A 72,089-nucleotide genomic window follows, 5' to 3' on the forward strand; every position below is an offset into this window, starting at 1 on the left:
TAGCTATAAAGGTTTTTTTATAGGTTTATCTGTTTATTATTCTGTGTTATGAAATAGTTTGTGCGGGTCAATATTTAATAAGTAAAAGGTATATCTATATATTTTTGTGTTATAAAGGTTACAGACCTAATGCTATATGTTTGAACCTGATACAAAATTAATGTTTTTTTTTCCGTTCTGGGTAATATAATAGGTTTAATACATCTTTTTCAAAAGGTTTTAATTGATTTACATGGTTTTGTAATCATTCTCAAACATCATGCTATAAATAGGGTGGCCAGATATTCAAATGTCAAAACCGGGACACATTAAAAATATTTAAAAAACAAATTAAATCAAACTTTTTTTCTCCCCTTATCCTTTCCTCCCTCTTCCCCCCCATTCCACCTCCACTCCCCCCTTTCGTCCCCATCCCATCCCCCCTTCCCCCCATAGATACATACAAACCAAACATGCAAGATAAGTTTAACGAGCAGGCGTGCTCTGCAGCGCCACCTGCTGCTTAGAATCTGCTGTGGTTAAGCAGCCAGACATCCCTGCTCTCCTCCCTAACCCCCCCATCGTCTCCTCCCTCCCCCCATCTCCTCCCTCCACCTCCATCTCCTCCCTCCCCCCCATCTCCTCCCTCCCCCCCATCTCCTCCCTCCCCCCCATCTCTTCCCTCCCCCATCTCCTTCCTCCCTCCCCCATCTCCTCCCTCCCCCATCTCCTCCCTCCCCCATCTCCTCCCTCCCTCCCCCATCTCCTCCCTCCCCCCCATCTCCTCCTCCCTCTCCCCCCCCCATCCTCTCCTCCATCTCCCCTAGGGTGACCAGATTTTGAAAATGAAAAACCGGGACACAAAAAAAATTATTATTACAACAAATAACATTACTAAAAAAATAATATTATAATGATATTTATCTAATAGTGTCACCATTGATGCTGTATTATTAATTCTACCTCTTCCCATTCTCTCTCTACCTTGTCCCCCATCAGGGCCACCAACAGAAATCATGGCCCCCCCCCCAAAAAAAAAAAATCTACTCGCCCAACCAAAAAATCTACTTGCTACCTAGCACCACCCCTTAAAAAAAATGGAATAAATTCCTAGTAAGAACTAATAAGAAGATTCGTTTTTTAATAACAGTTTATTGTATTACACTTATACTGTACTACAATTAGTCCTTGTTACATAGTTACGTGTGTGTGTGTGTGTGTGTGTGTGTGTGTGTGTGTGTGTGTGTGTGTGTGTCGGATGACCTCACCAATCGGGAAAAAAAAGCCAGATGTGAATGATTCTGAACACATTAACCAGTGTCAGGATGCACCCTCTTCACAATTTCTAAAGCAGCAATCCCGCCTGGGATCTTACCTGATCCGCAGTCCCTCAATGTACTATACTGGAGGGGAGGTGTTCCCTACCTGTCTTCCAATTTCTCCCGTGTGAAACTTGAGAGTCAGATCTGGAAGAAAGCAGTATAAGGTTATTTCGGTGTAGGTATACGGCAGTTAAGATAAGACTGAGAGAGAGTGGGTGACAGAGAGAGAGACACAGAGTGAGAGAGAGACACAGAGTGTGAGAGAGAGAGACACAGTGAGAGTGACAGAGAGGGTGACAGAGAGAGAGAGAGAGAGAGAGAGAGAGAGAGAGTGGGTGACAGAGAGAGAGAGAGTGGGTGACAGACAGAAAGAGAGTGTGGGTGACAGAGCGAGAGAGAGTGGGTGACAGAGAGAGAGAGTGGGTGTGGGGTGGTTGACTGACTGACACTTGGGTGGGTGGGTGACTGGGTTGGTGTCTGTAGTCTCACACACACACACATAGACACACACACACACACACACACACACACACACACACACACACACACACACACACACACACACTGGGAGGGGGCAGTCACACACACAGACACACACAGGCAGGGGGGCAGTCTCACACACAGACACACCCACCCACAGAGACACCCACATCCACAGAGAGACACACACACCCACAAACACAGAGACACACACACAAACACAGAGACAGAAACAAAGACACACACATCCACAGAGACACACACACCCACAAACACAGGGACACACACACAAACACAGAGACACACACAAAGACACACACACAGAGACACAGAGAGAGAGAGAGAGAGAGAGAGAGAGAGAGAGAGAGAGAGAGAGAGAGACACACAGAGACACACACACCCACATCCACAGAAACACACACACACATACACACCCACAAACACAGACACACACAAACATACACACATACACAGAAACACACACACAGAGACACACACACAGAGAGACACACACACAGACACAGACACAGAGAGAGAGACACACACACACAAACAGAGACACACAGACACACAGACACAGACACAGACACAGACACACACACACACACACACACACACACACACACACACACACACACACACACACACACACACAGAGACACACATGCACACAGAGACACGCACACAGAGACACACACACACACACACACACACACACAGACAATTATATAAATAATTTATTGACATTAATTAAAATTCAATAAAAAATGAAAGTATTAATTGGACATTCCTCATTGTCATTCCTGACCTGACCTTGGGGCTTGTTTATATAATATAAACATTTGCAAAATAAATAGCAGGGGAAATCAGAAATAGGGTTGTGTATTATTATAAATATATATGTTGCTACTTATACTTACACTCTTACAGTACTTATTGTACAGACTGTGTCATGTGTGCAGCAGCTCTGCCTCTGAGCAGCTCCAGACAGTGTGACACATTATTATTATATTATTCTCCTGCGCTCCTCGTGGCAGTCACTGTCACAGGTCAGTGACATCACTGCCATCCCATGGATAACTGCGCCCCCCGCCCCACCCCACCCGGCATCCGTCCAATCCCCTGCGGGCCTGCGGAGCTGCTCCCATCCTCCTCATCAAATGGCCACCAATCTCCTTCACCGTTATTCCCTGGTGGTGTGGTGTGCTCTGTTCATACTCCGCCCCCCGGTATCCTCACCCAATCCCATGCGGCCCAGCATTCTACTATGGAGTATGCCAGGGGCGGGGCTTTGGTAGAATGCTGGCCGGGGCGCAGGGGATTGGTTGAAGGATGTCAGTGGCGGGACTTTTGACAAAGTCCCACCTCCGGCAACCTTCAACCAATCCCCTGCGGCCCGGCCTGCATTCTACCAAAGCCCCGCCCACGGCATACTCCTTCAACCAATCCTATGCGGCCCAGCAACAGACATAGCATTTCTATGGTTGCTATGGCAACACGCGTGTGACATCACGCCGCATGACCCTGCGTCATTTGATGCCGCGTTGCCATGGAGATGCTTCCAGGTGCCAGCCAATTGAGGTTGCAGTGGCCTCACAGGATCCCCCGGCATTTAATTTTAATGCCTTGGGGATGAGCTCGGGGCCTCTGCAGCTGCCCGTGCCCCCCCAGAAAAATCTCGCACCCCCCAGTTTCGCACCCCTGCTATAAGGTTTAACTAGTAATAACTAAAAAGGACTTACATACATTTTGGTATGGTAAAGGTCATATAGAAAGTCATATTAAAAAGATTTCAATGGTTTTATTAATTATTTATTTTATTACAATATTTATAAAAAATTATTTTATTATGCAATAACATTTGTGACAATGGTCTATACTGTATTTATTGCTGGTCACTGCATATTATAAGAGTTACAATGAAAAGGTAACCTCTGTAGTATACCGGACGCACGCATCCAGCGGGGAAGAGAACGCTTCCAGATTGAAGCCAACACCTTACCTGCGATCTGCGACCTACACATCGGCTGGCTGTAGAGACGATATCCTGTGAGAGAGAGGAATCTACTCCATCGATCGATCTGATTGTCGTGTGCTGTTGCGGTAGCAGAGTGGTAACATGTCCACAACATGCCATGCTTTCTAATATCTAAATTGATGTACGTGAGATACTCACCTGCTGTCACACAATATATATATATATTTTTAATACTACACTATGAGGTTTTGCGCTGTTTTTTCTTTTGTTTTTAACCTCTGTCTCTGTCTACCGATCGTTCATTCCGCGATTTAACAACACGTAATGTGTGATACACGGTTTGCATTTATCAATCTGTCTTTTCTGTTTTATTTCAGCTCTGTTAGTGTACTAGAGAATACCCGACAGTTTTTACTGAGAGTGTTTATTGTAATTGTCTGTCTATTTCTGTGATGTGTTTCATTGCAGGTCCCTCCATGCTATATTGTGAGATGACATGCTAGTTTATTTTAAACATTTTTACTGTATTATCAATTTCTGTGCTGCTTCTATTATTGCAGGACCCACCATGCTATCATGAATAAAAAAGGTAAATAAAACGTTTGTACATTAACCTCTCATTCCATTGCAGCCCTCTCTCCATGCTTTAGAGATAATGAATATATAATACCAGCTCCCATGCACGCGGCCCTCAGCTCAGGCTGCCCCCTCCCTCTCCCGGCCGTCCGTTCCGCCGCTCCCGTGCACGCGGCCCTCAGCTCGCGCTTCCTCAGGCTGGCCCCTCCCCCCTCCCGGACGTCCGTTCCGCCGCTTGGTCCGGCCCGTTTGAGGCGGGAGGTGCCGGGGTGTGACGTGAGCTGGGAGGCAAGGCGGGAACACAGGCTGGAGGCGCAGGGGTTTGAGGCCCCGGCGGCAGGGGTGTGAGCTGGGAGGGGAGGCGCAGGGGTTTGAGGCGGCGGGCCGCCGGCAGGGGTGTGAGCTGGGAGGGGAGGCGCAGGGGTTTGAGGCCCCGGCGGCAGGGGTGTGAGCTGGGAGGGGAGGCGCAGGGGTTTGAGGAGGCGGGCCGCCGGCAGGGGTGTGAGCTGGGAGGGGAGGCGCAGGGGTTTGAGGCGGCGGGCCGCCGGCAGGGGTGTGAGCTGGGAGGGGAGGCGCAGGGGTTTGAGGCGGCGGGCCGCCGGCAGGGGTGTGAGCTGGGAGGGGAGGCTGGAGTCGCAGGGCGGTTTACTTACTTACCTGGTGGTGTGTGTGTGGTGGTGTTACTTACCTGGTGGTGTGTGTGTGTGGTGGTGTGTGTGTGTGTGTGTGTGTGCTGGGTGAGGCGGCAGTTGGGTGACGTCATAGAGCCACCAATCTGATTGGCCAGAGGCTGAGGACCAATCAGCTTCACCGCATCTAGCACCAACCATACAAATTTCAAATTTATATATTAAGATACTTACTGAAAAAGTGATATTATTCTCTTTGTTCATATAATGTCTGTCAGGCTATAATAGTAGTTAATATGAACAAGAAATGTTTTTGTATTATACATTTTTCTTATGTTCTCTTGCAGGTCACAACTGTGTTACCATGATTTGAAATGTGTGGTGTTAACATGAAGTGCAATACTTTAGTGCAGCAGTGTGCAAACTGGGGGGGGGGGGGGCGGGAGATTTTTCTGGGGGGGCGCGGTGGTGGCAGAGGCCCCGCGCTCTTCCCCACAGCATTAAAATTAAATTCTGGCCTCGGCAACCAATTTCTTACCAAGATTCAGACGGCTGCTGACGCTTCGCCATGGCAACGTGACATCAAATGATGCTGCAGAGTCATGTGACGTGATGTCACATGACCCTGCGGTGTCATTTGACGCAGGGAACTGAGGTAAGGGATGTAAGCACCGGGGGCAGCAGGTAGCATGGGCGCAGCTGCAAAAGTTTGTGCACCCCTGCTTTAGTGTACCTCTTGGTATCTTTCTTTTTCATGCTTTAAATCGCAGGTAACAGATGTAATAGTAGAAAGTAATTTGACATTTCTGAAGTTTAATGTATTTTTTTAATATGTTTCTATGTTATGTAATGCATTGCATTTATCTTTATGCTATAATCAGTCATTAAGGTATTACATGGTGTATTAATTTGCTTGTGTTTCAATGTGGCCCTGTACAATAAGGGTCAATATCTGAGAAGTATACTGAAAGTATCTTATTAATGTATGTGTTCATACTTTCTGTGTTATTGCAGGATTTAGTGTCTGTTTCTCTCTCGTGTCTCATAGAGGTCACAGATGTGAAGATAAAACAAGGGTCAACAGGGACTGAAAATGCTTGTCTTTGTATCTGGTACTTTCTTATGTCTCATTTCAGGTGTTAGATCTGAATTTATAGTAAGTGTTAACACACAGTGCTATGTTTATCTGTCCCTCTTATGTATCTTTGCAGGTCACATGTATAAGGATATATAAGGTAATGTGACATTATGCTCAGTTTATTATGTTTTGCTCTGTGCTTCTGCACAATACAAGTCACTGTGACATGAGCTGTTCATAAGTGCGTCTTCTATAATGCAGGGCAGGTCTCTCCGTAGTAAAGGTCTGGCAAGTTTACTGAAAATGTGTTATTAATTTATCTGCCTATACTATATTGTCTGATTTCAGGTCACCGACATGAATTTATAATATTAATATTTTTAAAAAATGACAATTTATTATTCCAGCAAAAATACAGCATACTCCCAGAGGCTTTAGGTTTAAAGCAGCATATCCCCTCTTGAAGTCTAAAATGAGTTGAACTCATATAATGTTAGTATCTTGCTCCCTGAGCATGTACTGCTCTTAAACCATCTCCCCCCCAAACCCCAACATGTTTTATTTAATATATTTTTCTTTAGTTGTAGGCCACACATATGAAGATATTGAATGTGTTAACATGGTCTGAAAATGATTTTGTTTCTATCCCACAGATGAGAGGATGTAACTGGCATACTGTATAATATAACATGTTTAATTATATGATCACTTAAAAAGTGTCTCCCTGCAGAACACATTAGATAACAGATAAGACATTAAACTTTATTTTATTTGGTCACCTGCATGCACTTATGGGGGTTATGTATCAAAGTATCTCCCAGCTGCAAAGTCAGGGCAAAATGGAGTGAACAATTGCACCGTATTTATAGAAATCCATTGAAATCTTAAATAATAAATGTGGTGTAAGTCTCATTGCACCTCAGAGGTCTATTTAGTAGTCTCCCGGCTACAAAACTAGGGCAAGGGAACGGCACCAGGCTCATTAAAGGAAAAAAGAAATCCATATTGTGCAATGTTTCCCTTTGGTACCCTAGGGGCAGTGTTTTCGCTGCAGATCTTCCCAAATTTTTGCAGCCAGGAGACTGATAAATGATTCATACTGTCTCCTGATTGTAAAACTGGAGCAAACAAACAGCACCTGATATATGAAATGACTCAGTTTTGCAGCTGGTTGATATTTTATTTTTACATGCCACCCTGAATTCTATGGTAATAGTGAATATTTCTATAGTATAGATCAATACAGGATTACTTTAATAGGATTTACTCCTCAAAGTCTATCCAGCTGTTTTCAACTGGATTTATTCCTATGATGCATAAAATGCTGCTTTATTGCACTAGTATTGCACCTTAGACACATTTTTTTAAATGTTAAATACATTCAAACATTTCTTTAAGGGGGCTACATAGGTCTCCAGGCTGCAAACCTAGAGCAAAAGACAGTGTTGTACCGATATGAGTTTTAAAACATCAACTGCTATGATATACTGTGACAGTCATGCAGGGAATATATGATAGAAAAGGCTTAAGTACCTGGATAAAGTCTACAACAGATGATTGTTACATAGGTGTCTTTAATTAGGCAGCACCTTAAACTAGTATGAGGGTTGTAAACACCTGCTAAGTGCAGAACAGCTGAAGGGCTGTGTAGAGCAGTGTTGTAAAAAGGGATGTGTATTAAAATACTCTAAAAAAAAGTTTGTGGACTGGACATGTATGTATGAATATCTTTATTTATATAGCGCCAAAAGTGTACTCGGCCCTTCACAAAATACAGTACAGGGAATTATAATAATACAGTAAGCGCAGCAAAATCAGACAATAGGAAAGGAAATCCCTGCCCCGATGAGCTTACAATCTAAGTGGTATGATGGGAGACTTACAGAGACAGCAGGTGAGGGAATAAGTGCTGAAGATGGCAGTGCTTGGCCCCAATGGGTGGTAGGAGTGACTGTGGGTGAGGGACAATAGCCATGGGTGCAAGCTATTGGGATGCTTGATTTGTGAGGCGAGTTTTAAGGTTAGTCAGTATTAAATCGGAAAGTTAACACCATTTGTAGGGGCAGAGATGGCAGGGAGGCGTGGGTGAGAGCAGGTGTATTTATGTCTGGGTTCAGGATTAGGAGAGATCCCCAGCAGCAGGAAGGAGTAGATAGAGGGGTGTGAATAGAGGGTTTGTGTGGGTGCTTTTTATTGAGGAGTAAAGAAGTTGTTGGGAGAGAGGTGTATAAATAATGATGCAATGTATGGGCACATGCAAAGGTGGAAGAGAGATTAAGAAATATGGATAGGAGGGGAGTGGGGAAGTTGGAGAGAACAGAAACGTTCACAAAGGAGTGAGGAAACAGTAAAAAGAAAAAGCAATAAGGAGGGCATAGTGAAATGCAGGAGAAACGTCTCAGTTATTGGAGGATAGAAAGAGTACAAATAATCACAGCATTTGGAAAGTCAAGTTCTCACAGTTGCAAAATTGTTGTTGTGATGCAGAGTCCAGATCTTTCTGTAATCTTTACCTCCAATTTCAACTCCAAAATTAACTCCACAGACACTTTATATGTGACACTTTGATGTTACATACAGCCATATGGCATGGCCAAGTTAGACTGACTTAAGTACTCTAAACACATTCACTTGACTAATAATTAAGGGAAGGGTTTGCCTAATCAACTCACAGAAACATACCAAATAGTTGTTAATTAGATTTAAGTTCTGTTGCAATACATGGGTAGCTGGTTGTTAGGCACCGATGACAGTCAATCCGATGGCTGGAGCAGGCGGTACGACTGAGCCCAGAGCATGGCTGTAAAGACAGCCTAAGCGGCAGAATCGCCAAACACGGTACAATGGACAAGGTTGTTGAGATCATGGTAGGCGGCACGCAGGAAACTAGTCAGGCAGACACAGTTCACGAGCATAGTTCGGCAGGAAGCAGGTCAGACGAATAAGGTATATTCAGACGCCAAGCTGGATACGTCAGAAGCACATTGATCTAGCAACCAGGAAGTGGTCAGTTTATATAGGAAGCCAGGGGCTATGTCCATGAGGCTGATCCGCAAGAGGTGCATGGAGCAGTTGGTAGCAGTGCTCAAAGCTACACTGAGGCAGTGGAGCTATCCAGCAGCTGATCCAGCTCATTGTCAGAGCTGCTGCTTTGAATGCAGAGGTTCTAAATTCTGATTAGGCCTGACACTGGTCAACCTCCTAGAACAGGTTTTGTTTATGTTTAGCTTAGCAATGTATGGTCAGTCCAGGTTTGTTGGGTTTGGTCAGTATTCCCATCTGGATAAAAAAAACTGACATTGGCCACAGCTCCAATCACAGACCCTCCAACATTGGCACATAACAATATGTGAACAGAAGTGAAGAGGTTAAAGCACACATTTCACTGGTAAAGTAAGGTACTGTTCAACCAACCCTGTGATGTGAAAAATGAATGTAATAAGAATAATATACGTCCCCATACAAAACCATAGGGGGGGTAGTGCAACTCCAATGAAGAAATACTTTTTCCAATCGTATTTAGAATTGTTTGGTACAGGATATGGAGCGCAAATACTCCCATGTATATGCAAGAATAAAAAAAGGGGGGAAAACAGTGCAACACAGCAAACCGCAAAATATAGAAGTAGAAAAAGCCAAGATCATCAAACATGCTATGCATTAGAATAAGGCGGTGAAGAGGTTAAACCTCTTAAGGTGGTGACTGGAACCTCAGTATTGCAGGTATGGGATGGGGGTCAGAGATCCAGTGTAATATCAGACCTGAGATCCTACGCTAAATAGAAATAAGAGAAAAACAGACCATAGAACAGATATGCAATTTACTGAAACAAACAAAAAAGAAAAAGACAATGCACTCACAAAAGGCGCTCTGTCTTAAGCATTAACACCACCCAGGGTCCAGGAACCAACACAGACGGCGCACACCAGCCTCTCTCCGATCCATGGGAATGATGTCACTTCCGGAAGCGTCCCTGTCACCGGCAAACAGAGGAATCCGGTGGGGATCCTGCAGGTCGTTGTTGTCCTGCGCCTGCTCCACTGACCAACATTTGCACCCCGTAACCTGTAACAAACATAACAATATCAATATGTACACTTAATATGCTACAGCAGGGGTGTGCAATCTTTCCCCGCTGCGCCCCCTGCCTGCCCTTGTCTCCGGCGTCAAATGACGCGGCGGGGGTCACGCGATGTTACGTTACCATGGCAACACGGGGTCATTTGACACCGCATTGCAGAACGCAAGTATAGTTGCAGAGGCCCCACACGATCCGCCAGAATTTCATTTAAATGCCTTGGTGAAGCGTGCGGGGCCTCTGCAACTGCTGCACCCCCCCATGAAAAATCTTGCGTCCCCCCAGTTTGTGCACCCCTGTGCTACAATACGTCAATGTGAGATAAAGGGGCTTCCAGGCAAGTGAAGGAGGCATATACAATTGACTATATGCAAGGATCATATTACTAATCGAATGTGTTGATGGATTTATTAGTATATACACACACATAGAACTTGTAATAAATCCCCACTAACCAGCTGATTATTAGCAGATACGTAATCAATCTCCCAGCTGGTAGAAATGGATGCAATATGTACAGGATATATAAAATAATAGGTACAGTTGGAGGGCATGCATTCGGTAATCCTAGCAACCAGTAAAGAGGTGCTAGTAATCCCCTAGTAGGAAGATCCCAAAATGTAATGAAAATATACATTCAATTTTAGATGACAAATTTGCATGGCCATATTTACGAAGAAGAAGTACTCTATAGGACACCTTGCAGGCTGTTTTATACTAAACTCCATGATATTTTCGGCCTGGATGACGCCTTGCAGCAGATTCATTAGTGAGATATTTAGTAACCAGTGCAAGTAGGTGTCCCTTTTATGGAGTAGCCCTGATGTCACTATCTGTGGGGGTTGGACATGTACTGCCCGAGCTTGCACAGTCCTGCAAATGGCTTTTATTTCGCGCTACACAGGCCCAGTCCTTTACAACCGTTGCCATGGCAACAAACAGCGACACTCCCCGCAGACACAACCTGACCAGCCTAGACGGGTCGGGGCTAGTCCATCTACTTCTCCTCTCTCATTGGCTAACGCACCTATCAATCACCGCTACAGACTACACTTGTCCGCAACAGTCAGGGACTGTGCTGTGATTGGCTGTTTGAAGCCGCAGCTAAGCTGCACAGTAATTCCAGTCATTGGTCTTGTCCGCTGTCACTCACGGTATCTCTATCAGTGATCAGTTCTGCACATGCGCAGTTGTGTTGGAGTCGGTGGACCATTTCACCGGCGGCTCCGTGCGGTGTTTCCGCCCCCGGCGCTACCGGCAGCCTCAGGGTACACGGGGTATCACCGGGATCGATCCTAATAAAGCTGTGAAGATGCCGGTAAGGAGGGTCCCGTGTGCTGGGGATGGGGAGCTTCGCCTTGCCTTGTTGCTAGGGGCGGGGATGGGGGAGTCTGTGTGGTTTATACAGTGACAGCCCATCCATTTATCCGAGCGGCCTCCATCCTCAGAGCCTGACAAGAGCTTGTTTCTCAGGCTGGGTTTTCATTCATATGTCCTTCTGCAGAGATGTCTGATTTAATTTCCCAGGGTTGGGGATGTGCAACAATATCACCCAGCATGTCGGATAAGCGGATACAGGCAGCTTACAGTGGAAGGTGACATGACATGCTCATGGTTCAGGGTATACATTAACAGGGAAAATAGTGTATGTAACATGTTTGAGTGTGTATATGTATGTGTATGTATGTGTAACAGTGTGTCTATCATCGCAGATAGGGGCCATTACAGGGTGCATACATGTTGGTAACAAGAGGACTGAGTCGTCTGGATGACTTTGGGACACAGGAACAGGCTTCTGGGGTCCATACCCCACATAATACTTAGCATTGCAGCGCCTCCATCTGCCGTAGACTCCAGGGATATGGAGATGATCTCCCACAGTAGAATGGTACCTCTCCCCCAAGTTAGATCACACACCAGGCAGGAGGTATATTGCAAACAGGAACGGTTTATTACTACACACTTTGCAATAACACAACAGCTACTCTGCAGTCTTCTGCCGGATACAGTCTCTTTAGATCAGCTCTCACTGGAGATGATCCCTGGACCGACATTACAGGCCATGGGCACCCGCAGCCATCCGAGCTCTTCCCCACCTCCCTAGCAGAGGCATAGGTATAGGTTCACCCTCCTCCACAGGGAATAGCACATGGGTAGGCCCCAATCTCATGCTCCCAGACGTGTGACCTGCCATCCTCAGCTGGAAGAAACAACCTCCAAATTTAGGGCGGTTCTGCCCTTAAGTACAGCCAGGATGCGGGCACACTGTTGTCCCAGCTACAACAGGATGTACCACTCCCTGCTGTCAATCAAGTGCAGTACCAAAGGTGAAGGGGAAAACCCCATACCAACTACTGGCAACCTGATAGTATTAAGGTTTACTGCCAGCCCATTGCGCAGAATAGTAGCTAGGGGGTACCCCGCTACGTACGTGCGTGCGTACTTACTTAAGTTAGGGTGGGTAAAAAAAGTGACAAAAACCCTCCACAGCAGAGCATATAGCAAATGGAAATATTACTGTATGCTCATTTGCATGTCTTAGACAGGTCTGCAACCCCGCCTTTCACCATTATCACCCAGCACACAGCACTTCCACTGCAGCAAGGGATTCTGGGAAATGACATGCAAATAAGCACACTGCCACTTTTTGCTTCAAAACAATTTTTAACATGGTTCCCTATAGGCTTAAGCTTGCTGCATGGTCGCAGCTTTGAGCACAGCCAGGGTTAAGATGCATAGCCATCAAACCCACCCACAGACAGTCGTTTCAACCTTAATGGGTCTCATCACTGTGGAGTTGGTTATACTGGCTATGCAAAAATGAAGCAATGAGGATGGGTTTTACCATACTTAGTTAAGTTATGGTGGGTAAGAACAGTGACAAAAACCATCTATCTTAACCCTGGCTGTGCTCAAAGCTGTGACCATGCAGCAAGCTTAATAAGCCTATAGGGAACCATGTTAATGGTTTTGATGCAAAAGGTGGCAGTGTGTACTCATTGGCATGTCATTTCCCAGAATCCCTTGCTGCAGTGGAAGCACTGTATGCTTGGTGATAATGGCGCAAGTCAGGATTGCAGACCTGTCTAAGGCTACGCTTATAGTGACGGTTATATCAGGCTGCGGTCGCTGGAAAAATCAAATTGAGATGACTTCCAGCGATTGCGACTAAGCCGTCGCATCGCGCTTACTATAAGTGCACCCAACGGCGGCAATGCATTTGTTTTGACACGGCGTCGCTGTCGCCGGCACTATAAGTGCAGCCTAAGACATGTGAATGCGCTCACAAGTGATCCTTTTAGTGTGTGTGTGTGTTTGCTGGGAATGTGTGTGTTAATACAGGTTTTTATTTAAACTCTTTACAGCATTGTGGCTCTATTGGCCACTGAAGCAATGCTTACCCTGGCAGCGATATTATGACCCCCTGTGTAAAATATTTAAAAAGGAAAATAAATAAAAATTTCAATACAAATAATCACTGCAGAATTCTTCTTTAAGAAACAAGATTCATGTTGTGGACATTTGTTGCTGAATGTGTTTACCCTGTTACTGCTAACTTATTCTGTTTGAATCCTTCATAGATGCAGTATAAATTTACATTGGATAATTTGGTGTATGTTCATCATAGCTATAATAGGTGACTCAGCCATTGGAGGCTTGTATTTGTAATAAGTGACCAAGTGTAGTTTGTGCTTATGGTAGATTAAATGACATCTTTATTATTGGGAATTAACATCCTCAGAAAATGTACATGCAGCAATATAGCTCAATACAAAGTTTGTTTCTAATCTCAAGCTACTTTTCATCAGAAAACAGCCCCCCCCCCCAAAAAAAAATAATAGTACAATATAATGCAGGGGGGCGCAAGATTATTTTAGGGGGTGCGGACTTCACGTATCTTTCCTCGGCGGCGCCGTGCCAACGCGGCGTGACCCCGTGCGTCATTTGACGCTGGATATTGGGTAAAGGGGAGGTGGGGGCGCGAGCATACAGTAGGTGCTGGCAGGCAGGGGAGTTGCAGCACAGAAAGTTTGCGCGCCCCTGGTATAATGTATTCATGCAAAACAGATCTTGTCCTTTTCTGTTCATACGGAATACCCATCAATAGCCTTTTTTTATATACAATAAGAAGCATGTTGGTTGCTATTCTATCGGCCAGACCTTTAAAGAGCTAGGGGGCCTATGCAGAGAGCAGCGAATTAAAAAATTGGAGAGTTTCAGAAAAAGTAGCTTTAATGGAGAGTTTTATTCTCCATATGCAGAAATGGGCGAAATCCGCTATTTTTAGCATTACTGCATGTGGAGAATTGTAAAGGAGGAGATTCGCGCAGCTGAAAGGGAGAGAAAAAAAAATCGCGCATTTTTTTTTTCTCCCTATAGCCGGCTTCTTGCCAACTTTAGTTGGCGGAGAAAATTGACGAAAATCGCGCCAAAAACAGCCGCTAGATGGCGAGCGCGCCTTTCTGAATTTGGATATTTTTCAGACTGGCGAGATGTAGTTTCTCACCAGCCGCGCGGCGAGATTTTTAAAACGAAAAAAAAAATGGCGCGTTTTCCGTTACTCGCCATTTTCGGCATTTTTCTGCGCGACTTTCGCCAAAAAATGGCGAGTTTTGAAATAGCGCTGCTCTCTGCATAGGCCCCTAGAAGTGTAATTCACTTGATAAAACAATGTACTGTAGCTTGTTTCATGTTTGAGAGTATTTGTAATGAACTGATTCTTGGAACTAGTCTATATACGTGCTTCTGTCGCTATCTCTTGCAAAAATAATGATAGAATAGGGTGTCAGTAAGAATATTGTTTTTATATAGCACCACACTGTACACATGGAGTGTACAGAATGCTGTAGGTACATTTTTCTGACTAGTAGAACCTAGAATCTAATATTTGGTACCTGATGCACAGGGAGATATAAAGGGATTCGCCCAAGCTGAAAAGAACCTGATACTTGTTCTTCGGACCGAGTTAACATCTTCAACGATAATGATGTTACCAATGCTTAATTATATTGTAGCAATGTTTTTTATTTATTTTATAATAAGCATGAATTGGGTTCCACAGATCAACAAAGGTGAAAAGCCGGAGTCGTGTGATAATGTGAAGGTCGTGGTGCGATGTCGTCCTTTGAACGAGCGGGAGAAAGCCATGAACAGCAAGATGGCAGTAAATGTGGATGAAATGAGAGGAACAATTGCTGTTCATAAAGTAGATTCTATGAATGAGCCTGCTAAGACTTTCACATTTGACACCGTTTTTGGACAAGATAGTAAACAGCTGGATGTTTACAACTTAACAGCCAGACCCATCATAGATTCTGTGCTAGAAGGCTACAATGGTATGTACCTTTTATGTTCTAACACAAATAATGTAAAGCGTTATAAGAAGAGAGCATGTGTACAAGGAAACAATTGCAATTTTGATGAATAATTGGTTAGCAAAAATATTTATTAGGCATTTATAGACCATACTTTGAATGATTTAAGATGCCTTAGTTTTATTGCAAATAGCCATTGCATATTTAATAGATTTTAAAAAGGAGATACAAATGAATAAAATACCATTTGAGCTCACCACACTTGTGTAGTAGTGGATTCATTAAAATTAGAGATTGAAGCTTCAGTCACAATGTTTAGCTTGTTAGGGCATGAACTGTTTTGTGTTGCTGCACTGCTGCTTCCAGTATCAGTGTGTTAACAGCATGAGAGATCAAAAGCGATCCACCGCTTACAAAACATGTTGGCATTTTCTATCGTAGTTTCAATTAGGGGAAATAGAAAGTTAGTATAGGGCAATATCAAAATGGTGTATGTAATGGCAGATTGTACAAAGGCAAACTGGGACAGGTAAGTTTAACGAGATCTACAAAATTAGTTGAAAATCATTATAAATTATGAAAGTCGGGTATTGATTGGATCATTGGATCTGCTTTTGTACTCTAACCATACCTACATACATTTCATGTTCGTCCCATGGCAGCGGTCACCAATGGGTTAAGTCCCACCCTCTAGCTGAGATAAGACAGAACAAACGACCTGTAGGAGATCGTATAATTAGCCACACCTCTCCTTTCCAGGCAGTGTTATTTTTTTGTTTTTTTTCTTCTGTCCTACTAGCTGAGCTAGAGTTTGTTTATTTATTTTTCCTACAAACTTTGGGGCTGACCTGACTGCCTTTTTCAGTCCTTACCACAGGAGTTCTCAGTCTCTCTCCCGCTGAGGACCTGATACTCTAACACCTGCGGGTTCTTGCCTGACGGGGGAAGCATGGAACAGGCTATGCTGGAAAGGCCGCACAGTCAGCAGCGAGCGCAGCAGAGGAAAATGCTGCCACATAGGGAACACGACATGACCGGAGAATTGATGCGCAGCTTGCCACCTGCACAGGCAGCATTTGCCTAAGCTTCTGAAACGCGTGCTTGGAGGCCCCAGTCACAGTCAGTCGTGACGTTGCGCAACTACTGGACCAAACCAGGAAGTGCAAGAGGCAGGCAGCACAGAGCGTTTAGTGCTGCCCTGAACTGAACACGTTGCAGGAAAACTCACAGGAGAAACTGAAGCTTGAATTAATCTCCAACTGGATTTTAATGCTATAATAGACTCTGTCTCTAGGATTACTATTCCAAGGGGGTTAAGTAGTCAACATTTTTCCATTTTTGTTTTCTGTACAAAAGAGAGACCAGTACACATGAATCTTGTATTCAGTACCCCAGACATCCAATCAGAGGAAGCGGTTGTTAGACCGGTTAAACCCACAGTTAGGGGAAAAATGGGTAAAAAGACTAAATACTGAGCTGCATGCAACAAGCTAGCGCTGGGAGGCAAGAAGCTCTGCGAGGGCTGCCTTAAAGTAGCAGCCAGGGAATCTGCAGAACCCATGGAGAATGTACTTACATGGATGAATATAGAGACAAAAAAAGAGTGCAGTTCACACCTCTTAGTATAGTAAATTTTGCTTTTACTTGGCACAAAGAATAAAATTGCACTTACAAACGTCCGTGCATACCAGGCAGACACAGTGCAGCTGGTGGGATCTTTGTAGCATTGGTACTGCATGCAGGGATCCTCCGTCACTCTCCTAAGCTCGTCCGCCAGTATGGACTCTCTGGAGACACTTCTCTGGTGCTTCCGCACCTCGTGTGCACACATAGTGCGTCCGCGTCATAGCATCCTGATGTCACAGCGACCTAATCGTCCTTTGTGAGTGATGGAGCAGGGGGGATGGTCTCAGCTCCACAGGCTATCCTTACTCATGCACACCGTCCCAGCTCTGTTCCCACAGCCTGCTAAACAACCAGCCATGGTTCATCTCTATTATTCATAACTTGGCTGTGCTAGATTTATTTATTGGCTTACAGAGTACTGAATGCTAAATGCATTTGATCCTCATGAATATCCAGGAAAACTTGGATCTACATGAAATCTTTTTTGCAAATGTTTTTATTTATATGTTTATGGTGTATGCCTTCCTGATTTAAGTAATGATATCTTCAAAATGAAAATAATAAAACAATTGGGAGGTGACATAAAATATATTTCCTTGCCGCAAGAAATGAAGCAATCCCAAGATTTAAGAATAAGAACTGAATATGCAGAGCTGTAGAAGACAATACGTAAATGAATAACTGAAGATGTAAGGAAATTGAACTGGGACATGGTGAAGACTTTTGAGATTAAAATCTTGAAGACAAAGCAGTGATTTATGGTTGGAAAGAAGCAAATTATTGCACTCAAACAAGACTATCGATTAACAATAAAAGGCTGTGTACTTATAAAGAGAGTTGAGTACTCCTACATGAAATTTGTATCTGAACACAGATAAAACAGCATTATCCAGCAGAGGACAAGCGAGAAGAAACCACCAATGATGTACCATGTGTCCTTCCAGAAGAAGAGAGAAAAGCCATAAAATCCATGAAGAATGGGAAGGCTCCCAGGGAAAATGGAATTACAACTGAAAGCTTGAAAGAAGCTGGGGAAGAAATAGAAAAACAGATCCTTACAAAACTCTTTTTATATGCTGTTTGAACGGGGAAATTCCGGAGTAATGCCATAGTGATTCTTGTCCAAAAGAAGGGAGACGAGGAAGACCTCAAGAACTACACACCAAGCAGTCTACTTCCCATTACTTGCAAGATTTTTACAAAAATACTCCCTAATCGACTACAACCTGCAGCGGATTTTAAAATCCACCACTCCTAAGCACTTAGCTGTGGCGACTGCCTTCTTGCTGCCACCCTCTTTCTCCTTCTGAACCGCCGTCACCAACATTATGTCGCATGGCATCGCGTTGCCATAGTGACGCAACAACATTTGACGCTGCGCCATCTCGTTGCCATGGCAATGAGATGCCGTGTTAACGTTTGTGGCGTCATTTGATGCTGCGGTTCAGAAGGAGGAGGGCGGCAGCTGTGGCACCCACCTCCTTGCTAAGTGCCTTTCCATCTGGCCCTATAGGCCCGAGAGTGCGGCAAACGTCTATGGGGGTGGACATTTTTGACACCTCAAAATGTTGCTGTCCTAGGCCCGGGCCTAATTGGAAATCCGCCACTGAGTATAACAGACGTTGGACTACACCCAGCCTAGAGAACAAGCTGGATTTCACAGTGGATCCAATGCAGTGGACCACATCCAATTTGTACAAGAAATTATTTCCCAACGTAATGAATACAATCTACCACTCATCTTTAGTGTTTGTATATTACGAAAAAGCATTTGGATCTGTTTACACCTCGGCGGTCATAGATGCATTAAGAAGACAATGTTGCAGAAGCGTACATGGATATTATAAAGAACATTTACGGGAATGCCACTGCAACCATTAGATTACATGAAAATACAAGCAAGATCAGGATCAGCCAGGGAGCCAGGCAGGGATACACTATTTTCACTGCAATACTGGAGTTGTTTAAGTTTGGGAAGAAAACTGAATCAAATTCAAAGGTGAATATCACATTTCAGAACTCGCCAAAGCAAGTAATAATGTCGCCTCCATATGAATCTCAGCAAGACCAAAGTAATTGAAAGAACTTGCCCTGCCAATTGGAAAAAGGGCTAGAGGCCTTGTGACTGGATACACACACAGCACCACACTGCTGACTTCCCGGGAAGCTTTGGAACCACGCCCTGGCACTGCTAGCGTTAAAACGTACAGGCCCGGGAAACGAAAGAAATGAAACGGCACGCACGCAATGTTTCAAATCCTTTGTCTCAGTTTATTTAGTATAAGGCATATATATACATACAAAGAAAACATTGGTTAGAGGCGTAACTTGGGTTAGAGGCGTGATTTAGGGCCAAGACAAGTTAGTGGGGTGATCTTTGGGGCGTAAATCTCCCAGTTCCTACGTTATATACAACCTTGGTTTCCATGGCAGCTATGTGGGGGGATTCTGCCTCCCAAAGTATTAGTCTCATACTACTGATTAAAACAGTAAAAAGCTGACCACAGAAGAAAATGTATCAGCAAAAAGCTCTCACATGAGAAAATATATTTCAGCAAAAAGCTGACTACATGATTTTAGCTAGCCAGTGCAGACAAAATGGATGGTTTAACACAAATGCAGCTTCTGGCCTTTTCTACTGTCACTAACAGGGATGTTCAACAAATGTGTAAAGTCTGCAAAGATTCAAATAAATGCAAAGTCAAATAGAAGTCAAAGATTGTCTACCTTGGCCGGCAAATGGCAATGGATGGTAACCTTTTTAAATGAAATCAATAGGAGAATGAAGATGGGATGGAGCACATTTGGAAGAAACAAGATCATATTTCAAGGAAACCTTCCACTGTGCCTCAAGAAGAAACTTTTTGACCAGTATATTCTGCCGGTGCTCATGTATGAATGTAAAACTTGAATCCTAAGTGCAAGGATAATTCTGAGGCTTCAGATAACGCAAAGAAGTATGGATATGTATCCTGGTTGTTACCCAAAAAGACAGGAAAAAGAATGAATGGGTTGGAAACAAACAAGTGTGTGACATCACGCGGGTGAAGAAATATAAAATGGCAGTGGGCTGGACGTAACGCAAGAAGAATTGACTATCGTTGGACAAAACTTGTACTCCACTGGATTCTAAACGCTTAAAAGACCAAGGCGACGACCAAAAGTAAGATGGGAGGATATAATCAGAAAATTTGTTGGAGCAATATGGAGAAGAGGCTTGCCACAGCCGTACCTGGATATCAATATCTATATAATACTATTACATCTATCAAACAAGTGGTTCCAAGTGTGCAGTCTCTTCAAATGGCATCTTTTTAGATGCTCAAAAGTGTCAGCAAATACCCACTTGCAGCTTTAATCTTGAATGGGTACTCCGTTCGTTAGCAATGAAATCCAGCTTGAACGGTAAAAAAAGGGAAGAACAGAGACGAAGCACACTTGGGGTAAGATATATATATATATATATATATATATATATATATATATATATATATATATATATATATATATATATATGTTAACTCAGTATTATGGTTGGCCCATCCTTTAGCTTCTTTGCATACCCAGTTAATCAACCCCACACTGATGAGACCCATTAAGGTCGAAACAGCTGTCTGTGGGTGGTTTTCTGGGTATGCACCTTAACCCTGGCTGTGCTCAAAGCTGTGACCATGCAGCAAGCTTAAGCCTATAGGGAACCATGTTAAAAATGGTTTTCGAAGGAAAAAGTGGCACTGTGTGCTCATTTGTATGTCATTTCCCAGAATCCCTTGCTGCAGTGGAAGTCCTGTGTGCTGGGTGATAATGGGGAAAGGCGGGGTTGCAGACCTGCCTAAGACATGCAGATGAGCATACAGTTGTATTTACATTTATTTATATATATATATATATATATATATATATATATATATATATATATATATATATATACAAATGTAAATACAACTGTATGCTCATCTGCATGTCTTAGGCAGGTCTGCAACCCCGCCTTTCCCCATTATCACCCAGCACACAGCACTTCCACTGCAGCAAGGGATTCTGGGAAATGACATGCAAATGAGCACACAGTGCCACTTTTTGCTTCAAAAACCATTTTTAACATGGTTCCTTATATATATATATATTCAAATATCAAAAGTAGCTTCCGAAACGTTCAATTCATAAAATGGTGGTCCATGGAGTACGAGTCCTGTGGTCCGTTGATGGAAGGCAGCAGAGACCGCGTGCACCAGGTCCTCAGACCAATGATCGAGACCCAGAACTTCCAGGAGCGTCTAAGCGCAACAACGTGGTGACAAGCACTGACAGAACCTCTGTGTTTCACATGTAAACGTGCTTAATCAGGGTCTTACGTCACTATGGTAGTCGCTCCCTTATATACCCATACTGGGTCGTTAACTAATTGGACCAAGATGAACTATGGTCTACAATACATATTCGTATATACAATCCAATAATAGATTTAAAGGGGTTAAAATCACATATTTTGATTACCATTAATTCCCAATATGAATTTAAAAATAAAAATGGAAACATAAATAGCGATGTATAGCTATCCTAATTTAATTTAACTGCTGAAAAATTAAGGGAATAGTTATTATCCTCTCGAAATGAGGATTAAAATAAATGTATACATTTTATGTAAATACAAGCATGCAATGATCAAAAATTATTGAATGCTCTTAAATCGTCAAGTACTATTTACTGTATATGATTAAGTGTACATATATGAAAAAAAAGCTGTGTGTGTGCTGTGCACGCGCATAGTAAGTGAAACTTCTTTGACTTTTGTCACAGAAATTGTATTTGTGTTGGTGATGTTTTAATTAAAAATCAAAATACAATTTCATTGACAAAACGCAAATAAATTTGACTTATAATGCGCGTGCTCGGCACACATCCCCTGTATTAGCTATTTGCACTAAGTGTGAATTCCTTGTGTGTATGTGTGTCAGCCAGTGTGTGTATGTGTATCAGTCAGTGTGTGTATGTGTATCAGTCAGTGTGTGTGTGTGTATGTATGTATGTATGTATGTATGTATGTATGTCAGTCAGTCAGTCAGTCAGTGTGTGTATGTATGTCAGTGTGTGTGTGTGGGGGGGGGGTGGGGGTGTGTGTCTGGGGGGTGTGGTGTGTGTGGGAGGGGGGTGGTGTGTGTGTGGGGGTGGTGGTGTGTGTGTGTGGGTGGTGGTGTGTGTGTGTGTGTGGGGGGGGGTGGTGTGTGTGTGTGGGGAGGGGGGTGGTGTGTGTGTGTGTGTGGGGGTGGGGGTGGGTGGTGTGTGTGTGGGGGGGGGGGTGGTGTGTGTGTGTGGGGGGGTGGTGTGTGTGGGTGGGGTGTGGGGGGGAGGGGGGTGCTAGTGGGGGGGGTGGTGTGTGTGTGTGTGGGGGGGGGGGTGGTGTGTGTGTGGGGGGGGTGGTGTGTGTGTGGGGGGGGGGGTGGTGTGTGTGGGGGGGGGGGGTGGTGTGTGTGGGGGGGGTGGTGTGTGTGTGGGGTGGTGTGTGTGGGGGGGGTGTGTATGTGGTGGGGGGTGTGTGTGTGGGGGGCGGGTGGTGTGTGTGTGTGTGTGTGTGTGTGTGTGTGTGTGTGTGGGGGTGGTGTGTGTGTGGGGGTGGTGTGGGGGGTGTGTGTGTGGTGTGTGTGTGTGTGTGTGTGTGGTGGTGTGTGTGTGGGGGGTCTGGGGTCAGTCAGTGTGTGTGTGGTGGTGTGTGTGTGTGGGGGGGTCTGGGGTCAGTCAGTGTGTGTGGGGGTCTGGGGTGGGGTCAGTCAGTGTGTGGGGGTCTGGGGTGGTGTCAGTCAGTCAGTGTGTGTGGGGGTCTGGGGGGGGTCAGTCAGTGTGTCTGGGGGGGGTCAGTCAGTGTGTGTGGAGGTCTGGGGGGGTCAGTCAGTGTGTGTGGGGGTCTGGGGGGGGTCCGTCAGTGTGTGTGGGGGTCTGGGAGGGGTCAGTCAGTGTCTGCGGGGGTCAGTCAGTGTGTGTGTGGGGGTCTGTGGGGGTCAGTCAGTGTGTGTGGGGGTCTGGGGGGGTCAGTCAGTGTGTGTGGGGGTCTGGGGGGTTCAGTCAGTGTGTGTGGGGGTCTGGGGGGGTCAGTCAGTGTGTGTGGGGGTCTGGGGGGTCAGTCAGTGTGTGTGGGGGTCTGGGGGGTTCAGTCAGTGTGTGTGGGGGTCTGGGGGGGTCAGTCAGTGTGTGTGGGGGTCTGGGCGGGTCAGTCAGTGTGTGTGTGGGGGCCTGGGGGGGTCAGTCAGTGTGTGTGGGCGTCTGGGCGGGTCAGTCAGTGTGTGTCGGGGTCTGGGCGGGTCAGTCAGTGTGTGTCGGGGTCTGGGGGGTTCAGTCAGTGTGTGTGGGGGTCTGGGGGGGGTCAGTCAGTGTGTGTGGGTGTCTGGGGGGGTCAGTCAGTGTGTGTGGGTGTCTGGGGGGTCAGTCAGTGTGTGGGGGAGTCCGGGGGGGGTCAGTCAGTGTGTGGGGTGGTCCGGGGGGGGGTCAGTCAGTGTGTGGGGTGGTCCGGGGGGGGGTCAGTCAGTGTGTGGGGTGGTCCGGGGGGGGTCAGTCAGTGTGTGGGGTGGTCCGGGGGGGGTCAGTCAGTGTGTGGGGGGGGCCCGGGGGGGGTCAGTCAGTGTGTGGGGGGGCGCGGGGGCGGGGTCAGTCAGTGTGTGGGGGGGGTCAGTCAGTGTGTGGGGGTCTGGGGTGGGGTCAGTCAGTGTGTGTGGGGGTCTAGGGGGGGGTCAGTCAGTGTGTGGGGGTCTGGGGGGGGTCAGTCAGTGTGTGGGGGGGCCCGGGGGGGGGTCAGTCAGTGTGTGGGGGGGGTCAGTCAGTGTGTGTGGGGGTCTGGGGTGGGGTCAGTCAGTGTGTGGGGGTCTGGGGTGGGGTCAGTCAGTGTGTGTGGGGGTCTAGGGGGGGGTCAGTCAGTGTGTGGGGGTCTGGGGGGGGTCAGTCAGTGTGTGTGTGGGGGTCTGGGGGGTGGTCAGTCAGTGTGTGTGGGGGTCTGGGGGGGGGGGTCAGTCAGTGTGTGTGGAGGTATGGGGGGGTCAGTCAGTGTGTGTGGGGGTCTGGGGGTTCCGTCAGTGTGTGTGGGGGTCTGGGAGGGGTCAGTCAGTGTTTGGGGGGGTCAGTCAGTGTGTGTGTGGGGGTCTGGGGGGGTCAGTCAGTGTGTGTGGGGGTCTGGGGGGGTCAGTCAGTGTGTGTGGGGGTCTGGGGGGGTCAGTCAGTGTGTGTGGGGGTCTGGGGGGGTCAGTCAGTGTGTGTGGGGGTCTGAGGGGGTCAGTCAGTGTGTGTGGGGGTCTGGGGGGGTCAGTCAGTGTGTGTGGAGGTCTGGGTGGGTCAGTCAGTGTGTGTGGGGGTCTGGGGGGTTCAGTCAGTGTGTGTGGGGGTCTGGGGGGGTCAGTCAGTGTGTGTGGGGGTCTGGGCGGGTCAGTCAGTGTGTGTGTGGGGGTCTGGGGGGGTCAGTCAGTGTGTGTGGGGGTCTGGGGGGGTCAGTCAGTGTGTGTGGGGGTCTGGGAGGTTCAGTCAGTGTGTGGGGGTCTGGGCGGGTCAGTCAGTGTGTGTGGGGGTCTGGGGGGGTCAGTCAGTGTGTGTGGGGTTCTGGGGGGTTCAGTCAGTGTGTGTGTGGGGGTCTGGGGGGGTCAGTCAGTGTGTGTGGGTGTCTGGGGGGGTCAGTCAGTGTGTGTGGGTGTCTGGGGGGGTCAGTCAGTGTGTGTGGGTGTCTGGGGGGGTCAGTCAGTGTGTGTGGGTGTCTGGGGTGGTCAGTCAGTGTGTGGGGGAGTCCGGGGGGGTCAGTCAGTGTGTGGGGTGGTCCGGGGGGGGGTCAGTCAGTGTGTGGGGGGGTCCGGGGGGGGGGGGTCAGTCAGTGTGTGGGGGGGTCCGTCAGTGTGTGGGGGGTCCGCGCGGGTTGCGCCCGGGTTTGCACCGTGTGCCACCGCTTCCTGGGGGGCCCGCAAACGCCCGCGTCACTGGAGGGCTGAATGGCTCCGCTGCCAGCCGCTTCTGCGCATGTGTGGCGTCCTTCAGCGGAGCCATCACCGCCATCATGCGCGGCATGGCAGCGGTCGTGGAAGTTAGGCGGGCCGTTAGGAGCGGCGGCGGCGGCTATCGCCGCTGCATATGTCAGCAGCCGGGGGTGTGGGGGGTGTGGGGGGGGGGGGGTTTGGGGTGCTGTGACGGCAATTAGGAGCGGCGCCGCTGCCAGCCACTTCTGCGCATGTGGCGTCCTTCAGCGGCGCCATCACAACTGCGCGGCATGGCAGCGGTCGTGGAAGTTAGGCGGGCCGTTAGGAGCCGCATATGTCAGCAGCCAGGGTGTGGCTATGAAGTGCAAAGCCCTCACAATTCTGGACCCCCAAGAAATGCTCCAGGAAATGAGTCTGGTTTGTCCTTCACTACAAAATTCTTCTTGATATTTGTTTATATTTCTCAAATGTTCAAATATTCTTATCTTCAAGCTTCTAATAGTTTTCCCCACACATTTGCAATCCACAATCACATTGCAATAACTATAAAACAAACTTTGTGTTGCAATTCATAAAATAATCTATATCAAATTTCTTCCCAGTTACTGTCGAATGGAATTTATTAGAGGGTCTCGTAGACATACATCCCGAACAATTAAATCAGCTGTTTGGCCTAGAAGACTGAACGTAGAAGCACCCCATATTAGATACACAGGGTGATAGATGATATATATGAGTAACAAAATGAAAATGAAAAATTCCCTTGATAGAGAAAAAATACATTTACAATAAAGGGTTATACACCATTTGGAGGTGTGGTTGTATACACTTCTGATACGGCGCATTTAGGTGCTCATATATAACTAACAGACGAATGTGGGAGCAATTTCATAGTTCTGCAAGTATTACATTATAAAGTGCTCCTTACAGCGTCACAATAAGTGTTATGTAAACATTTTTTTAGAAATAGTTTGCTTTCCTGTGTGTTTCGCCATTTATTTTGAAATGTATTGCACATATGCAAGAATGTTTTAGAAATAAAAGTAGGAGTGACACACATTCAAAGTCAAGTGTACAGTACAGCAAGTACAATTAGTGAGTCGATAATTTGTGTAAAGGAACATGAACCCATGCATGCATAGTAAAACAGAAGCACATAGGACAAAGAGCACCATAAAAATAAGAGAACAGTCCTTGGCGCACTACCAGATCAATGAACCTGGATAAAGAGTCCAAAACCTCTGAATAACGTCCGTATGTCACACTGATGTTAATCTTGGACTCTCTTGGAAGTGAATCAGTATCTGAAAACAAATGAGACAGGAAAAACCATTGCGCAGTATCCCTGGTTTTGGAGATCACACAAAAATAGAAGCTAACTACTTACATAAAAGCAGAAAGCATAGACCTTGAAAGGTATCTTTGTCTTGTGCTTCAGTGTATGGGACTGGACAGCAGTGGGTCTCTGTTTCCTCTGCACTCCTGTCTTCTTTTATGCTTTCTGCTTTTATGTAAGTAGTTAGCTTCTATTTTTGTGTGATCTCCAAAACCACGGATACTGCGCAATAGTTTTTCCTGTCTTATTTGTTTTCAGATACTGATTCACTTCCAAGAGAGTCCAAGATTAACATCAGTGTGTCATACGGACGTTATTCAGAGGTTTTGGACTCTTTATCCAGGTTCATTGATCTGGTAGTGCGCCAAGGACTGTTCTCTAATTTTTCATTATTCCCCATTAGCCCATATGGATAGGCTTGTTGTTTGTCCTTAGGCAGCCACCCCCTTGCTTCATTCACATGTTTTTTGGGGGTTCAATATTGTTTATTTTGTTTATTGCACTATAGTGGTTATTAATCCTTTGTATCATTGCACTATTTAGTTCAATCACCGTTTTGTAAATAGGTTGAGCGCTTAGTATATGTGTTAGTTTAATTTTCAAACCAGAGACAGAACATGAAACACAGACAGAGCTCAGTGCACATCCAGTGAAACTTATACACGGTAAAGTGCCTAAATATATATGTATAGATATCTATTAAATAATGGTCTGCCGTGTAGTGGCTCAGGGGCTTACAACACTTTGGCCAAAATGTTAAACTAAAAGACCATTTTATTTAATAGATATCTATATATACATATATATTTAGGCACTGTACCGTGTATAAGTTTCACTGGATATGCACTGTCTGTGTTCCATGTTCTGCCTCTGGTTTTAAATATATATTGCCATGCTCTGCAGCACTTCTCTGTGACACTTATATGCTTATATATATGTTGTGGTTATTTTGGGGGTTCAATATGAGCTTGTAGGTGTCCTGTATGTTTTAGTTTAATTTTCATCATTATCTATCACCATAAAAATAATGCCACAGTTAAATAAGAAATATCAATGGAGATGAAAAACTTTCACTCAGAGTGTGTAAAAGATGCTTATCTGGAGGTATCATCCTGGTGTGGACGGGCTCTGTAGTCTCAGATGTTTGCCTGACCTCTTTTGCCGCTGATAGTCCAGCCTGCGTGTATCCCAGAGGATTATTTCTGATGATCGGCAGATCCAGCAGCATCCCTCTGTGATGTGCTGGGGGTCCCTCACACTCTGGTGCTGGTGTCCCACCGCGTGTATCATTTTTACAAGGTAGGTTCCAACTAGAACCTGAAAAGATCCTATATCTAGCACTTGCTGTGGAAAGGAATAGATGGACTCGTAGTCTGTGAGATTCCAAATGTCTAGATATAGGATCTTGTTTAAAATGCCAAGTTAAAACATCAAAATAAATCAATTATGTACAACAATGTGTAATGGTTCAAATGTATTAATCACAACACACATCAAATATCCCCGTAACCCTGCACTATAAATCTAAAAATGTTCTTACATAGAGTGTAGGAAAAGTGTACTAGAAATGTAATATAAAGGAATACAGGTGGTCCTCGGTATCCGACGACCCGCTTTCTGTCGAATGCCTTAGCCGATGCCACGTAATGCAGACCACTGGACGCATTTTCTGATGTCGGACCCGCTTATCCGACGGTCACTGCTGCTGACTCACACAGACCCGCAATCCAACGGTCGGTTATCTGGGGGCATTTTGCGGGACACATTACGTCGGAGAAGCGAGGACTGGCTGTACATGTAAATGATTGATTTATTTTAGAGGCATTGCATGTTGGTTTAAATAATGCAATTTGAGTGGTCAATTATCACATGTAGTGAAATATGGTTGGCTCCTGGTGACTGGATAGTGCCCCAGAACAGTCTAGTGCTTATCACCAATTGATATAAAACCTAGTGAATACTAGGTATTGATATGCATGTAACACAGCACACAATTCTAAATGGACATGCTTGATGGAAAAAGAACATTGTCCTGAACATATAAATATGTGTGTAAATGAATATATATATATATATATATATATATATATCTAATCTCTGTAGTGTCTGCAGAAGAGTGGGGGGGGGGGGGGGAATAGCAGCCCCTATAGAGAAAATGATCTAGTATATACTGTGTATGAGAAGTGTAGAAAAAGATCTCCTAGGTTATGTGACTACCTCAGTACTAGAATATATAGCCCGTGTGTGTGGCGAAAAAGAACAGAGCATAGACACCCTAATCACTGTGTATCCTACAAATGCTGCCACATCAGTCTCCAGGTTAAGTCCTAGTGGTGCTAGAGTGGGTAGGGAGTTGATCCAGAAGGTCCCACGGCGGCACAATTTATTGAGTCGGTCTCTGCCTCTTGCATTCAGATTTACTGACTGCTTCTAGTCCCTTGATCGAAAGGCCATCAGTTTTACATTCATGCAAATCCAAAAAGTGTTTTGAAACCCTCTGTGTCTCTAAACCCTTTTCTAGATTTCATCTGTGTTCAAGGAAGCAAGTATTTAGTGGTCTTTTGGTTCTCCCCACATATTGCTGTCTACACGGACATTCTAGTACATAAACAATGTGTGTGCTGTTACAGTTAATAAATTATTTTATCGTGTTTTACCTGTAACACATGACAGTGCACTGTGTCAGAATGTAAACAGGTGATGCATTTGAAATCGCCTTGGGGTTATTTCGTGAGCGAGTTTATCGGAATGTTATCGCTTTCTGATCTTTTTAAGACAGTGGGTGTTTAAAATGTTCTTTCAATTTCGCTTCGTTCTAAGAAATTATCCTTGGATGGTTGGGTAAAGCTTTCTGTAAAATAACAACATTTAAAAAAAAGACTCCAATGTTTATTTAAATTGTTTCTAATGTGCTCGCTCCCTTATTGAACTGAGTGATAACAGAGGCTTCAAAGATATCTGATTCTGGTCTCTTCGATTTTTGAGGGTCAAGATATTCTCCCTATTTAGACCCAGTTTCTGTTATTAGCAGCTCATTGTAATTTTTATCCTGAAACCTGGCCTTCATCTCTTCTGCCTGTTTAACAAAGTCTGTCTCACTTGTACAATTTGCTCTTAATCTCTGAAATTGGCCAAATGGTATATTGTCTATCTATTTCTCATAGTGGCTACTCTTTGCATCAATGGATAAACCAACTCCCTTCCCATTTAGTACCACCCCAAATAGTCCAGCAGATACTATCCCTGACACTCTAGATCAGCTTGTAGAACTGGAGAGGGAATGCAGCAGCCAACAGTGTTTGAATAGTGGTTTTAAAAATAAATTCAAATTCTATCCACTTCACTCGAGGTGTGCATTGAAAATTGTAACCAGAGCGTCCGTAAAGATTTTGTGGCCATGTGCCAAAAAGAGAATCTACAGTATCAAGATTAACATTGAAAGTGTTATGGGCAATAATGAAAATGTATTTTGACAGTCTGATAACGGTGGAGGCCTAGTAATCCAAAACAGGGTGCATCTATAGGAAAATGTAAGAAAGATCCCACCACTATATTTGTAGAGGATCTCAGAATAATTCTGAAACTGGCAAGAAGGGAATGGATCATTACTCTACAGGAATAAAAGTTTCTGTTCACACCTTGTCATCCTGGTATTATATCATTTACCAAAGATACAAAAATCGGTACATTTTCCACCTGGTCGTCCAATTATTTCGGGGATTGGTTCTGTCTCCAGTAACAATTCAGAGCATATCAACAACTTTCTACAGCCCATAGTATGTCAACTCGGATCCTACCTCAGAGACACGAATCAGCTTTTACAGTTAACACAAGACATTGAATGGAATTCAACATACATATGGGCAACATGTGACGTACACGCCCTGTATACCTGTAGCAACCACACATTGGGTATGGAAGCATCTGAGTATCATCTGAATGTATATGGCCTCTTACCTGTAAAACAAAGAGATTGTATCTTAAACAACAACTATTTTCTGTTTGAGAGATTTTTACCTGCAGCTGTGCATGACAGTGCTGGACACAACCTTTCCCCCCGCATACGCAAATCCCTTCATGGGTTATTGGGAGGACTCGTACATTCTGCATAACAATGAGTCCCTCCGTATTATCATACTTTGGTGTAGGTTTATTGACGACATTGTTATCGTATGGGATGGTGACATGGAGTCTCTAGAACTATTTCTGGCATCATTAAATAACAATGACAAAAGATTATCCTTTACGAATGTCACTAATTGTACACAATTTTTTTATGTAAAACTCTCCCACTCTGAGGATGGCCAAATAATAATGATTAATTTCAGAAATCGTGTGGACTGCAATGGATTACTTGATGCCAAGAGTGGCCACTGAGAAATGTGACACTGAGACAATATTCAATTTGGTCAATTTCAGAGACTAAAACCGAATTATACTTGTGAGACTGACTTTGTTAAACAGACAGAGCTAAAGGCCAGGTTTCAGGATAAAAATTATGATTAGCTGCTAATAAAATAATCTTACAATAGAGCACTGTGTCTAAATAGGGAGGATCTCCTGACACCCATAATTGAAAAGAAACCAGAATCGGATAATTTTGAAGCTTCTTTTAACTCTCAATTCAATAGTGGAGCGAGGGGCACATTAGAAACATTTTAAATAAACATTGGGGTCTTTTAAAGGATGATGTTATTTTAGAGAAGACTTTACCCAACTGTCCAAACGTCATTTTTAGAAAGAACCGAAATTGAAAACATTTTAGCACCCACTGTTTAAAAAAAAAAAAAAAAAAATCAGAAAGCGAGAACATTCCGACAACTGACTCACAAAAAAATCCCAAGGCGGTTTCAAATGCACAAAGACAAGATGCATCACCTCTTAACACTTTGACATAGTTCATACTTCCAGTGTCATGTCATGTGTTACAGGTAAAACACACACAATAATACATTCTTTTAACTGTAACAGCACACACTGTTTATGTATTGGAATGTCCGTGAAGAAAGCAATTTGTGGGGAGAACCAATAGACCACTAAATACTTGCTTCCTTGAACACAGAAGAAATATAGAAAAGGGTTTAGCGACACACAGGGTTCCAAAACACTTTTTGGAATTGCATGAATGTAAAATTGATGGCTTTTCTATCAAGGGACTAGAAGTAGTCAGTCAATATGAACTCAAGAGGCAGAGCCCGATTCAATAAATTGTGCCGCCGTGGGTCCTTCTGGATCAACTCCATACACACTCTAGCACCACTAGGACTTAATCTGGAGACTGATGTGGCAGCATTTGTATGATACACAGTGATTAGGGTGTCTATGCTCTGTTCTTCTTCTTCCTTTTTTTTTTGTTATAAACACAGGCGATATAGTCTAGTACTGAGGTAATCACATTACCTAGGAGACCTTATTCTACACGACGCATACATGAATTGTAGCACAGTATATATTTACACCATATTCTATATAGGGGCTGCTATTCGTCCCCCTTTCTTCCCCCCCCCCTCCCCAATCCCTCTCTTCTGCCGACACTGCAGAGAAAAAAAATGTATATGTAGAATTATTGGATGCGCAAATAATCAATTAAATAAGTTGTAGGGATAATATGGTCTTGATATGCTGCCCCAATGTTATGGTTTAACACAAAAACCCACAGAACATATATGGTATATAAACATTCGGCGCAACACAAGATTAAAAGTTCTATTGGTGTTCTCTGTGTGAATGGAACTGATGCATTGTAATAAAGAATCAGCAATGTGACTAGTCCTGATGTTGATTCTGGAAATAACGAAAAGAGAATAATATAGGGAAGTACTGTTGGATATAATGTATCACGCAAAGGTGTAAAGCTACTTACAATGTAGCAGAAGTTCCAGGCATATCGGATAACAATCCCAGCTGCACTTGAAACCGCGAGTCCAGGCGTCTCTGCCTCTTTGTGGAAACGCTGGGCATCAGCTGGCTTGGTCCGTGGATCAAATTTCCGCGCTGTTTCAGCTTCCTCGTCAGCTGGCAGTGATGTGAATACGATGCAGGAGATTTGTCTGAGGCTGTTCTTTCATACAGCCAATGAATCACTTGTCGCTATACTCCGTTAGATCTATTGGCACTAGTACAGTCCGTGCGATCTTCACAACAGATCAGCTATTCATAGTTAGGTAGGGTAAGGGACCACCAGCGCATCGCAGAGGGATGCTGCTGGAGCCGACTATCATCAGAACTCATCCTCTGTGATACACGTAGGCTGGACTATCAGCAGCAACAGAGGTCAAGGCACCCTGAGCCATCAGCCTGGGAAAACATTTGAGCCTACAGAGCCCTGCCACCCCAGGACGATACTTCCAGATAAGCATCTTTTAGACACGCACTTTGAGTGCAAGTTTTTAATCTCCTTTGATATGATATTTAAGTGTGGCATTACTTTTATGGCGTTCTTTCTCCTATGCACTTCTTTTACACTAGGCACCACATTGAGGAGATATGGGGGTTCCCTTCTTCAAAAAACTGCTAGTAGACACCAGAAGTTATTATACTCTTTGTTTTGGACTGGACTTCAATTCATTCATTGTGTATGTTATTGAGAATTGTTATTGTTTCTCTACCCCTTTTTTTTTGTTATTTTATTTTCAGGCACTATCTTTGCATACGGACAGACTGGGACAGGTAAAACCTTTACTATGGAGGGAGTAAGAGCAGTGCCAGAACTCCGAGGGATCATCCCCAATTCCTTTGCTCACGTATTTGGTCATATTGCTAAAGCCGAAGGAGATACAAGGTAAGTCAGCAGTCTGAGATTCAGTTACACTGCTAATGTTGGGGTGGGGGTTTGTTTGTTTTTTTTAACTTGAATACCTTTTTTTTTGTCTTTTAATACAAAATCTCTCAAGTAAAAGAGAGAGAATAGTGGCCAAGACAAGAAACAATATTGTCACTGCATCACTTGGTGCTGTGCTATAGGTGACAATGTGTATAAACAGAAGGGGAACAGTATGTAGACAGGATGGGGATTAGATGCGTGTGACCAGGGTAAGCTCCCAAATGATCTTTTATGTAAAGGATCAAAGTGTTTTTTTGTTGCTCCTTAGTTTGATATTACAGCTCTGGAAAAGATAAATCCGACTCAATTTGTTACACTGAAGTTATAGCTTAAAGTAGCAATGCTGGCAAACATGTAAATCCATTTTTACATCATTGGAACCAGGGACCCACCGGGGCTGGAACATGTTACTAATGATATTGTGGCTTTCTATTGGCCCCGGGGATCCTACGAGATTTGGCTGGTATATTGTTTCCCCAGGCGGGAGCACTGGTGAGTACACCGGTAAGTAACTTGGGAAACAGGAGTTCCCAAGCTAAAAATATTAGGGTTCAGCTCCTAGGAACCCCCCCCCCTCTAACTCAAATGATGCAAAGAAAACAAATAGTGTTGGCAGGATTGCTGCTTTTAATTTACTTAACCCTTTCGATGGACCTGGCCCCCTGGCACTGAAAGGATTTGTTTCTGTTTGCAACACAAAGCCATTTTTTGTTAAAGATCCTATTTATAATATCTTTCAAATATGAGGTGAATTCAGTGTAGCTCAGAGTATTCTGTTATTTCATAGATTTTTGGTCCGAGTATCCTATTTGGAAATTTATAATGAAGAAGTACGGGACTTGCTTGGAAAAGACCAAAACCAAAGGTTGGAGGTGAGCAAGAAGCATCTTATTATAAGAACTTAACCTTTTTATCGTGTGTTTCTTTTAAACATTTTTTTTTTACCATTACCCTTGGTTTGTTGAGTGATATTTAATTGTTGAATGTATTATAGATGTTTAAAAAAATTTTTTTTTTAAAGTCATTTGTATATATATTATTATGTCAATTAGAAGCTGTGATATTGGGGGAACCTTTATTTAGCCTTACTTACAAATGTAAATAATAACACTTTATAGAGAATGTTATTGTTAATTGTTCCTTAGATTCCTTTTGTTTGAAACGGCTTGATCAGATGTGCTTGCATTGATTCAGCTCAGGGCCATCTTATCTCATCTTTTCAAGCCAGACAACTTTTATGAAGAGTAATATCAAATTAAAATGTGCAACATATGAGGCCTTTCTCCTTTATAAAGACCAGTACAAAGTAATCACGATTCTGTCCTACTTCTAATCCTAAAGTGGGGGAGGGGGAGAGAATTGGAGTAGCTAAACCCGTGGGCTCCTCTGGCAGCCTAGGGGTTAAAGACAGATGACACGAACAAAGGTGCTTAATCTTGAAATGTAACCAGGTAACTGTCTGATTCCATAACATATTTTTTCAGAATAAGTCAGTCTTGAAGATTTTGTACATAAGCTACACATGCAAAGGTTGGTGTGCATAAGGTATAAAGACAGCTTAAAACAAGTTTAACATCAGTAGAAAGAACACATTGTGTTTCTAGAGCATTTGAAAAACATACCTAATTTTTAAATTTTATACAACAACGATAAGACACAAGTTATGGTGGTTAAAAAAGTGACAAACACCCATCACCACCGTAAAGCGAACACAATACCACTTACGGGTATATTCACATGTCTCAGACAGGTCTGTACCTTGCCTTTCCCCATTATCTCTTGGCATGCAACAATGATCGGAATTTTATACACAGCGGAGGTCTAGCCTAAAGCCATGTTAATATATCTGAAAACTATTTAAGCCATGATGCTTAAGTGTACCAGTGTTTGCATTTTTAATTTCCAAGTATGTTCCATTTCTATTATTATTATTATTTTAATGTAATCAGATCACTCACTTGCCATATGTTTTTTTTTTAAATTTTATTTTTATTGATTTCTGATCAAAAGAAAATAAACATATATGACGAAGTGGGGAGGGCTGCAATAGAACATCTCGTGGGCCCTTATTTTTGGTACAAAGCCACCACATGTGAGCCATCAAGACTCTTTGACCACACCCTTTGGGACAGATGGGGGACACCCTCTTGGAATATTATAGATTGACAGACCAGTGTCAAGTACTATCTGGACAGACCCTTATATGCATATTCCTTCATTGATGTACAAATGGAACTTGTAGCCGCAGCCTCGACTATGTCAGCCCAGTCTTCTGGGCCAATAGTTAGTTTGATGTCGGCCTCCCGTTGTTTGCAATGAACTAACATAGTAGATGCAGTTGCACTTACAGTACAAGATTTCCATGTTTCACAAGACCATGTTGGACGGTAGAGAAGTGGAAGCTTGTGAGGTCTCAAAAGCTACACTTTTGCTTCATGACCAATTCCACTCTGCCTTACATAATTTGTGTAATGAATTGTATTCACTATGACAAGGACCGCGCCTTAAACAATTGTATAATGTTCTATATAGAGTTAAAGCCCTAGTCTAGCACTATATTTAAAATAGGAGTTATGGTTTAGCAAGTTTTACATAGATGGTGTTTGCCACAGTAGTTACTCTTGCGTTCTGGAATGGTCTTACGGTATTTGCTGAAATGCCCTACGACAGTTATACCGTTACATTAAATGTAACGGAATTCTGGGGATAAAAGGAAGCCAGTAAATATCAGAGGGAAAAAAGTCATTTCAATTTGTGGACATGTCTAATATGCAAATACAGTGCACGTATAACCTTTGAGAAAGTGGGCCACCATTTTTTTTTCTCCCATGGCTGATGCATGTTAAATGTACATACATGTACCAATTATTTTGCTTTATTTAATATTTCTTCTATTTTTAGTTCTTTACTTTTATTCAGATTATTATTATTATTATTTTTAATGCTTGAGCTCTTTGAAAATGACTGCTGCCTGTTTTCTTCTTTTGAAAGGTCCATAATATGAATTCAGTGGAGAAATAATTAATAAAATTAATAAAATGAGTGCTGAATATATTTAGGAAAAGTTGTGTACATATAAAAAAAATAACTGGGGGAGGAAAGGGGAATTTTACCTTTTTAAATGCTCGTTCAGCAGAGGGAGAACATGGAACATACAGTAACTGTGAGTGTATAAGCAGAAGAAGCTGCAGATGGAAGTTTGTAGTAATGATCAGGATTGTGTCGTAGGTGTTTTATTTACTGTGTATTGCGTGTCTAAAATGTAAACCCAGAGCTAAAGGAGCGAACACTCAATAATTTAACCATAGTTTTTTGCATAAGGCCAAATTATTTTGAATTAAAATGCGTTATAGGAAACATTACAATGGCAATGAAAAACATAAACTGTGTGGCTTTTTTAAAAGTTACTAAAGTCAAAACATGTTTTAAAAAAAAAATGAAAATGGAAAAAGGGAACATTTGTGTACTATTTCACCTTTGCCGCAACTTACCCTCCCTACCCGGATCCCTAGGGAGGTTACATTGAGGTAGTGGTGTGTCTGACATCAGCACTGATTTAGCTTGTCTCGGGGTGCTATTTGTGGTCGTCTGGGTGGTGAAAAATATGGGCGCCAGGAGTTTTTATAGTACAACTTCAATCCTTATTTCTGATCCCATGCTTAGGAACATTGCAGTCACTGTTACATGTAGATTACATGTTATACTTCATTTCATCCATACCACTCTTGATACTCTTCCCTGAGTGCCCACTTTTAACACTCATGGGAGCATCTTCCTCTTGTGTACTGAGCCTATTTAAAAACTACATTTTGAAGGTCCCTTTTACTCCTGGCCTGTTCTGTGTAACGTTATTGTTACCTTCCAGTCCTGTTCAGGAGCTGCCACTTCCTCGGGGGGCACTGAACACTGTGGATGGGGATCCGCTTGTAGGGCTGATCCCCAGACATCCTGGGTGATTTTCTACCTTGCTCACTGAGTTATGTCTGCATTCCCGTTACTGGGATATGTTGTTCTCATGTGGCCATACTGTGGCATCATAACTGCTGGGGCACTATACTATACTTTAGGAAATATATCGCCTACCTCTACTCCCCGAGGCTCCTCTCCTTCTTTCATGCTGCAACCTACCCTCCAGGAAACACTCTGCTTCCTCCTTTTATACCTCCTGTGACACAGTACCTCTGTGTCACCACGGGGTGGAGCCTAGCATCGACTGCTCACCATTAACCCCTTGCAGTACACTAGTAAACCCACAAGGAGAAAGAGGTTACACTTGTATATGTATTTGATTCACACTATGGTTAAACTGTATCGGTTATGTGTGGACACCAGATGGCACTCAGCTTCTAGTAAATTGTGGCACTGTCAAAAAACAATCTTTGGCCTCAAGTTAAGAGATTTTAAATGTGTAGATCCTATTTGTTTGAACTTGGGGGATATCCCAGAGCAGGGCCAACCCAGGCCTTCTATATTGGAAGCAACCATTTCAGAAATCACCCGTGATGTCCCAGCATAGGGAATAAGAGTCCACAAGGGTCGGTAAACAAATGGAGCATTGCAATGACATGTAGCATTCCTTCTCTTCATTGGCCAATGTCCTCTTGTATGCTCTGAAAGTGCCAAGTCTTTACCTATTCTGAGCTGGGGGGAGGAGCAATGCAGTCCTAGAGTTCAGACAAACTTAAAAAATATGTCATTTGGGGAAATGTTTGCTCTAACAGGAACAAAAAATAGGAAATCCTATATCTGCATTGCTACTATTGTTTTCTAATTAATGGATACAGCACACAATTCTTGCAGAATGTAGCAGAGTTTTGTGTAAATAAAGGAAAAAGATGCACTACTGTTTTATTTGTTGGAAGTTAAATACTCTTATAGGTGCCAAACCCTGTACTTAAAAAGATATACAATTTAGACTTCTCCTAACCTTTCTTAAATCTAAGTGGTGTGGAAAGCCCCAATGAAGATCTGTGGAATAGAACAACATGGCCAGGCAAGTAGAATTAGATTAAGCTTTAATTCCACTCTGATGTCATTGACCTCACTTGGATGACGTCATTACCCTCACAAGAGCCAGTCAACTGTAAGGCTGCGTCCATAGACACTTCGCCCGTGCGGAGGCGCACGTCCGTGGGTGTGTCTAGTGACGTTACGGAGCTGGTTCGCACTCATTGGGCGAACCGCTCACGTGACCGGCCTGTCGCGCCAAGAAATCAGTTTTAACTGATTTCTTGCGCAACGAACTCCCGCTTCCACATGCGCCAGCACCCCGTATAGACGCGATCACTGCCTTCAGGCAGTCTGATCGCTCAGCGTGCGGATGCGTGGTCATCCATACCATGGGCGCAGCCTAAAGATGAAACCAGCATGAAATTCTGAGATTGCACCTTTTAACTGCTTTGCTTCAACCTCTGTACAGAGAATATCTTTTCTTTTTGTATCTGTTGAAGAATTTCATTTGTCCTTGCAAATTGTGTTCCAGGTTAAAGAGCGACCCGATGTGGGAGTTTACATTAAAGACTTATCTGGTTACGTTGTAAACAATGCCGATGATATGGATAGGATCATGACTTTAGGACACAAAAATCGTAAGTTCTCTTTCGCTTTACCACCATACTGTAAATATTCCCATGTCAGAAATGGATGTCTTATGCTATTCTTAAAATGACATGTGCACTTTTTTCAAATTACATTCTAATCCTCACCAATGGCCCCTCTGGCAACAATGGTTTTGGGGGAGCATTTATTGTAATATTATTTTATTGACTTTGACAGATACACAAAATTACTCATGAGTTGCCGCTTGAATCTTCAGAGCTTGTTTCCTGTGGTATGTCCTGAGGGGGCGTGTCTCCTGAAGTTACCTTCTTACACACTATGATGCAAAGAGATACTATAGGGTCTATGTATCAAGGGGAAAAAGGTGCAAATCTGGGGCAGAAAATGGTACTAGATGTATTAAAGAAAAAAATCCTATTGATTTTAATGGATCCCTATGTGTGCAGACTTTTTTTTTCTTTTCTTTTTCTCTCAAACGACCATGACACCCCAAAGATATACATTCAGGTTCTTCTGAGGTACAATACTCTTGGCACTTATTACAGCTTTTTCCAAGGGATCGGCACTAGTTGTTTAAGAAAAGGTACATTGTTTTGCCTAGTATTGATGGCAGAGGTGAGGATTTTTTTACTTATACAACACTGACCGTGTACAGTACACAGTGCTGTATATAGAGTGTTTGCAGGCACAGAGTCCCTGCTCCAAAGAGCTTGCAGTCTAATGAATGCCTGAGACACCAAGAGATGAAGGGGTTTTCCAGAGGGCAGAAAGAGCTGACACTGGGATTTAAACCAGGCTCTTTTGCTTCAAAGGCATTTGTGTGTACCACCAAGCTACTTTTTCAGCCCTATAATTGATTAAGATAAATATTTATATACAGTGTATATACAGTATATATATATATATATTTTTTTTTTTTAAACTAATGTAAAATATGCTTCTTGATAGTACACCATAGTACTGTAATGTACTTTGGATCTTAATTTGCTTTCTTCTTCAAAGGTTCTGTTGGTGCCACTAACATGAATGAGCACAGCTCTCGGTCCCACGCTATCTTTACAATTACTATTGAATGCAGCGAGAAAGGGACTGATGGAAACATTCACGTTCGCATGGGAAAGCTTCATCTTGTAGACCTTGCAGTAAGACCTTCTTTTTTTCTTCTTTTCTTTGGCTGTAATAATAGTGAAGTAGTTGGTCCTATAAAGTCCTGCATATTTAATACTTCTGTATCCAGTGTTTGTAAATATTTGCATCTATTGGTCACTTGTTCTCGAGATGCATTTGGAATCTATGGGATATGTGTTATTTAGACAATTATGTAGGCCGTGATGTACATCATTCTAATTGGAAAATGTAGCATCTGCCAATATAAGTCCAGTACTACTCAAACTATTGCTTACAATTCCGTATTGCATTTATAAACTAGGCAAACAAAAGTAGATTAAAGCTGATTTTACCCCTTCTTTGTTTTTTTTTTGTTTTTAACAGGATGGGAGACAAAGGTTCCCCAGAGCTGAGCTATGCTACTTTCCGCTCTGGGGACCCGCTGGTTCCATAGATGTGTAAAGATATCACTCCTTGGTTTCACGCTGGGATTTATATGGATGACCAATAGGCCCATGTGACTTGGATATTTGAACAGCCATTTATTTTTCCCTAGAGGGGACTGAAACATAGGTACCTTCACAGATCTCCAGAACAGTGGGTGCCGCCGGAGCTGAATATATTCCAGTTCAGCTCCAAGAACCCCCCCTCCCAACCCCCCTGTGAAAAAAGAGGGTGAGGGGAGTCAGAAATAAAACGAGCAGACGGGATTGCTGCTTTAAGTATTTTCTTAGGCTGCGCTTATAGTGACAGCGACAGCAACGCGACGTCGCTTATAAAAAAAATGCATTGAAGCCGTCGCGTGCACTTATAGTAAGCGCAGCGCGACGGAGCGGTTACTGGAAGTCAAGTCAGTTTGATTTTTCCAGCAACCGCAGCGTGACGTCGCCGGGCACTATAAGCGTAGCCTTAGGTGTATAAAAATGAGCTTATGCAAAGTAAAAAATATATATAAACTTGCAGTTTTAGCCCTGAAAGTTATGACTTGTGTTTTGTATTGTTAATGTTGTACAGCTTCAGTTTGTACACTGTAAACTGTTTTTATGGTTCATTTGTCCAAGTTGCTTACTAATGAATGTACCATTTAAAAAAAAAACACGTTTGTAATATAGAAACTACATATTGCATACTGAAGTCTTTCCAAAGAGAATATTCAATACAAGTGATGGGTACAGGAAAAATTCGACCCAAATTCATGAAAAGCAGGACGCAGTTGACCTGGCGCAATAACTAAAACCCTTTTTTGCATCTGAATGGGCTGAGCAATGCGTTACAGGCCTGTCTATACTGTAAGTTGCAGTCAATCATAGCCAACAAATAAATGTATGTGACTTGAAGTAGATCCTTTTCCACTCTTACGTCCTAGGGCTCAGAAAGACAGGGAAAGACTGGGGCAACTGGACAAAGACTTAAAGAAGCCACAAAAATTAACCTATCGCTTTCCACACTGGGTAATGTCATATCTGCTTTGGTTGACGGAAAAAGCACTCACGTGCCATACAGGAATTCAAAACTGACGCGGCTGCTGCAGGATTCATTGGGTGGCAACTCCAAGACCATGATGGTAAGAATCACCCATTCTGTGTTTGCAGCTCTCCAGTGGGTCACTATGTGGCAACTTTTTTCTTTTAAGAGAGCAATGAAAATATTCATTTTTGGTGCTTTGGTTGAAGATTCTAAAGAGCTAAATTCTTTGATCAAATCAGAGTTGTCATAATCTGCACTGTGTTAAATAAAGCTTGTGTTGCACATTTTTTCACTTCTCTTAGAAATCTGAACATGGGAAGTCCTTTTTTGGTACAGCATCATATCATGTTCACTAATCACTGCATTAAAGAACTGACCTTTTTTTTTAACCTGAAATGTTGAGATGAAAAATATCATATGATATATAATCATCTTGGTTCACTTATCTCCTATGCTGTTTGCAGTGTTGCAGGCACTTGCGGCAGCTAAGGCCATAAATATGTTATAACTTGCAAGAAATCCAATGGTTGATCCAGGATCAAATCCACTACTGAAGTTCAGCAGCCAGCCATTTAAAATGTGTCACTGCAAAAAGTTCTTATTTGATTTTTTCATGTATACATCAATAATTGTATGTGTAGTTGTGCATATAGCTTCATGACATACAAAATGCCTATTTTGATTTTCTTTTCAGATTTAAAAATAGGGAAAGGTATTTATTGTGCAAGAGTTTTTTTTTTTGGTTCTAAATACCTCTTAATAAATTATTTGTTTGTGATTTGACTGAATTAAATCTGATCTTGATTCCTACTTTCTAGTGCGCAAACATTGGCCCCGCAGATTACAACTATGATGAGACCATCAGTACCTTAAGATATGCAAACAGAGCTAAAAATATCAAAAATAAAGCTAGAATTAATGAGGATCCCAAGGACGCCCTACTGCGCCAGTTCCAAAAAGAAATTGAGGATCTCAAGAAGAAGCTTAAGGATGGTAAATTGGAATTAGGATCCACCAATCGCGTTTGACAGTAAATCAGGGCTATATGAGGTGTAACAATGAATGAAAACTGCCGCAATCTCTTATTTAGGGGAGGAAATTTCTGGCTCTGATGACAGTGGCTCAGACGATGATGAGGATGAAGATGGAGAAATCGGAGAGGACGGAGAAAAGAAACGAAGACGGCGAGGTAGGAATAGAGAGAGATCCTCTACAGTATATATGTTTTAAAAAAAATGGATTACAAATACTGTGAGTCAGCTACTTCTGTCCTGCTGCCTTCATCTATTTACTACTTGAAGCAGGCTTATCAGTAGTGCATAGTCGGGATTTACAGTACACTCCCTACAACAACCAAAGGAATGAACAACTTCTTGTTAAATTGTTTTACTTACCTGTAATGGGGGTTAGGGGGCCTCTGGAGCTGATCCATGATCCCCTGACATTCTGGTTCCCTAGATACTGGTACTGGGCAAGAATACTTGCTTGGTGGACATAAAATGTCCATAGGGTTGTTCTGGCAGCCACCGGGAGATGTCATTGCAACGTTCTGTTGGTGAGCCATATTTGTATCATTTATTTATTTATTTTGTGTAGTAATTGTTCCCTACAGTATGACAAGTACTGGATTGCACTTAAATATTGAGAGGGCTTTATAGTGTTTGCACTGGACCCTTTCTCTTGAGGCGTCAACAGCACAGGAGATCACTGAAGCTGTGCTGGAAATCTTGTTACATGGTACATTCACCTAATGGCAGTTTACTATGTAAGCAAGGCCAGAAGTCCTGCATAAAGGCAGCCGTCCCTGTATAACTAGGTATGGATTGCAGTCTATGTATGACTGTAATTGACTTTACCACAACATTATATTTGATCAAGATGCAAATTGTGATTTTCAGAGCAATCACCACCTCCTTGAATGTATTCACCTAATGCAGGGGCTCTCAACCTACTGTATGTTCTGTGGTTTCCTGGGAGGTGACCAGGGCCCCCCTGACAATTTGTTAATGGTGGATATTTTACTCTATAAGATACTATATTATTTGCCATAAATCTTAATGTAATCAAAATGTTATTAAATATTGCAAATGCACAGGCGTTTATTTAAAAAAAAATATAAGCCATACCCCAGCAATCATATCTTAATACAGGGGTGTGCAAAGTGGGGGGGGGCGTGAGATTTTCTGGGGGGGCGCGGCTGTTACAGAGGCCCCGCGCTTCCCCGAAAGCATTTAAAATAAATGACGGGGATCATATGAGGTCTCTGTAACTTTTACTTACCTTCTGCGACTCGCCTCCATGGCAACCCGGCGTCACATGACCCCGTGACGTCATTTGACGCCGGTGCCGTGCAGGGAGGGGGGGGGGGGCGCGAGCCAGAGGAACAGGGTCACCTGTCAGAAACTTTACGCACCCCTGTCTTAATGTACAATACATAGGATAAGTGGGCGGTGTGGCACGCAATCACAAACCTTTAAAGAATCCATGGAGTCGTTCTACGTTTTAAGTTTTTTTTTAAAGGTTGCGCAGTTCTTAAAAGGTTTCAAACCACTGACCTAGTGTAATTAACACTAATCCTCAAGTTGCATTCACCCTTACTCATGGTAAAATTATTAACTTTCGTGAGGTACAGTACATTGCCCTTAATTGTAGATGAGTAACCCATCTGAGCCTATCCAATGTGCATTTTTGAAAGGTCACATTTCAATGATGTTTCCTCCTTTCCATCACAAGCACCACTTGTATTGTTATGGATATTTTAATAAAATGTAAGGGAATCCCATAAACATTCTGACCACCACTAACGTTCTGAGCAATCTATCGGAATATTTTGTTTTAGCTCCCAAATAGTTGCCTTTGATCATTTTGTGTTTACATACAATCCCGCTCCCAGAAATAGAGAGCATTTACCTTGGTATTTCAGAGTGATTAGGATAGATGGTGGGGGAAAGATACCGGTCATGGCCTGCTGCAAATGTGATCCATGATACGTTTGAATATGTTTCATTAAAAAAAAAAAAAAAAAAACTCTTGGTTTTCTAATGTAGAAGAAGAAGAATGTAGCCACCAACCTTTGTAATGAGGGGGGGAGGAAGACATGTTTCATATTTGATCCAGTCACCATGAAGTGCCTGCCACCTATCTTTCAACTACTCCTGCATTCATAGGGATATATTAATATTAAAAAGTTGTTAAAAAAAATTGCAACAATGATGCCTTCTGAATTTTAGAATCGGAACGTGACAGATAAAGTAGAGAATGGGTCATTCTGTTTTATTGACCACTACTAATGCCATACAAAGTGGTTTTTATCCAGAGTTGAAAGAGATTACAAATTGAGGACACTTTTTTTCCCATTAAGATCTGATTTCTATCCACCTGTGCTTCTAAGAACCTCATGGCTATATCATTCATACTAATCCACATTACAAACATTGTGGGAGTAGATGGGTTATCAGCAGGAACTTCTGTTGCAAAGGACATCTTTAGTCCTAGTTGTGGATTATTTTTAGGCAAAGTATAAATATGAAAATGTGTGGCTCATTCTAAAAATGGAGCGAATGATCAGGTATCTTCAAGCATGCTGTTTTTGTCTTTTTATAACCGGATTAGCATCATTCAGCACATTTCACTTTTGCCTGATATGAAAAAGGGTTTAGTGTTTCCAAATCAAGTAAACACAAACTGAGAAGTAGATCAGTTAAGTGCTAGACTTTAGAAATTATTTCCTGACTTGGATTGTTTAGGGCATCTTCGGTACACCTGATATTCCCATCTTGTCTTTTCATGATCTTTGTTTTCCCTGCTATTCTCTGGGGCCATCTCTTTTTCCAGGCAGTAGCAGCAGCAGTATCAGCTCAGACTCCACAGTGATAGAGAGACCAGTGGATAAGTACTTGCCTAGTGAGTGGCAGCTCCTACGCTGTATGAGAAAGCTATGGCTTACCATGCCTTTTGCGCCCCATTCAGTTGCTGCACTGCTGCCTGCGATTGAAGCAGTTTGGATGTATGGATTTCCCAACGCATGCTTTCCTTTTTACTGTAATCATTTTTTTTCACCCCCCCTGCCCCCCCAACACTTTGTGGATGCTTTGCTATTGAGGATGATAAACTGCTTTCTCATCCATTTAAAAGATAAAAGCTTGGTAAATGGAGTGATAGACTTCTTAACTTTTACTAGAAAAACATGCCTGATGCAATGCTTTTTTTCTGCTTACTTTTTATTGTTAGTTGTACTTTTCAAAACTCTTTGTACTGGTACCCCTAGAAGTGAAGGAAATGTGTGGCTTCCAGAGAATTATAACTGGTGTTTCACTTGCCATTCAGAGGGAACATTATGGCTTTTCAAATAGTTTTAGTACAAGGTGGCCAAGCAGTTCCTAAAATACCCCCTTCTTTGAGAGACCTGCAATAGCTAAGGATCGATATTGTCAGTATATAAACTCTGACAATTTACAAAGGAGGAAGTCTGATCAAGGTTTTAACGAATTGTCATATTCCATGTTTTTTTTTCTACTGTGAACATGATGGAAGTTTAAGTTGGTCTTTTGTAGATGTTCCCAAGCTTGTCTTCAGAGACCCTCGGGAACAGGCTTTAGAAATAGATTTCCAATCAGATGTACATTTATTTAGTTCACCTCTGAGTATTGATTTGTTGGGACAACAAAAATCACGTCTCATGAAGGGTTTGAGAATCTGTCTGGAAATTAATTTATTTAAATTGCTGATTCTAACACGTTTTTTTGTTTGTTTTTCTTTCTGCATGTATACTTTCCAAACACGTTCTTGCTTTGCCCTTCTCACTCACTCCATCAATACTAACTATTTACATTGCGTTTTGGGAAGCTATTCATATTTGGTTTCGTTTATGCTACAAAACTATGCCTTTGATTTGAAAAGAAAAAGGTTCTGGGTGTGTCACACTTTTGCCACATTGTGGACTTTGGTAATTACAGGCAGTCCTCGGTTATCCAATGGAATCCGTTCAGGAAGTAGCGTTGGATAGTGAAACCGTTGTAAAGTGAGTCCAATGTTAATCAGTACCTGTATTGGCTATCACTTACTGGCCAAGTAGTAACTGCTTACAGTAGATCCTTCAAAGACTGCCGTTTTGGTATAATTTTGGTAGCAGTTTTAATTCCACATGGCACATTCATGTTTTTGGTTTCTGAAGTCTGTTGCAATACAATGTAAATGAACCTTTTTGTACACTTTTTTTTTTTGTGTGTGTAGCAATATTTCATCTCCACATTTCTTGCTACACGAAGTTTAATTTGAAACTAACTGGCACATTTTTGTTTCTACGCACTAGACACAGTGCCTTGGACCACTTTCTAATGTATAGTCTTTGTTAACACAATATGATCATCATGGAGTCATAATTTTCTTCTTCTCTCTTCATGTCAATGCTGCCTACCTACGATTTAATTGCTACCTCCACTTAATGCAAGATCAAGCAGGTTGGTGTAAAGGGTTTGACCTCGACATTTGTAAGCGGCAAGATGGTCTTCTTGATTATACTAGCATCACTTTCTGTCTCCTATTTTTTTCTTAAGCTAAGACCATGCAGTGCTCTGCTCAAGTCAGTCACTGTCCACAGTAGTTTTCGATTGGATCATAATTTAATGACAGTGCGGGGATATTAATTTCTGATGGCACAGAAATTGAATTTCATCTTTTGAGGGTAAAAAAAGGTATTTCAGAGCTATTTACAAACCAATTTGCTAATATTTTGCTTTGTGACTTATTATTATGTTTTTGCATGTTACCTGATGTATTTTTACTTTGTAGTTCATCCTTTCAGTAAGTTCGAGCTTACAAATGTTGTCTTTGGCCTAGGCAAAAAGAAGGTGTTCCCAGATAAGATGGCTGAGATGCAAGCGAGGATTGACGAGGAAAGGAAAGCACTAGAAGCGAAACTTGACATGGAAGAAGAAGAAAGAAACAAGGCAAGAGCAGAACTGGAGAGGAGAGAGAAAGATTTACTTAAAGCACAGTAAGTAATATGAATAACTGCATAAAGTTAACCATTCCCCACTCCCTCTGATCATAGACGGGTGGCGAAGAAGCTCTGGGTATGTGACTCGACATTGGGAGGTCTTCATTTGATGCCTGAAGACATTCTCTTGATACCCAGGAAGATTTAATTGCGGCAGAGGGGCAGCAAGCGGAGGACGCACAGACTTCCCACATCCAACAAATGTGGAAGGTCACAAAACTGGGATCAGTTCTCTAACCGATTTTTATCTCCTCTCTTCTAAAAGGAATAATCTCCTTTCTGGTTTCCCTCTTCTTACTATCCATCAGGTGTATTGAGGAATCATTACAAGTGGTGTTGATTAAATCTGTAAGGCTCTGGCTAAATATGTTCTCCTATCTTCAGGCAAGAACATCAGTCACTTCTTGAGAAGTTGTCTGGGTTGGAGAAGAAGGTAATTGTTGGAGGAGTGGACTTGCTGGCCAAAGCCGAGGAACAAGAGAAACTTTTGGACGAATCTAATTCGGAGCTTGAAGAGCGAAGGAAACGAGCTGAGAAACTTCGCAGAGAACTAGAGGAAAAAGAGGTATTTTATTCTGAATAGCCCATTCATGGTGTGTAGGATTACATGAAGGTTGAGATAGCAGTTAGAACATGGACATGTACAGTAGTCTGCTTCTGTCTAAATACAATTACGACAGGCCACTGCATACAAGGAAAGTCGAGCAGCAATTGTGTACTAAATCTGGTACTAAGCAGAGTTAATAGGACAAGTAAAAAAAAATGCCAGTAGAAATTCTTCTAGATCCCCCAACATGCTTACACTTAATGCTGCTTTAAAGGTCTGCTATACAAATATAATTAACCATGTCTGATCTATTAATTCTATTCAAAAGACTGCTCAAAGCCCACAATACAATATTATAAACCCTTACATATTTTGTTTTATTCAGAAGAGGAGATACAAATTGTTGCATGTTTTGGCCAAAACATTGACCTTCCCACCTTGCAATTTCCCAAAGGGTAGGTCCAACCATAATAATAAAAAGGTACCTTGTTTCATAAACTAAACTTCCATTGCTTCTCTTTCATATTTATGGGAAAGTAGTTAAGCTACCTCTAGATTGACAAAAAGTCACACCATATTAATAGTTTTAGTCACTGGAACATTAAATAATCCTCAAATCATTGGATTAAAGGAAGGGCTTGTTTGTTCAGAAGCCCTTGAGGATACCAGATGTGCACCCCTTGCATGACCTTTACATATTAAATCAAACGGTGGAAAATGATTTGAATTCATCTTTATTGTTTTTGTCACTAGTTTATGTGGCGTTGAGCTTCTTTTCTTTTTTTTTAATTAGGTGAAATAATTGAAACGTTTTTGATAGTTGATTATTGTTTTAAGGCTAAACAAAAATGGTGGTTTGACTATACTGTAAAATAGTAATTTGGGTTAAGATGAATTGAGTGTTTGCCTTATGTTCATTAAATTGCTTTGGATCCCCAATGCTAAACATCTCAGAGGAAGTGACATGACATCACGAAACGCGTCAGGGGATGGTGTCTTTTAGTGTCTGTTTAGCCCCTGCCATGTGTTATTTACGACTTCATTAAATAAAGCGGTTTTTTTTTATATTTGAAGGAAGTTGTGCCAAGTGTTTTTGAAATTGTTTGGTTTTGTATTTGGCCCTGGTAGCTGACCTCTTTTGCAGCGTACACTGTTTTCAGACAAGCAAGAGACAGAGACAGAGACCGTATGTCAGTCGATTTATGTTTATTCACACTATATTTGATGTATTTCACAGCAAGAACGTTTGGATATTGAAGAGAAATACACAAGCTTACAGGAGGAGGCTCAGGGCAAAACCAAAAAGTTGAAGAAAGTGTGGACCATGCTGATGGCAGCAAAGTCTGAGGTTAGTTCCTTATATTCAAGAGACTTTTTTCATGTTGGATCTGCTGTTTTTGTTCTAATGATTTGTTTTGCTTTTAGTTGAGCTAATAATTTCGTGAAAAGTACTATAGAAGTACAGCATGTCTATATCCGAAAATTGAGAACAGGTTATATTGTAAAGGATAAAGGTTCTGTAATTTAGAGCGGAAATCTCATCCATGTGTGTATTCAATTTGTTTTAATTTTACATGATTTGAACCAGGAAGTCCTGCAGAGCTAAAACGCACTGGTTTTAGGTTCGGGGACCCAAGAAACTTTCTAGTTTTGTTGCTCGAGTTCGTACTGGAAATTTAGGGATGTCCATGGTCGTCCAGTAGAAACCTGCAACATCATCCCCTTAATGACCTTGCTGTTTCCTATTGGCCTGTGGTATTGCAGGGTTCCCTGAGCTAAAAATAGTGCGGTTGAGCTCCACAGAATCCCTGGTTAGAATTCTGCTTCTTTAAAGTAGAAATTGGCTCATGAGAGCTGAGCTTGGACAACCATAAATTAGGTTGGTGATGTTTTGGTACTGCAGAATGTACACTGATAACCTAGGGGATTATCCTATAACCTTGTAAGTGGGAAAACTGCTCTTCACTTGAATAGCAGTTTATAGAATAAGCCCCCTTTTTATCTGCGATCAAAATAGAAAACCTATTGCTTTGAGAATAAACTAGAGGAATATTTCAGTTAGGTTGACATGGACTTCCTCAGGATTATTAGGGTGCTGAGAATTTCACTTTCAAAGTGCTGTCCCACCTAATGGTAATGGTGATAAGCCTTATTTTAAAGGACAATGTTATTCTTATTAGATGGCAGATCTGCAACAAGAGCACCAAAGGGAAATTGAAGGATTGCTGGAGAATATCAGACAGCTGAGCCGGGAGTTGCGACTTCAAATGATTATCATTGATAATTTTATTCCTCAGGAATATCAGGTAAAGGCCATAAAATGTCCTTTTGTTATTTGGGTATTAGTAATGTATATATGAATAGACTTGCCGTGTTGGGCAGTTGCTGTTGAATAGGGAGACTAAAGTTAGATATGGGTTCTTTTTGATGTAGTGGTTCCTGTTCCTATATTTTTACCACAGTAAAATACATTATAGAAACTCATGAATACTTAAGAACATCATCAGGTCTATTAATGACTTGCTATCAAGTTGAACATTGGCATCAGCTTTGTTACATATTGGCAATAATCAGATGAGCTCAGGGAGAGTGTGAAAGGAGGAAACCGTCTGAAAAGCTCAAAGGCAATATACCTAGTGGCGTATGCCAATAATATAGTAGAGGTAGAGTAGCGTAAATAGGGAGAGAGTATTGGAGAGTAAACTGCTGCTGAACTAAGACAAAGCAATGTCCATAATGTAAAGTGCAGTATGACAAGGATCAGCCTGGAGTTGCAAGTACTCACGATGAAGCCGTCCTCCGTAGCTCTCACTCTCTCTCTCCTCGTGTCACTGTGTCCAAAGTAAGTGACGTCACTCCCCGGCGCGGGCATGATCTCGAGCTCAAGGAGAGGGTAACTACTGAAGAAAGTGAGAGGTCTCAAGAGCCTTTTTGAGAAATCCCATCTTTGAGTCACTTGGTCATAAATTCCTTTTTTTCTGCAGTCTGTAAAATACTTTTTTGTATCGTACAACAAAGCATGATAAATGTCAGGGCTCTCTACAAGGTTGCAGCAGAATCTCCTAGTGTCCTATTCCTAGAGTAATCACTGGATAAGCAGAATATTGGATCCTGCAGGTCCCAGACTATCTGACTGACCATGAGTAAGTCGCATGCAAGGCTTCTTGCAGATTAGACAAGGTTAAATGGGATATCTGTAGCCTAAACCCCATAGGCCTTGATGTCATATAACCTTCTCTAGAGCTATACATTGGTGACGTTTTACTGTATCATTGTTATGCTTTATAGCACAAGGGTGACTTTATTCTTGTTATTGATATCTGGGACTGACTGATTTTGAAACAAAGCATTTTTTTCTTAATACTTTGCAAAGTTATGTTTCATTTATTCCTTTTAAGGAAATGATTGAAAATTATGTTCACTGGAATGAAGATATTGGAGAATGGCAACTGGTAGGCATTTTTCTACAATTTATTACTTAACAAATGGTCTTTCAGTGTTAACATTAGCTAAATAAATCTGACTGCTCCTTTTTTTTATCTTTCTTCCTAAGAAATGTGTTGCATACACTGGAAACAATATGAGAAAACAAACCCCTGTACCTGACAAGAAAGAAAAGGATGTAAGATAAATATGTAAAGACATTGTCAGTTGTTTCATGTGTTCTTTAACCTCTCTATAAGGCGTTCCTGTAGGCTAGTCCAACACTTGGATAGTTTTCAGTACATTGAATAGTTTTGGGGTCTGGTTTGGCAAAGAAGGGTTAATGAGGACAACATATGTGTGTGAGGCACAAAATGATGCAAGTGAATTAGTGACAAATAGTAGATAGTGGAGGTAAATGCGTCTTTTCAGGTCAGCAGATCCCCCTGTAGCAGAATGCTTTTGGAAATCAACAGTAACTTGGACGTGGCTTGGTAATATAGATTGAGCACTGCATGTGTCATCTTGTGTCTAATGTAGGGAGGTTTCACATTGTTCTGCTTTATGTATGTAATGCAGGATTAGCAGACTAAAAACATGTAATATGAACATATGTTTTGGTAGCATAATTCACTGCCCATGTTCTTGAGGGTTATCCCATCCATGTATTGGTGTCTTCTATATATTGTCATATATGCCCATTTGTAATGCACTCACAACTCGGTTTGCTATTCTTTTTCATTACCCTCCAGCCCTTTGAAGTGGACTTGTCTCACGTGTATTTGGCATACACAGAGGAGAGTCTTCGTCAGTCCCTGTTGAAGTTGGAGAGACCCAGAACTTCAAAAGGAGGAAAATCAAGACCCAAAACTGGAAGAAGGTGCATATCAGTGTGGTAATTCACCGGGTGACCCACCGAAAGCGTATTATACAGTTTCACATTTATTCCATAGACCATTTCAAATGACCACAAGGTGCAGAAAACTCTACATGAATTCTGATCTTCATAGTGCAGCTGCACAGGATTCTATTTTCATTGTCCTATTCGAGATAAATTCTTATAGTTAAACATTGTAGCTAAGTCCATGATTTGGCATTTTGGACAATACAGTAGTTGCAATAAGAGCCAATAATTGTTTGGATTGGAAATGTTTACTTTCCTCTAGTGATCTCATCCAAGGAACCAAATGTAGAAAATGTAATACAATTATTTCTGTACTTATTTATTTATTTATTTATTTATTTATAAAATATTTTACCAGGAAGTAATACATTGAGAGTTACCTCTCGTTTTCAAGTATGTCCTGGGCACAGAGTAAAACAAATAATACATGGTTACAAATACAGTTACATAAATGAACAAGGTATACATTTATATACAAGACATTGCATGCACAGTTAAAGAAAATATATATTATGAGCGTATGAAACAGTTACAGACCAGATTAAAGTGTGAGACAGCCTTAGATTTGAAAGAACTTAAGCTGGTGGTGGATATGAGAGTCTCTGGTAGGTTGTTCCAGTTTTGGGGTGCACGGAAGGAGAAGGAGGAACGTCCGGATACTTTGTTGAGTCTTGGGACCATGAATAGTCTTTTGGAGTCTGATCTCAGGTGATAGGTACTGCATGTGGTAGGGGTGAGGAGCTTGTTCAGGTAGCTGGGTAGCTTGCCCAGAAAGTATTTGAGGGTGAGACAGGAAAGGTGAACTTTGCGCCTAGACTCTAGTGATGACCAATCTAGTTCTTTGAGCATTTCGCAGTGATGTGTGTTGTAGTTGCATTGGAGAACAAAACGACAAATTGAATTGTAGAGGGTGTCAAGTTTGCTAAGGTGGGTTTGAGGAGCCGAGCCATATACTATGTCTCCATAGTCAATAATTGGCATTAGATTGGCATTTTACATTACATACTTCCATATGTAATGTAAAATGTAAAAATGTGTGCCTGTTGCAAACGATTCTACATATAGTGCAGCAGGAATTTAAGTAGATCAGGTGTTAAGAGTCCAGTTACATCTACTTTTGCAGCTGTTTTCAGTTCTGTTTATACTTCGGAAATTATGCCAAGTTTGTTATTGTATTGTATGTCTTTATTTATATAGCGCCAAAAGTGTACTCAGCGCTTCACAATGAATACAGTACAGGAAATTATAATGATACAATAAGTGCAGCAAAATCAGACAATAGGAAAGGAAGTCCCTGCCCCGAAGAGCTTACAATCTAAGAGGTTTGATGGGGAACATAGAGACAGTAGGTGAGGGAATAAGTTCTGTAGATGGCAGTGCTAGGTCACAATGGATGGACTGTTTTACAAGTTTCCATTATTTGCCAGTTACATAGTAAATTGAATTCGATGGGTATGTCTTTTCTAAACCTCATCTATGTTAAATGTAATTGGCGGACATACTTATCCTATATATTTATGTTGATATTGATCCAAAGGAAGGTAAGCAGAAAACCCAGTGAAACATTGGCAAATTATGTCTCCATTTGGCGAAAATGTAATTTGTTCCTGACTCCAGTGCTGGCAATCAGATTACCTCCCAGGATCAACGTCCTTCCTACAGTGGCGGCCGCCTTTAACCTCCTGCGGCCGTTTCCCCGCGATTTTAAAAATGCAGATGCGGCCTGTTTTCCGCCGGTTTGGGCGCCGCGGTCGCTTTCAATGTTAAGCGCCATTAGCGCTGTCTGGTGGATGCGGCTGACGCACGGCAAAGTCCGTGAGAAACAGAAAACATCCCCAAATTTTTTCGGGGATGTAGGAGGTTAAAAGGGGCCGCGGCTGTATGTTATGTTTCACTTATTTGACATATCCCTGTATACCTTTCCTTTCTAAGAGATGTATAAAATTTTCTTAAAGATATCAACTGTATCTGCCATCAGTCTCCATGGGTAGTACATTTCATATTTTCACTGCCTTTACTGCAAAGTATAATTTCCTTTGCTGCTGCTGAAATATCATCTTCTCTAATCTCAAGTGTTGACCCTATGTCATTTCTACTCTCCTTGGGATAAAACGTACCCTTTTTCTTGTATTGATATGTATAATTGAACAATATTGCGGAGACTATTGGCTACAAGGACACCTAAATTATTTTGTATCAAGGATTGCTCTCATTTTGTCCCAATTACTTTGTAAGCGGCACACGTATCACTGCTTCACCCAATGCATACCTTTAAACTGAGAGTATCTGTATAAACTTCATCTGCTTTTTATCTGCCCAAACTTCTAGTGTATACATATATATTTGTAAATGCTTGAGCCACATGTGAGACTGGAATAATCTGTCCTGGCAGATCTGTTTTTATATGTTCATGTTATTTCCGAGTAGTTATTTCTTTTTATTTCTTTTTTGTATAGGAAACGTTCTGCAAAACCAGAAGCGGCGATTGACTCTCTGCTTCAATAACCATTTGATCTGCTGCAACATGATGTGGATTAAGAAGTGTGTACATTTCAGTGCGATGTAAAGAATGATACATTTAAGTGTGATATAAATTGGTAAATGGTAGCTTACAAGGCATGTCACTTTTTCTTGGATAGGATATTGGATGTGTCGCAGGAAAATCATTGTAATATTTATATGCCCGTCTCATTTTCCCCTCGTATTATTCTGGCCTCATGTAAGCATTGTTTTGTTTTTTATTCACAAGCTTACGTTCTGTTTTGCTCTTGTTACGTATGCATTATAGTTTTCAGAACTTGATTCTCAGCCTACGTTCTGCAACTCGTGCACTGAATTTTTATGACGCTTATGACCGCTTTCATTGAACTAGGATAAAAGTTACTTGGAAATAATGTTGTGTAGAGCTGCCACAACAATGCATAATCACTATTGCATGAAGCGACTTTGACGACGAGACTTTTTTCCCCCTCAAATTATTAGTATATTTCATACCTTGCTATACCAAAGACCTTCTTGAAATCGTAAAGCTTCCTGCTAACTTCAGTACTAATGTGTTGCATTCCCCTGTAAACCACCACCTGTTAGTTATAATGCTTAAATATAAAAGAAAATAATGTGATGGAATATAATCTTTATCTGTCAACAGAAAACCTAGCTCTAACAAGCTACATTGTGTACTGAATTGCTGCTCCCAAAAACACAAATACAGTGTCCTATATAACAGAGCTCAAAAACTGCTCCGTCCTGACTCCTGGGGGGGGGGGGACACAAGATATTTCAGCAGCATCGATTCAAGATGTAATTTAGTGTAGTATTATGTATTTTTTTTTGAGGATACATTGTAAAAGTCTTCACTATATTTTAATATGGCCGTCTTAGGGAACAGTAAGAGTTTCGGTAAGTATTTTGTCTGGAGAAGAGAGAAATTCAACTAAGTTCAGAGACAACACGTTCATGTCAATGCGCATGCAGAAAATGTCAAGGTTGTAGATTTGTCGCTGCATTCTATACAGTATTTTATTTTTAAAGAACTTTTATTATTTAAGAGCATGGTAAATAAGATAACTGACATGATCAGTCCCTAATATGATTGATTCCCTTTCAGCTATAGTTAATTCATTGTTGTCACATCTGTTTAAAAGTGGGTTTCCTCTTACAAGAAGCTGGTATATTATTGGGGGGAAATTCAGCAAGCATTTGAATAATTAAAATGGTCTGTTCATTATTTACATGTATACGTTCACTTAAATCTTTGTGCGTTGTGTCCTGATACACAAAATTTGCCATGACATCTTAATTCATTATTGTCCATCGATGACCTCAAGCAACTGATAGCTTAAAATAACTAGTGGAGCTTTGTTTAGTATCACATTGAGAAAGTTGCTATACCTCCCTTTGGAGAGATGATGATTCAACAAGATAAAAACTGAACCAGCTGTGCCACTGTTTTTACATAAGTGAACAAATGAGTATCGCTACGACCGTTTAGGAATGTACTGATTTGCCAAAACATTGCAGTGACTCTGCAGAGTCTAAGCTCCACTCCCTTTTCTGCCTAGACACAGGGAGTGGGAGAGAGGTCATAAATAGGATGGGATTAGAATTTCACTCTGAGATCCCAGGAGGAGAGCTAGGGGGGTGTCTCACCTGTAAATAAGCAAGTACACAGTTATGTTATGAGGTAGTCTAGGGTAGTAGCCCCTTTGTTGTTTTGATAGGCTTCCTAGAAATGTAGGAGTAGAAGTATAGGCACTGCTGGGAGGCCTGTGTCCTCTAAGGTTACCCCAATTGGTAGCCCTGGCACTCAAATGAGCATAGCACCTAGTGGCCTTGGACACCCTTCGTCTGTGAGAATCCCAGGGGAGTATAAGCTGGAGCCCAATAGAAAGGGATCACCTTTGCCATACCAACATCGAAGAGCTACTAAAAGGATGGTCAGAGCCAGATAGAGAACCAAGGCCTCTCTGTACCAAAGTTATAAAGGAGAAGCCCAAGAAGGGACCCAAAAGGTATAAGAAGAGTATACAATATGAGAACTAGGCTATCTTGTATGACTAATCAACTACTCCAATTGTTCTAAGCATGTGCCTCTCCAGGAATGCAGTGATGCACCTGGGGAAGTTCTTCCTCGAACTCTGTAAATAAAGCCTGTCCTGGTTGTAACTTTAAAGTTCCTGGCCCCCATGTTTTCTACCTCAACACCCAGCGGCACGGACCCAGCACCCTGACAAGGTAATACACTGTACAGCCAAATCTAGCAACTATCTGATGTAACTCTCCCTGCCCGGCTTCTATGGAGATTACATCTTAAACCCTTTTTTTCTGAAAGCCTTTTAAGGCTCGGAAAGCAGCAAGAGTTGAAAAATGACTGCAACTGCACTGATATTTTCACTTATTTTGTATATTAGCTCTGTATATTTTATATAGTCTGCATTTTTAAATAGAAACAGTATAGCGACATAACATGGCATTTCTCCCAGATACAAAAGTGTTTCAAGTGATTTCTAACCAAACTCTTAGAGAATTCACTATGAAGGGATTCAATGTGGTTACCTTGTTTACATGATCATAAATTAAGTAACGTTAAAATATTAAAACTAAAAAAAAATCCCTTCATTTGGTCACATTCTTTATGAAATAAGATAACATATGCCAATTTTTTTTAGTTTGAAGCATGTCCATTCCGCAAGGTGAAAGTAGTGAGGCCCAGATCCACAGTTTTGTTAAGTCATGACTGAGAACGCTCTAGTTATAAAAATCAGTAACTTGTTCTGCTCCCTGAGGTTAACGTGAATCCACAGCACTAATTATAACGAGAGACGCTCTTCTTTGCAAACGTGCCAAGTGCTATATATACTGTACCACCCCAAGCACGCCTTTAAACAACACGTGGAGACACACCTGTGATACCTGGGAAATATGCTAATATGGATATGCAATATGAAATTAGTTAAATTAGCATATTGTCACTTAAGTTAACTACTAAGTCAATAATGGACCTCTGGCTCTGGGCCTGTTCTTGCTACTGGTGATGGAATAAAGGAATAACAGTAGTAGGAAGCACTACTAACTAGGGCAGCTGTAAGTATCACCCAAACACATTTATGAAGTACAGTAAACTGCCTAGATGGAACTACTTTCTGGAATGAAATAAATAAATGGAAACTGTAAAACTGTTTTTCAGGGCAATATTTTGTGTTTCTAACAAAATCAAAGTTTTCATTCTGTTTGTACAAAAACAAATTGGAACAATTCTTTTATCACTTTCCATGCTTATATCACATTGCATAACTTCCCATGCAACCTGTCAAAAATAAAGACGCTGCTTAATCTTAGAAGTATACAGTAGACGGATATATTCCTACATATGAAGGAAAAGATGAACAGCAAAAATGTCACTTGGATGTGTACAGTTCCGCTGTAATACAGGCTGAAAAACTTTGCATAATGGAAGTGTTTAAGGAAAAATCATTTGACATTTCAAATTCAGATTGTTCAGCCCAAAGTTCTTTGGACCAAAGGAAATTATTTCTGACAAGTACATACATACATACATACAGTGACTTTGACGGGGCGCCTTATATCCCGCTCAAAAAAAGAAATATATCAAATGGAAATATTACTGTATGCTCATTTGCATGTCTTAGGTCTGCTACCCTGCCTTTCACCATTATCTCCCAGCACACAGTGCTTCCACTGCAGCAAGGAATTCTGGGAAATTACATGCCAATAAGCACACAGTGCCACCTTTTGCTTCAAAACCATATAACATGGTCCCTTATAAGCTTATGCTTGCTGCATTTTACATCTTTTGAGCACAGCCTGGGTTAAGATGCACAGCCAGTAAACCCACCCACAGACAGTCGTTTCGACCTTAATGGGTCTCATCAGTGTGGAGTTGGTTATGCTGGCTTTGCAAAATGAAGCATGGGATAGGTTTCACCACACTTACTGTAGTTAAGTTATGGGGGGTAAAAAAAATTGACAAAAACCCACAGTAAAGCGTATAGCAAATGGAAATATTACTGTATGCTCATTTGCATCTCTTAGGTCTGCAAACATATAGCAGTGTACATAAAGACAGATGACAGAAACAACTGATAGTTTGGACCTGACTGTCACAGGAGACAAGGCATTTACACCTTTTACCGGGATCATTCACTGAGCAAAACAAGATAAGTGAAATAAATTGTACATTTATTCGCATAATAATAGCATGTTCTTGTATAGCGCTGCAAGTTGTACGCAGCGCTTCACAGAGACATTTTGCAGGCACAGGTCCGTGCCCCGTGGAGCTTACAATCTATGTTTTTGGTGCCTGAGGCACAGGGAGATAAAGTGACTTGCCAAAGGTCAAAAGGAGCTGACACCGGGAATTGAACCAGGCTTCAAACTCCGTGCCAGTCAGTGTCTTTACTCACTGAGCCACTCCCTGTCCCTATGCATGAAAAGGCAAACACAGTGGAACACAAAATACATGAGAAAGACACACTTACTGGGGGTCTGGGCTACAAAACTAGATATTCCTAGCTGAAATGAACGAAAAAACAAAGTCTAGTTGACCGGGACTTACCCCGAAATGTCCTGGAACTCAAATCGGCATGAAGTTCCTGACGCCACCGCTCTGTTTCCTCCGGAGGACTTGCAATCTCATCACCGGGAGTTAGCTCCAAACGTCCTGGAACTAAATTCGGCTTGCAATCCCAGCCGTGACCGCTATGTTACTTTTTTGAGAACTTGATCCCAAAAAGCTGGACTCGCTGCTATTTCTCCGAGAGCATCTTTTGGTACATTCAAATTTGCTGCTGTTCTGGCGCTTACAATCTGATCACCGGATTGGCTGAAGGATTCCTATAGTATTTCAGAGTTCATTCATGAAATACTACAGCCAATCCCAGCGTGGGACATTTCCTACCAGCCAATCAGAGCGATGCCAGTCTATGGAAGCTGGGCAAGCGGATCTTCTGAACTAGCCAAGGGCATGCGCAAGATTGCCACCTCAGCCACTTAGTATTCAGAAGCCACCCGCTGGTTTAGGCTCCTCACAGTCTGAGAAGGCAAATGGTAGACCCGAGGACTTCCATTTATCCCAGGACGTGGGTACTCAGCCTAAACCACCTGCCCAAATGCTCTTCACACCTCTGGCATCCTCGGTGGCTTTCATGTCCGAAGTGTGGGTAGACACATTGGCACCAAGCTGGTAACCCAGTGACTCACCCAGAACATCGGTCTGGAAAGAGCCAGCTCATTACACCATCCACAAGCATATATGTATTTTACACACACTGTTTATTAAAATATACATTTTATACTTTCCTAAGTCGTCTGGTTATGGGGAATAGAATAAGAAGTTGCACTTTATTTCTTAATAGTCATATTCCCCACACACTACAACTTGACAGACTTTAAAACTTCTCACAAACTTATCTATGGTTGGAGCACCCCCAGAACCCCTATACCGGGTTCTGGGTGACCGAGGCATTAACTGGGCATCCCCCTTAACCTAGGGACCCCTTTACCATTCCAGGGACACCTCACATCCCTACCCCATTTACCTTTCTGGTCTGTGCTGAAGCAGGGAATCCTAGCGGTGAGTCGCGCAAGCGTTTTCAAGGGCTGATTTTGCCAGAGCAATGTACCTCTATGTCCGACCTGATTCCCGGGTAAATTTTTGGGGTATCCAGCAACTCTGGACCCCGACTAGCTAGACATATTCTGACAACACTTTCTTCTTAAAACACCCCTTGAAACTCATAGCCTAGCAATCTCTGCTTGCTGGCACTCCTGGAAAGTTAAAAACACATAAATTCTTTGTCGCATAATTATTCACAATGCATATACAATCACTGGGCTCAAGAGCTGACACTCCTGAACCCCCGAAACATGGATCAGAGGTAACCAAACTGGCTTATCCTTTATTAGTGAGCCTGGTTACCCCCTCACCGTCACATTGACCCTTTACTACTGTACCCTCCACTAAGAAGTTTAATTAAGAACGCTGTGATACTCAATGCTAATCATTCCCAGACATAGGATAGTTGACTGCTTCATGCAAGTTTTAGGAAATTGGTGGTAATTGTATTTAATAAGTGACCAGTAGCTTGTGTAAAGTTACATAATACCACCATACTTATGCATGTGCACTTTATAGTGCAACTACAACACACATCACTGCGAAATGCTCAAAGAACTAGACTGGTCATCACTTGAGTCTAGGCGCAAAGTTCACCTTTCCTGTCTTGCCTTCAAATACTTTCTAGGCAAGCTAACCATCTATCTGAACAAGCTCCTCACCCCTACCACATGCAGCATTTATCATCTGAGATCAGACTACAAAAGACTGTTCATGGTCCCAAGGCTCAACAAAGTAGCTGTCCGCTCCTCCTTCTCTTACCGTGCACCCCAAAACAAAAACAACCTACCGGAGACTCTCGCAGCCACCACCAGTTTAAGTTCTTTCAAATCTAAGGCTGTCTCACATTTTAATCTGGTGTGTAACTGTTACATACGTCTATAATATATATTTTCTTTAACTGCATGCAATGTCTTGTATATAATGTATACCCTGTTCACTTATGTAACTATATTTGTAACCATGTATTATTTGTCATAACTCTGTGCCCAGGACATACTTGAAAACGAGAGGTAACTCTCAATGTATTACTTCCTGGTAAAATATTTTATAAATAAATAAATAAAATAGTACAGTGACACAGGAAGTCTTGTGAAATGTTTTTCCTGGAAAGTGGCATTTTGCCTAATACACAGCCTATTGGCAGTAGGGAAAATGTATCCTAATGTAGGTTGTGTTATCAGTATAACATAAAAACTACAGGTTGTTAATATTGAGGCTGGTTATTTGGTCATGTAATTCATATCGCTTTATGTAATGCATCATTGAATCCTAAGCACAGCACTATTTTCCTTTTTTTTTTTTTTTATTCCTGCAGAAGTGTATGTGTGTACAGTGTGTATTACATCAAATGTGTCTATATAACACACACACCATGTATCCATTTATTTTAAAGAGCCCTATTTTGCAGAAGTACAAATGGGCCACAAACTGTAAACAGGGTTCAAGAGTGGGACAGGATTATCCAAGTGGTAATAACCCCCCCCCCCCCCCAAATAAGTCTAGCAGCACAGATAATGCCATCTTAAAAAGAGGCTTTCTTGAAGCTGGAAATTACAGTTAGGTCCGGAAGTAATTGGACACTGATACAAGTTTTGTTATTTCGGCTGTGTAACAAAATAAATTGAAGTTACAGTTAAATAATGAATAAGGGCTTAAAGTGCAGTCTATCAGCTTTAATTTGAGGGTATTCACATCCAAAATGGAGAAAGGGTTTAGGAATTACATCTCTTTAATATGTAGCAAATACAGGGGGTTCACCACAAGGTGCAAACCATTCATAAGCCTCAAGAATAGAAAGGTCAGATTAGACTTTGCCAAACAATATCTAAAAAAGCCAGCCCAGTTCTGGAACAGCATTCTTTGGACAGATGAAACTAAGATCAACCTGTACCAGAATAATAGGAAGAAAAAAGTATGGAGAAGGCTTGGAACGGCTCATGATCCGAAGCATACCACATCATCATCAAACACGGTGGAGGCAGTGTGATGGCATGGGCATGCATGGCTTACAATGGCACTGGGTCACTAGTGTTTATTGATGATGTGACAGAAGACAGAAGCAACCGGATGAATTCTGAAGTATATACGGATATATTGTCTGCTCAGATTCATTGATTTTTTTTTAATTATTTTTTTTTGTTCCATTATTTCAAATTATTATTATTAGAAATATGCATACTCTAATGTTCCATACTTACCAGGATCACTATCCTAGACCACCATAATTCACATAACCCATTTTTGTGGTTTCTTTGGATTTTTTTGACACCATACATTCACTCCTACACCTGTAAATTACACATAAAACATATTAGATAAGATTCTGTTTTAACTTGATCTGCATTGACCACTAGGGGCAGGTTATTATATTTGAGTAACAATCCTACACTATATATATAGTCACTAAACCTCATTATACTCACAGGATCAATTACACAAGATGAGACAATAAATACACACAGCGATTTTTTCTTTATTCTTTTTCTTTTTGTTTAGTATTAATATTTATTTACTTATCCATTATACTTGTGATATGTACATACATGTTCCAAACTTACCTTGATAAACACTAGACCTTGGACTAATACCTTCATTTTAATCAATTATATACCGCACACATATTCTTAAGAGCCTATACTTCTATTGGTTAAACATTAGATACAGGCACAACCGAGTTCACTTCACCTCCAGGTTAAGCTTGAACAATTGGTTCAGACTCCGCCTACTCTTACGCTGTGGGCTGAACCCTATACTCCGGTAGAAAGTATAAATAATCACAGAGGAGATCACATTCCTATCCCTCGACCCCCTGAAGAAGCGTGGTGGAAACGTGAAACGTGCGTCGGGAACGTAGGGCGTCACAGTCTGGGACGTCACTCGAAGTGGCGACATCCTTACTATCTGGCAATCTGATCCACGAGCAGGCTTGTATTTGTAGCGTTTTTGTTCATATATTACAGAAGACACATGGTTGCAGCAAGCATTTATTGTATAAGCAAGATAAAACAAATATGACTGCGTGGTTTAACCTATGGTGTTTGTTATAGGTGGTATATACAGGGACGATTTTAGACACTAATTCTAGTGTACCCCTTAAGGTATATGGAGACAACTGTCTCTACTATACCCTGGCCACTTATCCTGTATACTACATCTATATAGGATTTGGGATTTGAATTATTAGACCGTATCCACTGTATGGTCTTTCCAAGATACTATGCATTGATAGTGATCTTATATACATGACACTGATTACTGCTACACAAGTTTCTTCCATTTAAAATATTTGGAAGCTATATTTATTAGAATATTCAGTGAACGGTTGCCAGATATTATTTGCGATATATAGGATGATTAATAGGAGTATATACAGACAATAACTACGAAGGTATATATATATATATATATATATATACTCAGTGTTAGACAATTAATGATAACTACTCGCTTGTCGCGAGTGGATTTCGGCCACTGGCGAGCCGTGCTGCAGAGAATTCCCCCTGCTCGTGCCAATTTTTTTTTTTTAAATAAATAATCCCCCTCCCTGATTGGAGTGACGCGAGGAAGAGGGCCAGCTGGCAGCTCTGGGTCAGCTCCAACCCCACCTGCCCCCTATCCCCGCTTGCTGCTCGGGGCGGTAGGCTGGGGGGGTCCCGCGGCTGCTGTCCAGGCGCTTCCCCTCCATCCCATGCTCTGGTAATGGGAGCGGGGAAGCAGACTGGCATCAGCCTGCGCATGCGCACGCGAGGGGGCTGGGGGGTCCCGAGGCTGGCAGTTCTTCCGTCACCATGGCCGCAGCCTGCGCATGCGCACGCGGGGAGGGCGGGAGGTATTCTGGGGGGGGTCCCGCGGCTGCTGCTGCCCAGGTGCTTCCCCTCTGTCCCACGCTCTGGTAATGGGAGTGGGGAAGCAGGCTGGCAGCGCTGGCTGCAGCCTGCGCATGCGCACGCGAGGGGGCTGGGGGGGGGGTCCCGAGGCTGGCAGCTCTCCCGTCGCCATGGCTGCAGCCTGCGCACGCGAACGTGCACGCGGGGGGGGCGGGAGGTATTCTGGGGGGGGGGTCCTGTGGCTGCTTCTGCTGCCCAGGTGCTTCCCCTCCGTCCCACGCTCTGGTAATGGGAGCGGGGAAGCAGGCTGGCAGCGCTGGCTACAGCCTGCGCATGCGCACGCGAACACAGGGGCAGGGGGGGTCCCGAGGCTGGCAGCTCTCCCGTCACCATGGCTGCACCATGCGCACGCGCACGCGGGGGCACGTTCCTCCGGCCACGTTCCTCATGGAGAGGTTTGTCTGTCCTCCCGCCTGGCTGCCCGACCCCCGCGCATTGCGGCTCGACCTCCAAACTGCTTGCTGGGTTGCCCGACCTCCCACCTGCTTGCTGGGTTGCCCGACCTCCCGCCTGCTTGCCGGGTTACCCGACCCCCCCGATTGGCTGCCGATCCCCCCCCACCTGGCTGCCCGACCCTCAGCTGGCATGTGGAGGACAAGGCCTGCATGAACAGGTGGGCCACCTCCCTTCCAATCAATACCGTGTGTGTGTGTGTGTGTCTGTGTCTGTGTGTGTCTCTGTGTATGTGTGTCTGTGTGTGTGTGTCTGTCTGTCTGTGTGTCTGTGTCTGTGTGTGTGTCTGTGTGTGTGTCTGTGTGTGTCTATATCTGTGTGTGTGTCTGTCTGTGTGTGTCTGTGTGTGTCTGTGTGTATGTATGTGTGTGTCTCTGTCTGTGTGTGAGTGTTTCTGTCTGTGTGTGAGTGTCTCTGTCTGTCTGTCGCCCTCTGTCTGTTTGTCGCCCTCTCCCTCTCTCGCCCTCTCTCTCGCCCTGTCACCCTCACCCTCTCTCTTACCATGTCACCATCACCCTCTCTCTTACCCTGTCACCCTCACCCTGTCGCCCTCACCCTGTCACCCTCACCCTGTCACCTCACCCTCTCTCTTACCCTGTCACCCTCACCCTCTCTCTTACCCTGTCACCCTCACCCTCTCTCTTACCCTGTCACCCTCATCCTCTCTCTTACCCTGTCATCCTCATCCTGTCACCCTCACCCTCTCTCTTACCCTGTCACCCTCACCTCTCTCTCTCACCCTCTCTCTCTCACCCTGTCGCCCTCTCTCTCTCACCCTGTCGCCCTCTCTCTCTCACCCTGTTGCCCTATCTCTCTCTCACCCTGTCGCCCTCTCTCTCTCACCCTGTCGCCCTCTCTCTCTCTCACCCTGTCGCCCTCTCTCTCTCACCCTGTCGCCCTCTCTCTCTCTCACCCTGTCGCCCTCTCTCTCTCACCCTGTCGCCCTCTCTCTCTCACCCTGTCGCCCTCTCTCTCTCACCCTGTCGCCCTCTCTCTCTCACCCTGTCGCCCTCTCTCTCTCACCCTGTCGCCCTCTCTCTCACCCTGTTGCCCTCTCTCTCACCCTGTCGCCCTCTCTCTCTCACCCTGTCGCCCTCTCTCTCTCTCACCCTGTCGCCCTCTCTCTCTTACCCTGTCACCCTCACCCTCTCTCTCACACCCTGTCACCCTCACCCTCTCTTACCCTGTCACCCTCACCCTCTCTCTTACCCTGTCACACTCACCCTCTCTCTTACCCTGTCACTCTCACCCTGTCACCCTCACCCTCTCTCTTACCCTGTCACCCTCACCCTCTCTCTTACCCTGTCACCCTGTTGCCCTCTCTCTCTCGCTCACCCTGTCACCCTCTCTCTCTCTCACCCTGTCGCCCTCTCTCTCACCCTGTCGCCCTCTCTCTCGCTCACCCTGTCGCCCTCTCTCTCTCGCTCACCCTGTTGCCCTCTCTCTCACCCTGTCCCCCTCTCTCTTACCCTGTCACCCTCACCCTCTCTCTTACCCTGTCACCCTCACCCTCTCTCTTACCCTGTCACCCTCACCCTCTCTCACTCACCCTGTCACCCTCACCCTCTCTGTCTCCCTGTTGTGCTCTCTCGCTCTCTCTCTGTGTGTGTCTCTCTCTCTCTCTCTGTGTGTCTCTCTCTGTGTGTGTGTCTCTCTGTGTGTGTGTGTGTGTGTGTGTGTGTCTCTGTGTGTGTCTCTCTCTGTGTGTGTCTCTCTCTGTGTGTGTCTCTCTCTGTGTGTGTCTCTCTCTGTGTGTGTCTCTCTCTGTGTGTGTGTCTCTGTGTGTGTGTGTGTGTGTGTGTGTGTGTCTCTCTGTGTGTGTGTCTCTGTGTGTGTCTGTGTGTCTCTCTCTGTGTGTGTGTCTCTCTCTCTCTGTGTGTCTCCCTCTCTGTGTGTGTCTCTCTCTCTGTGTGTCTCTCTCTCTCTCTGTGTCTCTCTCTCTCTCTGTGTGTCTCTCTCTGTGTGTGTCTCTCTCTGTGTGTGTCTCTCTCTGTGTGTGTCTCTCTCTGTGTGTCTCTCTCTCTCTCTGTGTCTCTCTCTCTCTGTGTGTCTCTATCTGTGTGTGTCTCTCTCTGTGTGTGTCTCTCTCTGTGTGTGTCTCTCTCTGTGTGTCTCTCTCTCTCTCTCTCTCACACTCTCTCTCACACACTCTCAAACTCTCTCTCTCTCTCAAACTCTCTCTCTCTCAAACTCTCTCTCTCACATTCTCTCTCACTCTCTCACACTCTCTCTCACACACTCTCTCTCTCACACTCTCTCTCAAACTCTCTCTCTCTCTCAAACTCTCTCTCTCACACTCTCTCTCTCTCACACTCTCTCTCTCACACTCTCTCTCTCACACTCTCTCTCACTCTCTCTCACACACTCTCTCTCTCACACTCTCTCACACACTCTCTCTCTCACACACTCTCTCTCTCTCACACTCTCTCTCTCTCACACTCTCTCTCTCACACACTCTCACACTCTCTCTCACACTCTCTTTCTCACACTCTCTCTCTCTGGATCTCTTATTTACCCTATATATCTTAACTGCCCTATACTACACCGAAATAACCTATACTGCTCTCTTCCAGATCTGACTCAAGCTTCACACGGAAGACATCGGAACTCCCCCTAAACCAGAAGACAGGTAGGGAACACCTCCCCTCCAATGTATTACATTGCGGGAATGAGGGTACCTGGACATTGAGGGCCTGCGGATTAGGTAAGATCCCAGGCAGGATTGCTGCTTTAAATATTGTGAAGCGGGGACGTCCAGACACTGGTTAATGGGTTCAGGAAACTAGTCATTCACACCTGGCTTTTATTTCTAGATCCGACACACACAGACACACACACACACACACACACACACACACACACACACACACACACACACACACACACACACACACACACACACACACACACACACACACACACACACACACACACACACACACGTAACAAGGACTAAATGTAGTATAATGTAATACAATAAATACATTGATGTCAAAAACTAATGTTGTTTTGACTAGGAATTTATTAAATGTATTATATTTATATATTTTATTTTAAAGCGGGTTGGGGGCGGGACTGGGGGCGGGACTAGGGGTGGGAATAGGTGGCGAGTAGATTTTTTGGTTGGGCGAGTAGATTTTTGGGTGATTTGTCGAACACTGTATATACTCACTCCTTCAAGCCACATTAGTATGGGGATTTTTAATAATGCATCTGTGTTTTTAATTGTCTATATAGAAGAAATAAAATTTTATTGTTTTTGCTTTTCCTTGGTGATTCAAGGTCACAGACCTGGTTTGCAGCAATGTGTTGCAGGGCTATTGTGTCCACTAACATATCTAATTATGACATTGAGTGCTGACTAAAAGGGGAAATCTTTCAGATCAATCTCTTTGATCTACACTGATACCACTGCTCAGATTCAACCAAATTCAGCTAAGTTGATTGGACAGCGCTTCACTTTACAGATGGACAATGACCCAAAACATACTGCGAAACCAATCCAGGAGTTTTTTAAGGTAAAGAAGTGGAATATTCTGCAATGGCCGAGTCAATCACCTGATCTCAACCCGATCGAGCATGCATTTCACTTGCTGAAGACAAAACTTAAGACAGAAAGACCCATCGAACAAACAATAACTGAAGACAGCTGCAGTAAAGGCCTGGCAAAGCATCACAAAGGAGGAAACCCAGCGTTTGGTGATGTCCATGCGTTCCAGACTTCAAGCAGTCATTGCTTGCAAAGGATTCTCGACAAAGTATTAAAAATGAACATTTTATTTATGATTGTGTTAATTTGTCCAATTACATTTGAGCCCCTGAAATAAGGGGACTGTGTATGAAAATGGTTGCAATTCCTAAACGTTTCATACAATATTTTTGTTCAACCCCTTGAAATAAAACTGAAGTCTGCACTTCTATTGCATCTTGGTTGTTTCATTTCAAATCCATTGTGGTGGCGTACAGAGCCGAAATTATGACAATTGTGTCAATGTCCAATTATTTCCGGACCTAACTACATGTTTGTAAGGCTGAACAAATATACTATGTATAGAAAAAATACAGCTGTATGCAGTATCGTATAAGACTAAAAAAATCTCCATTTTATATTCAGCAAAAAAGCAGACGAAAGTTAGTACCAAATATAACCTTAGAGAATATATAGGAAGAGACTAATGGGTCATATATTCAAGGAATCAAGTCCTAAGAGAAAATATCCAACTACATGAATAATTAAAAAGACACTACTAAAAGCGTTAAAAATTGGATAAAAATTCACAGAAAATCTGCTAGATCTATATCTATGATGAGGCCATGGGGTGGCAGGGTTTTTAGTTTAAAAATCCAATAGCTCTCTTTTTGGATTAAATTCATATCCCCATCTCCTCCTCTCCAATGTAGTTCTATATGTTCAATAGCCCTATATTTCAAACCTGTAGGGTTAGCATTATGTGAAATGGGGAAATGCTTGGAAACACTATGTGTTAGCAATTGTTCCCTAATATTGCCTAGATGTTCTAGTACCCACACTCTTAGGGGTCTACTAGTTTTGCCTATATATTGGAGGCCACACGGGAACTCCAACATATAGACAATGAAGTAGGTCTTACAATTAATATATTGCTTCATTCTGAAGCTTTCTCTAGTATAATTTGATTTGAACTCTCTTATCATTCGAACCAAAGGCGCAGGCCTTGCACCTATAGCATTTATAAAACTCAACTGTTTATTTACGCCATCCTGCTTGGGGTTTGGTAGTCTTTAATAGACTGGGCGCTAGTTTCTCCTTACGATTAGGCGCTTTGTAAAAAATTACCTTTGGTTTGTTTGCGATGGCATTATCCAAAATGGGGTCTCCTTTCAGAATATGCCAGTGTTTGTGGATAACATTTTTGATTACCCCAACCTTGCTATTGTACTTGGTTATGAAAGCCATTTGCAAATCATTACCAGAATTTGTATCTCCATTTGGAGTGTGGAGCTCATCCCTTTTTATAGAGTTCTTACATAAAGATGCGCAGAACAGGGATACATGTCTGCAGAATGTCCCTGTAAAAGATGATAAGGAATTGGGTAGCTTGGGAAATGTAAACGATGATTTTATACATTCCAAATTAAAGAACAAATCATTGTTCTATCCAAGTTTCTTTAAGAGAACATACCTGGAGACTTTCTCTAATGTTGTACAGAAAGATTTTGAAAAAAATCACTTGGGAAGAAAGGAGACCTTTTAATAGTAATTTGAGCAGAGTGGAGAAAGGAGCTTTAAAAGAACTCCCAGATGACCGAGAGATTACTATTAAACAGGCCGGTGGGGGTGTGGTTGCGATGGACACATGCTACTATATAAAAGATGCAAACATAATCCTTAATGATCCAGACACATATATTGAACTAGAGAAAGACCCCACTAGCTTTTTTATGGAGGAACAGCATCCGCGGGTAAATCCTTTGGTATTCTGTCGGATAAAGAGTTTGATTATCTTTGGAGAAATTGACCAGTAACACCTATATTCTACTTCTTGCCAAAGATCCATAAGCATTTGTAAGAACCACCAGGGAGACCCATTATTTCGGGAATAGATTCCCTCATTGAAAATCTCTCGTAGTTTATCGTTATTTATATGTTAAAGGGCAAGCTTAAAACCTGGGGAGGAGGGGCCACTAACCTCCAAAACAGCTGAGACCAGCTGGACAAAGTTAATAAAAATTTTAATCAGTTAGTGTTAGGACCTGCGATATTATGGTCATGCCTTGAAGTGGCTCGCAGGCTTATAATGCTTTGGCCAACGGGTTAAACTAAATGACCCTTTTTAAAAGAGATATATATACAGTAGATAGGTATTTCACTGTGTATTTTTGTCATATTGGAAGTAGCTCTGGGCTCCCTTTGTGTTTTGTTTTTTTGTAGTATACAGTGCCACGCTCAGTAGCACTCCTTTTGACACACACACACACACACACACACACACACACACACACACACACACACACACACACACACACACACACACACACACACACACACACACACACACACACACACACACACACACACACACGTAATTTTTGAGGTTTATATGAGCTTACTGGGCATCTGTGTGTTTAATATTAAGTCATACCTGAGAGATACTATGCATATACAGGATATACTAAATAAAGTAAAATGGGAATCAGTATACATCTTAACAAAATCATATGTTAATTCGCTGTATATTTCTTTTAATCATGTACAGGGAGGTGAGGCGATAGACAGAACTCTAAAAGATGACACTAGTCTTTTAGATAGTCATGTCACATTTTTATTATAAAGTATTTTATTTATTTTAGAACACAATTACTTTTGGTTTAATGGAAGTTTCTTTTTGCAGAAATGCGGTACGGCACCAGTTTATTCAGCATTGCTATCTCAGTATGCAGAAAGCCTCGCATACCCGCAATAGCAAAATGCCCAAAACCAGCGACGTGATGTTCGCCTGTCTCTAAAGGGTTCACCCGGCGATCTACAGCGATCTGGCCCAGCTGCACAGAGAGAGCCGCCACTCACTGCGCATATCTCTCCAGCGATCGCAAGGTTTTAATAAAAATGTTAATACTAGTGTTCGTGAGCAGGGGGTCTCCGGACCAGAACCACATTGATTTCAGGTACGGTGACCCCCTGCTTCCCGAGATACAGGCCCCATTATGGGGTGCTGGTATCTCCTATGCATTTAAATGTCTTGCGTCACGTGACCAGGACATTAAATGCATAAGAGATACCGGCACCCCATAATGGGGCCTGAATCTCTGGAAGCAGGGGATCCCCGGACCTCAAATCAATATGGTTCTGCTCCGTAGAGCCCCTGCTTACGCACACTAGTATTAATATTTTTATTAAAACAGCTTAATTACCTTAGCCGCTAAGGCAATGAAGGAGTTCGACCTCAATAGCCTGTTTATTGGGGGCAGAGGGGGTGTATCAAGGGGTTAGTAGCCCCAGGGTGGGTGGTTAGGCCTGCCTGGAAAGTTGCAGGAGGAGTTAACCCCTTCACTACCATAGTGATGGTAACCGCTATGGTAATGAAGGGGTTAACCAGCCCCGCTATCACCCGATACGCCTAAAAATCCATCCTTGTGGCTTCTAACCCCTTCACCCAATCCCTCTACTCCTGAGTAGAAAGGATGTGACATCACTTTAAGGGATGATGTCACATCCTTTAAACTAATGGAACATATCACATTGTACAGGAACCAATGGGATTGTCTTCAATCCCATTGGCTGTAATACTATGTGAAATCAGCCATGTGGTTTTAAGGATGTGACATACCTCCCTTGGAGATGACACCACATCCATAAAAAAATTTTTTAAAAAGAGACGGGCACATAATACTGTGTCCACTCAGATTGGAGCTGTACCATCTGACACTCAAATGGGACATCACAGGCCCTATATATGGCCTGTACGT

The 72,089-nt window shown here is 42.7% G+C and overlaps 1 protein-coding gene and 1 long non-coding RNA gene across 3 annotated transcripts; one reads left to right on the plus strand and one right to left on the minus strand.

Moving 5' to 3' along the window:
* Nucleotides 1–9,848: 9,848 nt before the first annotated feature.
* Nucleotides 9,849–11,062, minus strand: LOC142494482 (uncharacterized). The gene is made up of 2 exons (XR_012801473.1): nucleotides 10,577–11,062; nucleotides 9,849–10,108 (listed from the first exon to the last, which is right to left on the minus strand). It is a non-coding gene; the product is annotated as an uncharacterized LOC142494482 (long non-coding RNA).
* A 217-nt stretch (nucleotides 11,063–11,279) lies between these two features.
* KIF3A (kinesin family member 3A) lies at nucleotides 11,280–56,838 on the plus strand. Of its 2 annotated transcripts, XM_075601108.1 has the most exons (18): nucleotides 11,280–11,439; nucleotides 15,184–15,457; nucleotides 32,975–33,119; nucleotides 33,949–34,033; nucleotides 38,644–38,749; nucleotides 39,723–39,862; nucleotides 41,194–41,391; nucleotides 42,113–42,287; nucleotides 42,385–42,483; nucleotides 45,129–45,197; nucleotides 47,133–47,289; nucleotides 47,677–47,857; nucleotides 49,077–49,187; nucleotides 50,020–50,145; nucleotides 51,238–51,291; nucleotides 51,393–51,461; nucleotides 52,015–52,142; nucleotides 54,623–56,838. In XM_075601108.1, the coding sequence occupies exons 1-18, from the start codon at nucleotides 11,434–11,436 to the stop codon at nucleotides 54,669–54,671; spliced, it is 2,172 nt and encodes a 723-aa protein (XP_075457223.1). In that variant the 5' UTR covers nucleotides 11,280–11,433; the 3' UTR covers nucleotides 54,672–56,838. The 2 variants fall into 2 exon arrangements, with proteins under 2 accessions (XP_075457223.1, XP_075457225.1); XM_075601110.1 differs by lacking the exon at nucleotides 45,129–45,197.
* The last annotated feature ends 15,251 nt before the right edge of the window (nucleotides 56,839–72,089 follow it).

Source organism: Ascaphus truei, chromosome 5 (genome assembly GCF_040206685.1).
Source record: "Ascaphus truei isolate aAscTru1 chromosome 5, aAscTru1.hap1, whole genome shotgun sequence".
Classification (NCBI taxonomy): Eukaryota; Metazoa; Chordata; class Amphibia; order Anura; family Ascaphidae; genus Ascaphus; species Ascaphus truei.

Coding starts and splice junctions, on each gene's coding strand:
- KIF3A (XM_075601108.1), top strand. Junction 15,458..32,974: donor TGTGCTAGAAGGCTACAATG/GTATGTACCTTT, acceptor TTTTATTTTCAG/GCACTATCTTTGCATACGGA. Junction 51,462..52,014: donor CTGACAAGAAAGAAAAGGAT/GTAAGATAAATA, acceptor ATTACCCTCCAG/CCCTTTGAAGTGGACTTGTC.